Below are 71,345 nucleotides of genomic sequence, written 5' to 3' on the forward strand. Positions count from 1 at the left end.
CCAGGCTCACCCATCCCCTACTCCCCTCCCCTCTGAAACCCTCAGTTTGTTTCTCAGAGTACTTAGTCCCTTGTGGTTCATCTCCCCCTCTGATTGCCCTCTTCACTTTTCCTTTCCTTCTCCTAATGTCCTCCATGCTATTCCTTATGTTCCACAAGCAAGTGAAACCATGTGATAATTGACTTTTTCTGCTTGACTTATTTCACTCCGCATAATCTCCTCCAGTCCTGACCATGTCAGTGCAAATGATGGGTATTCATCCTATCTGTTGGCTGAGTAATATTATATGTTAAATATGGATCATATCTTCTTTATCCATTTGTCCACTGAAGGGTATCTCAGCTCCTTCCACGGTTTGGCTATTGTGGGCATTGCTGTTATGAACATTGGAGTGCATGTGGCCCTTCTTTCACTACCTCTGTATCTTCGGGGGTAAATACTCAGTAGTGCAACTGCAGGGTAATAAGGTAGCTTTACTTTTAATTTCTTAAGGAATCTCCACACTGTTTTCCAAAGTGGCTGCACCAACTTGCATTCCCACCAAGACTGTAAGAGGGTTCCCGTTTCCCCACATCCTCTCCCACGTTTGTTGCCTCTTGCCTTGTCAATTTTTGCCACTCTAACTGGTGTAAGGTGGTATCTCCATGTGGTTTTGATTTGAATCTCCCTGAAGGCGAATGATGTTGAATATTTTTTCATGTGTCTGATAGCTATTTGTATGTCTTCTCTGGAGAAGTGTCTGTTCAAGTCTTCTGCCCATTTTTTGACTTGATTATTTGTTTTTGGGTGTTGAGTTTGAGAAGTTCTTTATAGATCTTGGATACCACCCCTTTATCTGTACTGTCATTTGCAAATATCTTCTCCCATTCCGTGGGCTGCCTCTTAGTTTTGTTGACTGTTTCCTTTGCTGTGCAGAAGCTTTTTATCCTGAAGTCCCAAAAGTTTATTTTCAGTTTTGTTTCCCTTCCCTTTGAAAGAAGTTGCTGTGGCCGATGTCGAAGAGGTTACTGCCTATGTTCTCCTCTAGGATTTTGATAGAATCCTGCCGCACGTTGAGGTCTTTCATCCATTTAGACTTTAGCTTTGTGTATGGTGTAAGAGAATGGGTCAAGTTTCATTCTTCTATACATAGCTGTCCAATTTTCCCAGCACCATTTATTGAAGAGACCGTCTTTTTTCCATTGGATATTTTTTCCTGCTTTGTCAAAGATTTGTTGTTATTAAGTTCCATTGGCTTGCCTGCTTGCTGTGGGTTCTGATTGTTTTGAACACTTGGGTTTGTGCTGGTGATTTTTTAATCATGTGTTACCGCGGTTGCCCTAGCATTCAGCTAGAATGGGGTTGCTCAAGAATTCCTGATCTGCCCAGTGGCCCATTGACTAAACTAGCTTGAGGTCAACTGATTCATAGAAAGCCCAGCTCTGCTGAGACTATCAGGCCCGGGGTCGCCTCTGCTTGGGACTCCAGCCCCAACCCCCCGTCTGAAAGAGCACTGTGAGCCACTTGGTTGTCAGTCTGGAGAACAATGGAACTTGATGTAACTATATCAGAGCCACTCTGAACACATACTCTCCAACCCAATGATATGCACTTTGCTAGAAAAATAAAGCAAAACCCTGCATTTTTTAAAAAGATTTATTTATTTATTTATTTGACAGAGATTACAAGTAGGCAGAGAGGCAGGCAGAGAGAGAGAGGAGGAAGCAGGCTCCCCACTGAGCAGAGAGCCCGATGTGGGGCTCGATCCCAGAACCCTGGGATCATGACCTGAGCCGAAGGCAGAGGCTTTAACCCACTGAGCCACCCAGGCATCCCAAAACCCTGCATTTCTTGAAGAGCATGGTCCCAAAGGCAAGTCAACCATTTCGTCTGGTGCTCAAGAGAAGAAACTGCTAGATCCTTATTCCCCGGAGATAACAGTGTCTGAGTGGAAGACACTTAGGAAGAGACTGTACGATATACCCCCAAATTGTGTGTCTTATACTTTATGGGAGATTTAAGGGATTTTTTAATGGTGACATTGATGATGCAGGGGTTTCACGTTACACGCTAGCTTGATGGAAGATGCCATTCTACTGGTAGCCCTTTCATTTATAAACATGCTTATGGTTTTATTTTGTTTGACCCTCATGCCCACCCTATGGGCCAAGTCAACTACTGGTATTCCATTTTGCAAGTGGAAACGCTGAAATACAGAGTAAAGAGCAGGGCCGAGATGAGGGAGAGCAAGTGATGGGTCATTCCAAGTGCACTGTGAGATCCCATCTTTTTAAAATTTTGTTCATCATGAGCTTTTGGCATTAACTTTGATTTTTAAAATACTCCATCAAAATGCTACCTACCTTGATACTGAATCTTTTGCACCCCAATCTAGTGCCTTAATTGCCTTAATCTAGTCCCAGCCCTGCAGGCTGGATGGATTAGCCTGCATCCTATGAAGTATCCATTTACTGCATGTCAAGAAGGGATAAATATCAGTAATTGCGTATATTTCAACCTCATGGATCATTCCAGAAGGGAGTCCTGAGGGCTCCCATGGGTCCCTGCGCTACATGTGACTGCTTCATTTTTCTGTGCACAGGTCCTCAGCCAGGTTGCACATTTTAACCAGCCTTAGGGTTTTTATGAAAACCAGAATCTCTGGCCAGGGATGGAGAAAGGGTAGGTGTGTTTTCAAAAAACTCCTCCAGTGTGAAGCTCTGCATTATAGCCTTTGGATCAAACTTGGCTTAAACCAGGCAGTAGAGGCAGAATGCCCTGGATTCAAATTCTGGCAGCATCACTTTCTAACCACAAGATCTGAGGCTATTATAGGTTGTTGTAAGTGGTGAGTAATGTATAAGTGCCCATCACAGTGCTTGATTACCTACTAAATCCTCCATACCGGCTAATGGTTCTAGGAGCTATTACTTTGTGCTGAGACCCAGAGAAGTGAAGTAGGACACCATAGTCACCCAGCAAGTTCCTGAAAGAGTTGGATTTGTGACCCAGGTCTGTCTGGGCTGATAACTAGAGCCAAAGTCACCACATTCGATCTCCACTAAAAATTCCGTCCAAGGCCAGCGGCCCTCCGTCACTAGCCCACTGCACTTCCAGTGAGCCCCGTTCCCACTGTCCTGGATGAGGACTGCCTGTTGCCAGAGCCGAGCTGCCCAGGCAGGGAGAGGAGGCGCTGCAGGGAGATTCCCCTCCCACAGGGGAAGCCCCCTGAAGCCTCTATTACCTCCAATGGCCCACACTTCAGACAAGAACGGCCAGCTGTTTCTATTTCCTCACCTCCAATTCCTTTAACCTTTTCTGTGCTGGTTTCTGCTTCTAGGACCTCAGCCCACAGCAGGGACTTCCTGAATGTTGAAACCGCGGGTACCACAGGGGACCTCTGCCTTGGGGGCACCGCCAATCACTCTTCTTCCTGAGTTTCTTTGCCCTTTCTGTTTTCTGCCACACCGCAGGCCAAACAAAGTGAGTGAGTGGGACCCAGCCTCTCCCCTGACCACCTCTCCTCCTCACCTCTTAGGTTCCAACAGCCCGACAGTCTTGGGGCTCCCCGACCCCGAAGCCACCCCACCTGGGGGGCTGCCCTTGCCTACCTTTCCTGCCTCAAAGGTCCCGCAGCCCCATGTTTCTCTCCAGGCAAACCCACCCCCTCACCCTCGGTCCTCCCTTGAACTCAGAGTTGACCAGCAGCTTTCTTGGGGTATTCCCACCCCTGGCCCCACTGCCTCCAGGTCACTTCCAGCCTCTCACATGACAGCAAGTTTCTAGAATTCAGCTGTATCCACATCCAGCCTGCATAACACACGGTGAGCTCCTTTAAGGCAAAAGCCGTTGCCTTCATCTCCCCAGAAACCAGGAGGCTCACGGCATCTCTAGCAACCACAGGACCTCAGTGCCCTCAGCCTGCCAGGCGCCATCTTAACCATCACTGGGCGTGATTTAATTCATTCAGCAGATGCAACAGATAATAACCCGGGTCTCCCTTATTTGATAAACGAGGAAATCGAGGCCCCCAGAGCTCACGGGATGTTTCTACGGTGGTACAGTGGCTGTGGGGAGCAGGTAGAATTTGAACCCAAGCCTCTGAGCTTGTAGGGTCTGTGTGTCTACTACCACGCTATGTGTCCATTCTGGCAGGGAACGCCTGAAAAGAAGGAGCTAGGGTGGGGGTTTGTCCCCTCAAGGAGCTTAAGTCTCACTGGGGCCAGAGAGAGCACACATGTCACCCCCAATAGACGGAACATGGGAAGATGCATAAGGAAGTGTAAGAAGATGCTACAATGTGTGGTCTAGAGCAGTGTTTCTCCATCTCCTACATTCATCACCTGGAAAGCTACTTCAGCTATAGATCTGGATTCACTGGGGTGGGACCCGAGACTCTGCATTTCTAACAGGATCCCAGGTGATGCAATGCTGCTGTCTAAGGTCCACACTTTGAGGAGAAAAGATGAACTCTGAGGCCGAAGTAGGTCAGAGGAGGGAGATTTCAGTGTGAACCGCAGAGGTCCTGGGACACTGCCCTGGGTCTGGCATGATGGCGGCCCTTGGATGGGCAGAGGGGAGGGAGAGAAACATACCCCATGGGGTCACCCAACTCCCTCTTCTCAGGGGCCTGGGAGGGAGGGGTGTTTCCAAGGACCATTGACTTATGCCCCAAAGCATAAGTCACTGCCCTTAACAAGCAGCTGCGACGAACAGGAGTTCCACATGCGAATAGCCTGTTTTTGCGACATGTCCAATTCTGATTGTGTCAGGAAACATTTTGCAAATTCAGAAGTCCTAGCCAAAGGGAAGTGCTGTGTGGTCTCCAGTGAGCTGCAGTAGTTAAATGAGAACAATCCTTCCCCAAGTGGTTCCTCTTGAGGACAGCATTTCTGTTGGCTCCAGAACTTTGGGCCATCTATAAAGCTTCACGATGGAAAATAAGGAAATTCTCAAGGAGGAAGAGTTCCTGGCGAGCACTGGAGAAAGAGCAGCCATCAACCAAACCATGTTCCCTGCAATGGAGGTCTTTGAAATCAATGGTAAAGTACTGCTTCCCAGTAATGACATTGCCTGGTGATGTACTTTTTTTTATTGGCAACATAAGAATAGACAAGGTGATAGGAAGCCTTGGTTTGTACCATAGACTCTCACTAATACATTTCTAGAATGCTTCAATATGGAATTCATGTAATGTTAGGAAGAGACACTATATCTTTAGCATATAGTTGGGGTTTTTTTAGCTTCACAATAAAGTGTATTACATTATGTGCCCTTTGGGCTGCCTAGGTGGCTCACTGTAAGCCTCTGCCTTCGGCTCAGGTCATAATCTCAGGGTCCTGGGATCAAGCCCTGCATCGGGCTCTCTGCTCAGCAGGGAGCCTGCTTCCCCCTCTCTCTCTGCCTGCCTCTCTGCCTACTTGTGATCTCTGTCTATCAAATAAATAAATAAATCTTTTTAAAAAATATGTGCCCTTCAATTAACACTAGTACTTATCACATGCCCTTCCCTTTTATTAGTGTCTTATTCTGACACACACACACGACATACAACACAGGTTGTATGACGAAATGGCAAAGCAGCCTAAGAGGGATGAAAAAGTTCCACAAAATGAAAGCCAAGTGCCACATATTTATTTAATGTAATTCCTTTAAAATCCTTTAAGGTGACTACCATTGTAACTGCTGTGTTGATCAGGGAGTGCTTTCTTCATTTCGTGCTGGCTAGGATATGTTCGTAGCTTCATAATTAGTGTGTCTTAGATTCAATTCAGGTTTTAAAAATTCAGGCAACTCGGCCATCTTTATTTTTCTCCCTCATCCTTCTACAGGTGGTGCATTTTTTAAATCTCCTAGAACTTAAAGTCACCGGGGAGTATTTTCTATGGGGGATCTCTGATTTCCCATGCTAGAATATCCTCTAGGAATTGCCTTCCAAGTTGATGAGTCATTCCCACTTCCAGTCTTTTCTGGAAATCATATATTCAGATCAATTGCAGTTCTGTCCCTCAGCCTGAACAGTCCCTCTCACCCAGTATTTGACTGGGTCACCTGGCTGGAATTTAAGGAGGTACAAAGATACAAGGTTGAGTATTCTGCCCTTAGGGATTTACGGTGTAGTAACAGAGAATGTGTGACTTAAATAATTGTTAGCTATTCAGGGGCGCCAGGGTGGCTCAGTCAGTTTAGTGTCTGCCTTCAGCTCGGGTCTTGATCCCAGGGTCTTGGGATGGAGTCCCATGTCAGGTTCCCTGCTCAAAAGAGCCTGCTTCTCCCTCTGCCTGCCACTCTCCCTGCTTGTGCTCTCTCTCTCTCTCTCTCTGATAAATAAATAAACAAAATCTTTAAAAAATATATAATAATTGTTAGCTGTTCAGAACTTTGGGGAATGCAGCCTTCTGGATAGGTGACTTTTTAAGTCACTGAAAATGTGCAAGCAAAGTCAGTTGATCAAACATATTCAGCTCCTGCTGGGCATTGCTCTTGGTACCGAGGAAACACACAAGAATACACGAGGAGTCCTCAGTCATGTCGGCAGTGGCAGGAGATTGGCAGGATCAGGCCACCTGTAAACTATCTCTATGTAAGCACAGGACAGATAGATCTATGGACAGATGCAACCCGGTCTGACCTGGAGGTCAGAAGTGAGACCTCTTCTAAAGTTTGAAGGATAAAGAGAATTAGTGAAATAAGATGCTGGCCGAGGCAGGAATAGAAAACCATGGGTTTATGATGTATTCCTAGGGAATCTTTAGAGAAGTATAAATAGTTCCATGCAGTGGGGCTAACCAACATTGAGTGGGGGAAGTTCAGTGGGGACTGAGACTAGGACCAATTAATTTAGACTTTGTCCTGAAGAAAATGGGGACGTTAGATGTTGGGCTAAGAGGCATTGCTTTGCATTTTAGATTACTCACTATTGTAGATGTGGAATGACCTAGACAGAGTAACTCTGGGGACAGAGAGAAATGTAGCAGCAAGAGGAAGTGGTTATAAGGATAGAAAAGAGAGAATGTTCTGGAAAGATATTAGAAGTCAAGTCAATAGGCTATAATGGTGGGATAAGGCAAGTGAGGGGGAGGCCAGCCTTAAGGGGGAATTCCAGATTTCTGACTTGGGTTATGGATACCATTAACTAAAACACTAACCAAAAAAAAAAAAAAAACCAGCTTGGTTAGAAAGAATATTCTTCTTTCTCTCTTCCTTCCTTCCTTCCTTTCTTTCTTTCTTCTTTTAAGATTTCATTTATTTATTTGAGTGAGAGAAGGAGAGAGTATGAGCTGGGGGGTGGGGGAAGGGCAGAGGGAGAGGGAGAAGCAGACTCCAGGCTGAGCAGGGAGCCTGACTTGGGGCTTAATCCCAGGACCCTGAGATCACGACTTGAGCCAAAGGCAGACACTTAATTGACTGAACCACCCAGGTACCCTGGAAGGAACATTTTGCTAAATACATTCACAACTTCCGGTCTTCTTATACAAAGATCTTGGAACATATGGAACTTTCTGGAAGAATTCCATTATGGACAGTACTCACTGTGAGGCTCTGCATAGTGACCCCCTCGGGGCTTAACTGAAATAAGTAAAACTACTTGCTTCAGCACTAAATGGCTTCAAGCATCTTCCTTTCTTTTTCCCACCCTCCCTCCTTTCTCTTATTTCTGCTGAAGATTGCTTTCATTTTCTGAAGAGGCTCGACATACTGCTCCTTTCCCTGCCCTGAAGGTCCAACTAAACTCCAACTCTTTCCTCATGGACCAGTATCTGCAACATCTTACCCCCTCCAGTGGAGCCTTTGGGTTTGAGTGAGAGGGTCTCCATTTGTCCCTGATGACAATACCCTTCATCTGTCTGGACCTCTCCCCCTGAGCCCTCAGCTATTTCAGTCTTCACATCTCGCTTCTTGATATGTCTTCCCTTTCGATCTGAAGAACATGCTTCTTGACAGAGAGAACCCCCCAAAATACAGATAGAGAAGTTCTTGCTTGTTTGAAGTTAACATTAAGCCCTGGTTCCCAGCTGTGGGTCTAGCTGTCTCTTCTTCCTGCTCAAAAGATAATTTTAAACATTCTCCCAATAGACCTTGACCCAGGAATCAATTCACGGTCACCCTTGTTGACGCGCTCAGTGTCACTTCAGGTCCTTGTTCTGACTTTGTTTTTTGTCATGTCACTATCTCTCAGCACCTTTTAGACATCCTGCTTTACCCTAGCATTATTTTTCCCCTAATCTTTTGTTACGAAATAATTATAGATTTCCAGAAACTTGCAAAAAAAAAAAAAAAATGTAGGGAAGTCTCTGTGACCCCCCCACCCAGTTTCTCCCAGTGAGAACATCTTGCGTAGCTACAGTTCACTATCACAACCAGGAAATGGATATTGCTACACTTTATGGAGCTTATTTCGATTTCATTCATTTTATAGGCACTCGTTTGTGAGTGGGAATACAGTTGTCTACAATTTTATCATATGCATATATTTGTGTCACCATCCCCAATATCAGAATACCAAACTGTTCCTTCACCATGCCAGTCTCTCATGCTGCCTTTCTAGCCACACACGTCCCCTCACTCCTCCGCCAGCAATCACTGTCCCCCGACAATCGCCAATCAGTTCCCCATTTCTATAATACTGTTGTGTAAAGAATGTTATCTAAATGGAAAAAGTATGTAACTTTGTAAAGATTGCCTGGTTTTCACATAACATGATTCCCTTGAGATCCACCCAAGTTGTTGTATGTATGACTACTTATTTTTATTGATGAGTATTTTTCGCAAGTTATTATCCCGCAATATGACTGTTTCACAGTTTGTTTAAGCAGGCACCCACAGAAAGACGTTTGGGTTGTTGCCTGTTTGGGGCCATTACAAATAAAGCCGCTGTGATCATTGATGTAAAAGTTCTTTTTGTATGAGCCTAAGTTTTCATTTCTCTAGGATAAATGCCCCAGAGGGCAATTGCTGGATTCTAAGTATACGTTTGGTTTAGAAGAAGCCCCTGATCTATTTTTTTCCAGTATGGCTGTGTCGTTTACAGTTCCTACCAGCGATATACCATAGATTCAGTTTCTCTGACTTCCTGGGAGCAGTTGGTATCATTACTATTTTTATTTTAGCCATTCCGATATGTGTACAATTGTGAGATCTTATTGTAATTTTGATTTGCATTTTCCTAAGGGCTAACAATGTTGGATATCTTCTCACAAGCTTTTTTTCCCCATTTGTATATGAAATGCCTCTTCGTGTCTTTTGCCAATGTTTAATGGGATCGTTTGTTTTCCTGACTGTTTCGTTTTGAGAGCACTTTATTCAAAATACAAGTCCTCTGCTGGATGGGTGGCTTGCAAATATTCTCTCCCAGTCTGTAAGGGGTCTTTTCACCTTAACAGAGTCTTTTTCAAAGCAAAAGCATTTAACCCTTTGGAGGCCCTACCTAGCAATTTTCCCTTTTATGGATTGTGTTTTTGGTGTCACATCTAAGAACTCTTCACCTGGCCCTAGGTCTCCCAATTTTTCTCTTATGCTTAATTCTACAATTTTTATAATTTCTCACTTTATAATTAAGTCCATGGTTCCTATAATATATGTATTATATACATATATTATATGTATATGTATGTGTATATATGTATGTATATGTATATATGTATATGTATGTGTATGTGTATATGTGTATGTGTGTATATATGTTTGTGTATATATGTATATGTATATATGTTATATATGTATATATACATATATAATATGTATATACACATAATATATTATATATGTAATATGTATATATACATACATATACGTATATGTTATATACGTATATGTATGTATATATGTATATTTATGTGTATGCATGTATATATATACATATATGTATATAATATATGTAATGTATATATATGTAATATACATATGTAATATATAGGTAATGTATACATGTAATATATAGTATATACTTGTATATACAATGTCTTATATATGTTTGTAGTATGTATTATATGAATGTAATACATGTAATGTATATATTTGTATTGTATGTGTGTACATAATAGGTATATGATATGTATATGTATTTGTAATATGTATATATTTATTTATATTTACATATATAAATAAACAAACAAATCTTGACCTGAATTTCACTTAGGTTAAGATTTGTTTATTTATTTATTTTTTGGCCTATGGGTGTCCAGTTGCTCCGACACCATTTGCTGAAAACGCTATGTTTCCTCCATTAAATTACTTCTGTAACTTGTCAAAAAAAAAGTCCAGTTGGTTATAGCTGTGTAAGGACTATATTTGTGTCCTTTATTCTGTTGCATAACTCTGTCTATCTATCCCTCCTCCCATCCCACACTGTCTCGATCACTGTGGCTCTATTGTGAGCTTCAACAAGTCATTATTCATCACATTTTATTCATCTTTTTCAGGATGATTTTAGCCATTCTGTGGCTTGTCCCTTTCCAGGTAAATTTTAGCATGAGCTTATCAATACCTACAGAAAACCTTGCTGGGATTTTGGCAGAGCTGTGTTATACCTCCAGATCATTTTCGGAGAACTGACAGTTTTTAATCAGTATTTTAATCAGTATTTTATAACTTTCAGCATACAGATCCTATATACATTTCGTTACCTTTATACTGAAATATTTCATTTCCTTTGGAGTGACTGTGAATGCCATTATGTTTTAATGGTGATTTCTACTTATTTTCCAGTAGTATATAACATGGGGCTGAATGAGAGAGTGAGAAGAGACATCCTTGCCTCGTTCCCAATCTTCAGATGAAATGATTCTGTGTCACCATTATGGATAATGGTAGCTTTAGATATTTCTTAGATGCTCCTTTTAAAAAAAATTTTATTCACTTATTTCTTCAAGAGTAAGAGTGTGAGCCAGTAGGAAGAGGAGCAAAGGAAGAGGGACAAGAAGACTCCACACTGAGCATGGTGCCTGACACGGGGCGTGATCCCGTGACCCTAGCCAAAATTAAAAGTGTCGGGCCCTCAACCGACTGAGCCACCCAGGCACCCCCGATGCTCCTTTTTTTTTTTTAAGTTAAGGAAATTCTCTTTTATTTCTAGTGTGCTGAGAGTTTTTATTATGAATTTATTATTTTTATGAGAGTTAGAATTATGAAGTTTAATTATGAGAGCTTTATTATGAATTTGATTTTGTCAAGTGTTTTTTCTGCATCAGTTATATGGTTATGTGATTTTTTTCTTCCTTAGCTGATTGATATGGTTGATCATATTGATCAATTTCTGGGTATTGAACCAGCTTGTATACCTAGAAATTCCACTTAGTCATGGTATATAGATTCTTTTTATACATTGCTTGGTAAGGTTTACCAATATTTTGTTAAAGATTTTTGTGTAAAATTCCATGAAAGACACTGATCTTCCCCTTTTTCTTTTGCACTGCCTTTGGTTTTCATTTCAAGGTAATCCTGACCTCCTAAAATGTGTTCGAAAGTGTTCTCTACTCGTCCATTATCCATAAGAGAGTGGGTAAAATGGCATTACTTCTCCTAAAGGCTTGATAAAAGACTCCATTAAAATTATCTGGGCCTGGATATTTCTTTTTCAGGAGCTTTATTTAATAGATGTAGGTATTCATATTACTTAATATTGGTTGAGTCTTGGTAGTTTGTAATTTTGGAGAAGTCGGTTCATTTCATCTAAGTTGTGAGCATGAAGTCAGTGATAGGATCTTACTTTCTTGGAAGGGCTGCCAGATCTGTGGAAATAGCACCCGTTTCGTTCCTGATATTGGTGATTTGTGTCTTCTTCTCTTTTTCTCTTCATCAGTCTTGCCAGAACTTTATCAATTTTATTGATTTTATTCAAAGAATCAGCATTTTCCTCTACTGAGCTTCTCTTTTGTTTTCCTATTTTAAATTTCATTGATTTCTGCTCTGACCTTTATTTTTTTTTTAATTTTTATTTATTTTTTCTTGTTGCTAAGGGTTTATTTTGCTCTTCTCTTCCAGTTCCTTGAGCTAGGAACCTAGTTTATCAGCTTGAGATAATTTCTGATTTGTAATGTGAGCTTCTAGGGCTGCTATAAATTTCCCTCTCAGTACTACTTTAGCTGAATCCAATAATTGGTATGTTCTATTCTCACTTACAATGAGTCCTATTTTTAAAAAATTTTCTTTAAGACTTTATAGCCCATATATTATTTAATTTTTGAAAAAAATTCCAAGTGTTTAGAGGTTTTCCTGCTGTCTGCCTATTATTGTTTTCTATTTTGAGCCCATTGTCTGGAAAAATACCCTATGCAACTTCAATTCATTTCCATTTTTGGGGGGTTTGTTTCATGACCCATGATATGGTCTGTCTTGGTGACTATCCTAAGTGCATGGAAAGAATGTGTATTCCACTGTTACTGCATAGAGTAGTCTATAATTATTCATTAGATCCTTTTGGTTTATGGTGTTGTTCGTTTCTTCTATAGCTTTGCTGATTTCTGAGAGTGGGGTGTTAAAGGTCCCAATACAATTGTGGATATATTGATTTCTCCTTTCAGTTACATCAGTTTTTGCTGCATATAAATAGAAACTCTGTTGTTGGTTTCTTGGATATAGCAGAGAGTAGAGTCATGCATTTTAATCTACTTTTGCCACACTCTCTGCCTTCTAATTGGTATATTTAAACCATTTACATTTAAGTAATTATTGATGTGTTAGGGCTTAAATCTGCCACATTATTATGCATTTTCTCTTTGTCTCTCTGTTTCCCATTACCAGCTTTTCTTTTCTTACTTTCCTATGGGTTACTTGAGCTTGTTTTAGAATTTGATTTTGATTTATTTATAGTCTTTTGTTTGTTTGTTTGTTTAGTTCATCATTTGAAATAGTTTTCTTACTTTTTTTTGCTGGGCATTACAATACACATGTATAATTTATTACAGTCTATCAACATCAACATTCTACCACTTTGAGTCAAGTCTTGAAAACTAATTTCCACTTATGTCTTTTGAGACTTTCCATTTTTGAAATGTAATTGTCTTAAACATTTCCTCTACATGCACTAGGCATCACTTAATTATTTTTGTTTCAACCATCAGATGTGATTTTAGGGGCACCAGGGTGGCTCAGTCAGTTAAACGTGTCTGCCTTTGGCTCCGGTCATGATCCCAGGGTCCTGGGATGGAGCTCCATGTAGGGCTCCCTGTTCGTGGGGAGTCTGCTTCTCCTTCTGCCCCTCCCCCTGCTCTTTCTCTCTCTCTCTCTCTCACACACACACTCAGATAAATAAATAAAATATTTTTTAAAATGTGATTTAAAAAAATCATGCGAGGGATGGTCTAAACATATCTCCATATTTACCCTTTCTTCATTCTTGTTCTTCTTTCCCTTTGGAAGTGCCAGGCCTTCTGCTATTATCTTTTCCCTTCTGTTTGAAGAACTTCCTTTAGCTATTCTTTTTTTTTTTTTTGAAGATTTTATTTTTTTAAAGGTTTTATTTATTTATTTGATGGTGGAGCGGGGAGAGCACAAGCAAGAGCTGCTGCAGGCAGAGGGAGAGGGAGAAGCAGGGAGCCTGATGCAGAGCTCGATCCCAGGACCCTGGGAACATGACCTGAGCCAAAAGCAGATGCTTAGCTGACTGAACCTTGAACTCATGACCCTGAGATCAAGAGTTTTATATCTATTGGCTGAGGCAGCTGGGTGCCCCTCTTCAGCCATTCTTTCAAGGTAGACCTACTAGCAATAACTTTTGCTTAGTTTTCCTTCATCTGAGAATCTCTTTACTTCCCATTCATTCTTAAGGGATATTTTCACTAGATACAGTTGATAATTCATTTCTTTGAGCACATGAAAAATGTCATGTCACTTCCAATTTCAGATGAGAAATCTGCTACAATTCAAAGTAGTGTCTCTATAGGTAATGGGTTATTTTTCTCTTGGCTGCTTTCAAGATCTTTTCTTTTTCTTTTGATTTTTAATTTTCTTGGTATGTAGGGTTTTTTTCAGATTTTTTAACTCGTATGTGTCTTGTTATTGATGGCTTGAATTTATCATGTTTAGGGTTTGCTCGAGTTCTTAAATTTGCAGGTTTGTGGCTTTCACCAAATTTGAGAAGTTTTCAGCCACCATTCTTTCTTTAAATATTTTTTTTCAGCTTCACACTCTTTCTGGAACTTTACGGATATGAGTATTATGTGTTTTTATTATTGATACATAGTTCTCTTGAGTCTCCTTTTTTTTAAAAGTCATTTTCTCTGTTTTATAGACAGGGTCATTTCTATTGTTCTATCCTTTATTTCATTGATTCTCTCCCTTATCACTTTTATTGCACTATTGAGCCCATTTAGTGAGTTTGTTTGTTTTTTTTAATTGGAACTTTTAAGTCCTATGATTTTCCTTTGGTTCTTCTTTATATTCTCTATTTCTTGGTAGATTAAAAAAAATTGTTTCAAGAGTATTTGTAATTGCTCATTTGAGCATTTTTGTTATGCCTGCTTTAAAATCCTTATTGAATAATTCTGATGTATGTGTCATCTCCATACTAACACTTGTTGATTATCTTTTCTTTTCACGCGCTCTCTCTTTGTTTTTTTTTTTTAAGGTCTATGTATTTATTTGAGAGAGACAGGGAATGCAGGGAGGGGCGAGGGAGAGGGAGAGAGAATCCTCAAGCAGACTCCCTGCTGAGCACAGACCCTTATGCAGGGTTGAATCCCAGGACACTGAAATCATGACCTGAACCAAAATTAAGAGCCAGCAGCTTAATTGACTGAGCCACCCAGGTGCCCTGTTCATTGTATTTCATCATTCAAGTTGTAATTCTCTCTGTTCTTGGTAAGATGAGTACTTTTCCGTTGTGTTGTGGACATTGTGTATGGTCTGTTAGGACACTCTAGATCCTGTTCAGATTTTCTATTTTAAATCATACTGTTTAGGTTTATCACATAAATTCTGGCCCACTTTTGTGGGCTGTGGTTCCAATAACAACTTAGTTTTCAGAGGGCTGACTATTCTATCCTGGTCTGCTTTGTTAACCGATACTACTGGTGGTCTTCCTTTCTCCCTGCTGGTGCTGCCTGCCAGGACAGAAGGTAGTTTTCCAGACTGCCCAGTGATCCTGGGTCAGGGGTGGGAGACATCGAGCCAACAGGGCAGCAACCACTTTGCCCAGTGCCAGGGGCAAGGAGAAGGGCCTTCCGCCTGCACAAAACCACCTTCTGCCAGTGGGCAAGGGGCTGGGAGATGGCAGGCTTGGAGACCCTAGAGTTTGTATACAGACTGTTTTTCTTCATTGAGATCATTTATAGAATTGAAATTTTATTTCCTTCTGGAGCCACATTTTCACTGTGTCTCGGACAATAGAGCTGTCATATTTTTGAAAACTGCTTTCCTAAAATCTTCACCTGGACTAACCCTAGTTTACTCCAGGGATGCTCATTCTCATTTACTGGAGGCTTTATTCATTCTTTCATCGTGGATGACCCTTCCTCGTTGGTGAAGTCCACTTTGGAGAGTAGATGTTCCTTTGCAGTTTTTCTACACTTTTAGAAATCATCGTAGATGACAAAAGCATTTATCAGATTTTCTGCTTTGTAAGCGAGTTAGATAAATGCCCACAGATCCAAAAGTCCCAGTTTCTAAGATACCTTGCCTCTACGTTATATGAGAGCTCTGACTTAATAAAGTATTCTGGGCTTTAGTGCACACCTCTGAACGAGTCCCATCCGTACTACCATGTTTGTTTGTCCTCTCACTGTCTTCACTCAGACGCCTTCCATTTTTGCTACCATCTGGTTTGAAAATATCTATATTTTCCATGCTGGCCCTCATTGCCACCTCCAACTGCTGTAACACTTGTGCCTCTGGAAAGATAACACTATCTATTCCCATCACTTCAGGTTTAGTGCTGTCTATGAGATCATATTCCTCTTCCTCCGTCCATCTTCTGTGAAATACAAGATTCCCTTGTTCATTACCCATCCTCGCCATGATTGTATACTTGCCTAAGGTCTGACGTCGCCTTCCCGTTGCTTTTCCAACCCTTCCAAGCTGGCACTGTTGTACTCTGCACATGTTCAGGACCCAAACCCCTGCAGCCACTCATTCATCCTTTCATTTGTCATCTTCCCAGCCCACGTTGTGTGGTAGATACCATGTTGGTGCTGGAAGGTTACCCTAGAAGCTTCCAGAATACTGGGGGTGGAGGAGGGAAACTGAGACATAAAAGACATAGTGCGGGATGATTGACGCCGTATCAAGTGGAAACACAGAGCGATGCGAGGCAGCAGAGCAGCATCCCACCCGACCCGGGGGAGTCAGAGACTGTATCCTGGAGAAGCTCTGTTCTGCTCAGTCATGCAGTGGGGAGGCAGGAGGGTCATGTAGTCAGTCATGGTGTAATGACGAGTGGTCTGGCCTGCCTGAGTCAGGGTCCACGTGAAGTGTGGTGTGGAGGTCCAGTCACAGGAGAATTGGCGGGCAGCAAGTCTTCCTGTTTGTCCCAAGGACAGTGAACAGCCACGGGAGCCACTGAAGGCAGGGAAGTGGCTTGGCCAGATCGTGTATTAGAGAGTTTACTCAGGCTGCTGTGTGGACCCCAAATTGGGAGGCACAGTGTGACACTGAGCGTACCCAAGTGCCACTAACTAAAATACCACCCAACCAAGAAGCCATTCCTCTCGCTGCTGCCAAAGCTATCTCGAGACCACCATGCATCAGGCAATGCTAAAGCAGGAGTTTCTGTTCTGCACGTGGCTGGAAGCAGTATCAGCAGAACAATGAAGTTTCCACAGACTCGAGGTTCATATGGATCTAGGATAAGAGTCAACTGAAAACCCACCGTCACCTACCACAAAGCAGAAAATGTGTTCATGAGCCCTGACTCCCTCCCCTGGGATGTCCACAGATGATCTCTTTGACCTTCACACCTGTCCTTGGAGCTCATTTCAACTGCATTTTTCCAAGGGCAACGATTTGTATAGGCGAGTAAGGCAAACTCAGGCCTTGGGGTTAGATGGGCCCAAGCGCACATGCCTGTTGTGTTGCCCTAACCTCTCTGGACCCCAAGTCAGTAGAAGAGGATGCTCACACTTACCTGCCAGGTTTTCCAGAAGTGCTATAGACCATATCAGACCACACCTGGCACAGAGGAGGTGCTCTGTCAGTAAGGTGCTGGGAAACACAGGACCTTCTTCAGTCTGGCTCCCTGACTTTGGACACCCTGAAATGGGGAGACAGCTGGTGTTGGAGAGGGCTGGTGTTGGAAACATGGTGGCCTCTTTTGCAATGCCCCACACTGGAAACAGCTTGCCCATGGGGAAATGCCCGCCTGAATTGTGGCTCTTGTCTTGAAGGGCTATTAGGCAGCTATTAAAAGAAGAGTTAAATCTTTCTCTACAAAACAAAACAACAACAAACTAACAAGAGGAATGTCCAGGGAAATCATGCATTGCAGAAAAAAATGCGCTGTATTATATGTCATATGATATCATTTGCATAAAATGGAAAGAAAAAAAATGTCCAGCAGTGTACATACGGGTTTGTCAGTTTCCATGAGCAAGCAGGCTGAAAGCAAAGCCACACCCCAGAAAGCCAGCAAAACTTATGTCAGCAGGTTAGGACGCCAGGTAATTGAGGTCTCCCGAAGTCCCCGATTATAAGATTATTAACCCTTGTAATGCTGTGTCGTCTGATAAATTACACTAAGTATGTTTCATTGGTATAATTAAATGATCTAAGGAAAAACGAAAACAAAAGCCCGAATCTGAGTTCCAGATCAGGGTCTCATTACCTAATAGGTATTTCAACTTCTCCAAACCTCACTTGGAGTTGATAAACTGGCGACTATCTTTCTCCTCCCAAAGTCATGAAACTTAAGTCCGTTCATTCATTCATTCACTTTATAAACATCACTTGAGAGCCCTCTGTCGCCAGGCGCTGTGCTGGGGCATCGAGAGTGCACCTGGTTTCAGGACCGTACCTGCCACGTAATGGTGGGGGGCGCGGGTGTTTGCCCAGCCCCACCGGCGAGCGACCAACAGTGGCTCTTCTCGGTTTGTGGGAGGAGGAGAGGATCAGGGGGAGGATTTCGGGGTAGTGGAACTTTGTGTCTTTATCCTCGACCTCCCGGGGAGCCATCTGCTCACACGGAGAGGGGATTCCCACACAAGTTGGGACCTCCCAGTCTCTGCCTCTTACAGCAGCCACCTTCTGCTGGTGTTGTGTTTCAGATCCAAACCCCAGGAAGAGAAGGGGGGTGAACTGCTTCATGGTCACGGTGGCCATCTACCTGATTCTGCTCACCGCGGGTACTGGGCTGTTGGTGATGAAAGGTAAAGAGGTCTGGTCCTGTCTGGTGCCTCCTGGGGTGATACAGGGCTCAGGCTGAGTGGAGAGCCCTGGGGTCACTGCTGTCCGCCTGCTGAGAGGCGGTTCTTAGTCCGTGGGTCGCTGGGTAGTCACATGGATGGAGTTGGTGGGGGGCAGTGGACAGCAGAGTATGTGTATGACAGAGAGACACGGAGACAGATTGAAAGAGAGACAGAGAGAGGGAGCCCATGCGAGCCTGTGTATGTCAGAGAAGTGAACAATGCAATAATTTCACATGGGTCTGCTGTGTGTGTCTTTCATCAAGACTTCCCCGTGTCTGAGCAATAACATGATTTTACTTGCAAAGTGCTCCCGGTCCAAATGTTAAGGTCACGAAACAATCCCATCTGCAGACACTGAGGTCACCCAAGAACATTGCATGCCCAGCTGCCGGAAACACCCGTCACACGTATATTCAGGCCACAGGTGATCACATCAGACCAGCATGTTGGTCGTCATACGTTCATGCCCAGAGCATGCAGGAAGGTTGAAGGTTGATCATGATGCTGTGGGTACATCCCTAGGCCATCCGAGAATATTCTACGAACATGTAACGTCATGCCTAAGTGTGTAGTGCCTACACGCAGGATATAGAAAGACCTCTGTGCTCACACTAGGTCCTCACAGAACATGAAATGTGCGTTCGGTATCCAGGACCCTCAGAAGTCATGCATATTATAACACAAGAATGTCAGGGATGGGCTCAGGTGCCTGGAGCTTTAATGAGGTCCCCCTAAAAGAAGGCTCTGGGGTGGGGGTGGGGTGTCCAGTTTTGAATCTGCAGGAGCGGTTCCGGGCGCTGGAGACTCACTTCAATGGAACGCTGGCCGCGGAGGACCATCGGTCCTTCTCTTTGTTCCAGTCAATGCCCCTCCCGTACCTCCCTGGGAGCACGCTGGGGCTGCAGGCCCTACAGGCCCAGATCACCCAGGTCCGCACCAGGCAAGAACACCTGCTACGGAAGGTGGACAACTTCACTCGGAGCCCAGGTTCGGCCCCTTCCCTTCTGCACCGGGACTCCTCAGGGGATGGAAAGGAGGGGTTGCGGGTTCATGGGCAAGCGGATCGTTGGGTCCAAATCCCCTTCCCTGGCAAGGAGAGCATTCCAGAATCCTGGGGCCCAAGGAAAGGAGTGAGAGCCATATGGAGTAGGCATGAGGTAGATCTAGAATGTTTGGGAGGGTGGGTAAAACACAGAGCCTGGGGCAAGTCCCAGGATCACTCCTATGCAATCGACTAATTCTGGCCCCATGCCTAGAGAGAGATTAACAGCAGGCAACAAGAAGTCCGGGCCACATAGGGACCTCAGAAGGACAGGGCAGTGGGCTTGCTGGGGAAGTGTGGCAGCTTGGAAGATAGGGCCCTGGGCAGGAGAAAATGGAGCCCAAGGTGGAGATACCGGGGATCCCCCTCTCCTCGGTTTTCTTGGGGCCCAAGACTGGCTGTGTCAGAACAGGGAGGACTGATTTGGGCCAAAGTAGCTCCTACATGTGACCTCACTATTGCGTGGCGCTCTGGCCCCGATGTCTGGAGCGAGCTAGGGTTTAAAGGGTGATCCCATGACGGCTGTTCTATGCCCATGGGAACATGTACTCAATGGGTACAGGGTCCCGGTGGGTGAATTCCCCAGAGGCTGTGGTTTTCCCAGTGAGCACAGATGAAAGCCAAGCCAGGATGCAGGGACAGGGGACAGCTGTGACCGATGGGCAGCACCCAGGCTCAGATGTTCAGATGCAGGGACCATCACCCCCTCCCTTGAGATACAGTGGAGCTGGTTGTGATCAGCCTGAGGGGCCCCGCCTTTAATCTGAGGCTCTTCCTGAAGTGGTTGGGCTCCCAAGTCTTCTGATGATATAGGGTAAACTCTGGAGGTCTCAATCTTCTTTCCCCACTTCCACAGCTCCCAGGGATCTATTGCTCCCTGGAGCAGACCACTAGCTGCAATGAAACATCTGGCTTTTTCCAAAAGCTCAGTCCTGGAAAATACCCAGGTGTTTGGCTCCTGTTGGCCAAATCCCCCATCCACCTGAAACCCTTGCTGCTCAGCTGGAGGACAGAGTCCCCCAACTTAGAGTTGGGTGCCCTGGGTGCCCTGGGTACATGCCCTCCCAGCCCAGCCTACAGCCCTCTCTCCTCCCCTTGCAGAGCTGTTCCAGGTCAAAGGGGAACGAGGCGCTCCAGGTATGTTCATTTCCCCTCTGACCCCGCCCGCTCACCAAGGCCTTTCCCCAGGGGCTCCTGAGCTTATGCCTTTCCGAGGTCCTACCCCAGCTCACCTTCCACGAACCCCCAAATCTCCCCACAAACTCACTGGTCCTCCATTGGGTCGGCTCTCTGTTCCCTGACCGTGCTGGGACTCCTGGCATCTGGGCCTTTACCCTCTCCTTGCCTGAAGTGGGAAATGGCTTCCCCATCCTCCCCACCCCACCAAATCTAAGCCGCCTTCCGAGGCCAGCCCAAGGGCATCCCCCTCAGGTGCCCTCTCCCCCAGCACTCCAGCTTCAGGCGCAGGGCTCCCCCTCTGTCTCTAGTAAGCACTGTTCCAGATACCTCTTACCTAACACCAAGCTTGTCCCCCCATCTGTCTGTGATCCCTTCCAGGGATGCACGGCTCATGCGTCTTAGAGCACACAATGGGAGGGGCAGCCTCTGGTACCTGAGTTCTAATACTAGCCCTGCTGCTTCCTGGCTGTGTGACTTTGGGCCAGTGATGTCGATTTTCTGGAACCTCAGCCACTCAGCTGTGTAAAAACTAATGGAGATCATTTTGCTCACTTTCCAGGGTGGCTATAAGGTGCACGTGAAGAGATGTGCAAAAAAATGTCCAATGATAGCAGGTGCTCTCTGAGGAAAACACCTGTGCCTTCGCTGCTTTTTCTTTCTACCTGAACACACACAGCTTTGGCTGCACGCATGCACATACATGTACACACACTCACCCCTACCACTTTCTATCAGTGAGCGGTTGGAATGTCACCTTGAAAATAATTCTGCACGGTGTTCTTGGGATAGAACTCTTTGGCTTCATAATTATTCATGGATGGCCCAGACATGCCACTGGCGAGGGAGAGTTTCGAGGCAGCCTTGCATGGTGACATGAGGGTCCCTTTGCATCATTGACCCTCCTGGGACAGACCTTGGATCTCTCTGGAACCACGTGCCTTGAGCAAGTCACTTAACACTTCTGAGCTCTGTGTCCCTCCACTATAAGATGGGGATAATGATAGGACCTCCTGGAATTGAAGTGAGGATAAAATGATGAATGTAAAAATGTATAGTCCCGTGCCCAGCTCAGAGTGAGTATTCAATCGTGTCCTTGTTGTTTCGTGTTGTTGTTATTTGCTTTGTTATTTGTGGGGAAGGTTAAAGGAGCTAACGCTTGGGGAGCTCCAGTCGGATGGATGTTGGCTCCTTCCCTCCAAGGAGAGGCTGACACCTCTTCTCAACCCAGTGTTTCCTCTGATGTTGTTTGTGCTTGCTAATTTCAGTTACCATACAGAGCAATATTGGTTTCAGGAGTGGAAGTCAGTGATTCATCACTTACCTACAACACCCAGGGCTCATCACAGCAAGTGCCCTCTTTAGTATCCATCACCCACCTAGCTGATGCTAAAAGTCTGCTCTAGCCCCTGCCCCAGGCCCGGTGCTCCAGGACCAGACACAGAGCCCAGCTCACCCCCAGGTGGGGAGCAGCATCCCTTTGGTCCCTCTGTCTCTGTCTCTCTCGCTCTTTCTCTGTGTGAACGTACACATGGTCCCTGATGCAGAGCAGCTCCGGTTACGACTTTTTTGACTTCATAATGGTGCGAAAGTAATACGCATTCAGCAGATACTGTACTTCAAATTTTGAATTTGTTTTTATTTTCTTAAGGATTTTATTTATTTATTGGTCAGAGAGAGAGAGCACAAGCAGGGAGAGCGGCAGGGAGATGGAGAGGGAGAAGCAGGCTCCACTGAGCAGGGAACCCGATGTGGAACTCGATCCCAGGACCCTGGGATCATGACCTGAGCTGAAGGCAGACGCTTAACCCACTGAGCCACCCAGGCATCCTCAAATTTTGAATTTCGACATGGGGGGGGCATGCTCTCTTATGATCCTGAGAGGGACAGCTCCCCTTCAGCCAGGCACTCCCAAGAGCAAACAACTGATCCGCTGACAACCACTCTGTCCCCAGACAGCCACACTTCTCTCACTGTCAGTACAAGAGTCAGTAAGTTACAGGACCGAGGCAATTCTGTATTATAAAACAGGCTTTGCATTAGATGATTTTGCACAGCTGTGGGCTGATGTCGGTGTTCTGACATCTTCCTTCTTTAAGGAAGGCGAAGCTGCGCTGTGGTGTGTGGTTGATTAGGTGTACTAAATGCATTTTTGACTTAAAATATTTTCAATTTCTGTTCTGTTTATTGAGATGTAGCCCCACTGTAATTTGAAGAAGACCTGTATACGTGTGTGTGTGTGTGTGTGTGTGTGTGTGTGTGTGTCTATTTATAATCTCCAGCTTTGTCTCCCTATCTCTCTCAGACATGGTAGTCTCTGACTACCTCTTTGTCTCTGTCTCTTGTCTGTCTCTCTTCTGAAGCCCAGAAAAGAAAGGCAGGAAACTGATTCTAGCAGCTGGGACTCAGCCACACCCCCGACCCCTTCCCAGCTTCCCCCACCACCCTGGGCCACCCAGGAGAGGCCCGCCATCTCTCTCCCTCCCCCACGGCCTGCCTTGCCTGGTCAGGCCCCTGCAAAGGCATGTTTTCCTGCACCAGCCCCTGGAGACCAATAGATGGGTCCCAGAGGATGGCTGGGGGCAGGGCCCAGAGGTGATGGGTTTGGCCGCAAAGCAGCCTGCCTTGAAACTGCCCTCTGGCCCAGGCTTCCAAAATAGCCCTGATAGGGGCGGGGGGCCTGCACCTAAGTCAAGTTTGGGAAACCCACCCACACCTCTCTGCCCCTCCCCGCTGTGTTCTGGATTTCTCAACAGACTTTTACAGAAAGCCTCTCAAGGCTGACACCTCCCCAGGCACTGGGAATGCAGACAGAAAGAGAATCCCTGCCCTCAGGGAAGCATGATTCGGTTACAGCCCTGGCTTTTGCTCTGAGAGACTGGGGAAGCTCCCTAGGTAAGGAGAGCAAGAGGGGACTTAACCCCTCAGGGACCATGGAAGGTTCCCAGAGAGAACTTTCAGCCTTGACCTGAGTGTGAGTGGAAGGTGCCAGGAAATACGGATGCCAGGCCCACACATGCAAAGGCCCTGGGGTATGAGGTAGGAAGGGGGATTTGGTGAGCAAAGAAAGGCAAAGAAAGAAGACCCATGTGTTGGAGTGCGAGAATGAGAGGAGCGGAGGTGGGAGACAGGGTGGGAGCCACAGGGACTAGGCAGGCCTGGGTCGGGAGGTGGGGTGAAGGCAATGGTCCTAGCTACATGCAAGGCACATTCACCTATGTTTTGTGGACCCCTCACACTAACTCCATGTGGCTGCTGCTATTATCCCCATTTCACAGATGAGGAAACAGGCCCCAAGAGATGTTGACTCGCTCAAGCTAACTCAGGCGAGGCTGAGGAGCAGAGTCAGACCCTAGAGGGAGCTGAAGTCTCCTCCCTGTCAGTGGGGCCCACTGTCAAACCCTGAACTGATTTTCAACTGCCCTTTCCTAGGGCTTGTCTGAGAGGGACTCTAGTCCCCCATCCTGCTTCCATCCCTCGGGACCCCAGGCTCCCCTGGGGATCCCGATCCACAGGATGGATATAGCCTTATGGATTCCACAAATTGGACTGAGGTCCTACTCTGAAATAGCAAGCATGTCATGGGCTTTGTCCTCGTGGTGCCCTGACATGGGTAAAAGGCTTTGCCCCTGGGAGACCTGGAACCTGCCGGCCTCTCTACAAATCTCTCTCTCGCTCAGGCAAAGCCATGCCTATCAGAAAGTTGTTCTCCTCTATGGGGATGTGGAGACCCGCTATGGTCTGAGTGTATCTCCTCCAAATGTCTCTGTTGAAAACCTGGCCCCTGAGGTGACTGCATTAGGAGGTGGGGCCTTTGGGAGGTGATTCGGCGCCAAGAGCAGGGCCCTCTTGAATGGGATTAGTACCCTTATAAAAGACACCCCAATGAGCTCCCTCACCAACCCCTCAACCAAGTGAGGACACAGCAAGAAGTCAGAAGAAGCTGACCTCACTAGCAACTGAATCTTGGACTTCCAGCCTCTGGAACTGTGAGCAATGCACGTTTGTTGTTTATAAGCCTCCTGCCCTGAGGCTTATAGCAGCCGGAACGGATTAAGACCCGAGAAGGAACCGTGTCCCACCCTCCTGGGTTGTTGTGAGTCTCAAACCTGCAAAGCAGCCCTTGGAAAGGAAGAGATCTGTATGCGAGTGACAGTAAAATTAGGTGGCCCAAGTCCAGAGCCTGCCACCAGGACCGCCCTGCAGAGCTAGTATATTAAGCCCATCTTACCGATGAGGAAACTGAGGCTCAAAAGGAAGAAGTAACTTGAACCACTTCACCCAGCTGAAGGGGTGGTGCTGCTCCTTGAACCCGCACCACTGCGGTTCACCTGTTAGGCCCTGAGCTTCTCAGAGGAAGGAGCTCTGCCTTCTCTTCCTTTCCTTCTTCCGCAGGAAGTTTGGCTTGTTCTTGGGGCTCAGTGGCAGCGAGTTGGATAAATAGTGGTGTGATAAGTGGCTTTGTCACCCAGGCTCCTGGGTCTCTGGTCCTGTGCTTCAAGTCTCCCAGGTCAAAAGGGGCCCCGGGCAGGCTTGGCATCGCGTCCCACGTCTGCCAAGACCACTGGCTGAGAAGGGGGCCAAGGGGCCGAGGCGAGCCACGAACGCTGGCCTCTGGCTACTTGCCCCATAATCCTTTTCCTCCTCTTTGTCCAGGTTTTGTTCTGAATCCCTTTTCCTTTCCAGGTCCTCCAGGACTCCAAGGCCCGCCCGGAATCAAGGGAGAGGCAGGTGGGTAGGGGTGGGTGTGTGCACGAGCTGAGGGCTGGGAAGCAGGAGGGTCGGCTCATTCATACCTCTATGCCTAAGAAACTCCGCCTTTTATTTTCTCTCTCTCTCTCTCTCTTTTTCTTCTTGTTCTGAAGAGTCAAATGGTGTCACTGGTGTGTGTGTGGCAGGGTGGGAGGTGGGGAGCGGATGAGACAGAGAGAGGCCCTTCACCTCGAGCTAGGCATCTTGTTCTCCTGAGGGGTTCTAGAACATCAGCTGACTGAGGAGTCGAGAGCCCTGTGACTAGTTCTTTCCTTCTTCGCAGGCCTCCAAGGACCCAACGGTGCTCCAGGGAAACAAGGAGCCCCTGGTAATGTGTGCTTCCTCTGCTTGGGCTCAGCGATGCCTTGGCGGAGAGGCTGAGCCAGCTCCCCCCAAACCTTCTCCCCACAGCTACCCCCCCCACCCGCATCCCCCACCTCCGCTGCCTCAGAGGGGCATTGCCCTCCCCCAGTCCTCTGCTCTGGAGTCTTACTATGCCTCATCGATACACCCAAGAGATGAGCTCACCTCCCCCAGACTTCCCCTTCTCCTGGAACGCCCCCAGCCCCATTGCCTAGGGGTCCCTCCCAGGAGCATGATGGGAGCCCACCTCATTGGCCATTCTCTGCCCACCCCAGGACAGCAGGGAGAGAAGGGCAGCAAAGGCGATGGGGGTCTTGTTGGCCCGAAAGGGGAACCCGGAGCTAAGGGAGACAAAGGAGACCTGGGTCTTCCAGGTAAGGGTCCCGTGGGACTGTCGGTGCTTGCGTGGGGTGGGGGCGGGTGGCTAAGGGCTGGTCCCCGATCCTGTGGAAGTGTGTCTGTTCTGTCCCACTGAGGACAAAGCAGACGAAGCTGGGCTCTGCCTACCAGTCTCATGGGAGCACACATGAGGTCCCTTCTGTCCAGGTGAGCAGGGGCCAGGAATGTGAAAGCTGAGAGCAGGGGGGTGGGGAGTAAGGGGACACAGTCTCATGCCAGGCACAACCTGTGATGAGTGGGGACAGAGGCCATGCTAGTAGCTCGGAGGAGAGGAAGGTGAGGGACAGTCGTGGGACCTGAGGAGGGCACAAGGGAGGAGGGGAGACTGGCTGGCAAGGAGGGAAAAGGGATTGATTCCAGAAGGAGGTGCTACCTCAGAACTCGGAAGAGTCCAAGAGTGTGTGTTTCAAAGGCCCGGATGATTCTGACGCTGACAGTCTAGCAGGCAGGCTTTGAGAAGCACGGCCCGGGGGCTCTGGCCAAGACCGAGCACCTTCATGTCCCTTGCCCCTTGGCCTCTTGAGGCCCCCTTGGGGGGTTCTGGGGTATCGTATCATAGGAAGAAGGAGAGCTGTGCAGCTAGTGAGCTTGTTATTTTTTTTTTTTTTGAAGATTTATTTATTTTAGAGAGCGAGCGAGCACGGCGGGGGGAGGGGCAGAGGAAGAGGGAGAGAGAGAACCTCAAACAGACTCCATACTGAGCACAGAGCAGGATGTGGGGCTTGATCCCACAACCCTGAGATCCTGACCTGAGCAGAAACCAAAAGTCCGACGCTCCACCAGCTGCGGCACCCGGGGGCCCCAGCCAGTGGGCTGGGGCCGCATCCCTGCTCCGCACCTGTTCACATGCCTCGCCAGGCACATTTAGCCAGCTGAGATTTAGTTTCTTCATTTCAGAAAAGAATGGCCATTAAAATCATCATAATTAAATTATGCGTACCTTGTAGGACAGTTAGGAGGGCTCGAGCTCATGTTTTCAAACCATCTGCCACATGGTTCAACACTAAACGAATGATAGCCGTTAACCTTTGTGATCCTTTAAGGTAGAAAAGGGAAGGACTTCAGTTCTAAGATCAGACAAATCAGGGTCCTAATAAAGCTCACTAGCTGGGCCACCTGGGGTAAATGACTTGACCTCTCTGACCCTCAATTTACTCACCCATAAAAGGGGAATAATAAGAGCAACCTCTAATAAAGATTAGTTACAACAGGAGTATAAGGCATAAGATGTGTGGTACTGTACCTGCAAATAGGAATATTTACATTGTAAGGGACTGGGGTGCTTGTCTTCAGGAAGGGGGCCCTTACCGGGATGTGTCAGCCATGCTCAAACATTAGAAAGGCTCTTGTGGAAGAGAAGAAAACAGACTCACTCTGCATGCCCATCAATAGAATGAGGAGCGATGATCAAGGGTTTCGGGAGAGCCAATCGTGCTGAAATAAGGAAGGAGGAAGGCGTACGAACTTAGGGCACCCCAAGGATGAACCGGGCACGCATGTGCAAATCTCAGGGGTGGCAGCCACGGTGGGGGGGGCAGGGGCGGGGCTGCAGAATTCTCCTGGGCAGGACTGAGCCAAACCTTTGCACCAAGCAATTGGTTAGACCGTTGACCACTGAGGGTGCTTCCAAAGGCGGCCCTCTGCAGTGCTCTCTGCAACAGGAAAGGAGGCCCCCGACTTTCTCAAGCTGGCCCTCCCCCCCACCCCAGGATGGAGGGGTGACAAGCCGGCGCTTTGCCCGTAGAGTCCACGCTCTCCTGTTTTCCATCCCACATCATCCACCGCCACAGGCCCACTGCGACTCCGCAGCAGGGCACGCTGTGGCCGGGCCTGCGAGGGGAATTGCAGTAGTTTTTACCCCTCCTCTTCCCAAATTTCGTTTCCCAAGATCACAAGATCTCTTTCACCCACTGGTCCCCAATCTCCATTCCGCAGAGGGAACGTGCGAACCAAGAGGGCCCTGCTTTGGTGGTACTGAGGCTTGGTGCTCTTTGTCACAGTGGAGGGGTAATGCCCCTAGTGGAGATCCAGGGGACACTCTGTTTGCCTCACTTCACCTTTAGCTGTGATGGGAAGGTTCAGACATCAGGCGCAGCTGGGGTTCCTCCGTGGGTGGGTGCCAGGCTCTGGTCGTTTCACCAGGAACGCTGACATTCCCAGGGCTGTCCCCTTTGATGGAGACATGGCAGGCCCAGCCACACACAGCCACACACAGACCCCGGCCCAGACCACCGCTCCAAAATCCTTGTACAGCCAAGCCATTTCTATCCTGTGATGGTTCTGGCTGGCCAGAGCAATCGGGCACCAACCAATTCCTCCAGGGAAGTAATTCCTAGTCCCTTCTAACAAATCCCATTTGTGCCTTCTGCCAAAGAGGACACCCTCAATGCCCGAGAACTGCCTTCCTTGGGGCTTGCCCCTGAGGCTATAAGAGATCTCAGCTGTAACCAAGTTCTCTCTGGTTCTTTTGTTTCCCATGAAGGAATAATCATCCTTCAAGCATCTAAACCAGAAAGAATCTACTTCCTAAGCCTTGCCCCTAAGATCACCCCCAGCTTTGATCCAGAAAGCTTTGCATGACCCATGATTCTTTCCCTCTGGACTTTCTGTCTCCTTTCCTGATTCACTGGAGAGAAGGCTGGTATCCCTTTGAGTTCTCCCTTTCCCCATCAAGAAAGTAAGGGAATGGAGCCTTTTAACCAAATTGCACAGTGCTAAGCCAGGTCCAGGGCAGAGCGAGCTGCTCTGGGTAGGGCTTCGACTGGCTCCCGGAACGGCAGGTTACTGCTGGGTTACTGCTGAGCAGACCCAGCCTGACATGGTTAGGAGGGGCGTACATCCGGCTCCAAAACAAAACTCGTGGACTGGGAAGGGGTTGCCAGGCCCTGCTCTGCCAGAAGCCTCCCTCGATTGATATGCACCAAGCAGTGGCAGAAAGGAGGAGGGAGCAGTGGACGACCGAGGAGAGGACAGGCTGGGACGAGCCTTGAATGCAGATGACAAGTGGAAAATTTGAAACCTCGGGCACCAAGAGAGGCTGTGACTGAAGCCCTTGCGGGAATTCGAGCTGCTGCAATGTTCTTCTCCCCACCCATACCTTCGAGTCTCTATTCTCAGCATTTGGGATCGACTTTCTGGAATATTCAGATTTCGATTTGGGAGGCTTGAAAAGTAATTACCCAAAATGCAGACATGAAAACGAGCGCTGTCTAAGTCTGGACTGTGGTCCCTCCCAAGGGGTCCAGTGTGCTGACCAGGGTCCTGAGAGCCTGGCTTCCCTGGCCCACCCATCACTCAGGCCAGGTGACCTTGGCCGTTTTTCACAAGTTCACGTCTTATCTCTGGGGCAAGGTGGTGTGTTCCTAGAGGGCAGCTATTGTATCTTCCACTTCTGGGCATCAGGTAGCAGGAGCTCAAAGAGTCCGAGTTTGTAATTTGGGTGGGACAAGTGTCAGTGGGATCTGGCAGCGGGGCTTGCCCTCCTCCTGACCACGACTACTTGATTTTTCAGGAAGCAAGGGGGACATGGGCATGAAAGGAGACACAGGGCTCATGGGTCCCCCTGGAGCCCAGGGGAGTAAAGGTGACTCGGGGAAACCAGGTGCCCCAGGTAAGAGGCTGTCCATCGGACTATAACAATTCCTTTTCCCCCTGGTGGACTGAGCTATAAGGGCACAAAATCCCTAAAAATCCCTCGTCCTTTCAGGTGCGGCTGGATTTCCTGGAATAAAAGGGGATCAAGGTAAGAACTCTGGGAATCCAGGTATCATTCGAGCTGCCACTGTCCCTGGGCAAAACCAAGTCCAGGACGTGACTCCACTGTCTTTATCTCATTGTTATGTTAACCCAGAGCACACGGGGTCTGTAAAACTCAGCTCTGCCTGAGAGGAACCGGCTTGATTGGTGGGTCCCTAACCCCAGACCCTGCAGCGTGTTGGCCGAGACGAACAAATTGCTCAGGCTCTAACTTTTCTCCTGCTAATTAGGCCTGTTCGCAGCCTCTAACGGGAGCTGACTAAAGCTGCCCAGGGAACATACAAGGTGGTAGGACATACACGTGTCACTGCTGAGAAGAGAGGTGTGTTGAGGGGTGGCAGCCAGGCTCTCTGGTGATCACACCCAACCTTGACCTTGTCGCTTGCAGGACAACCTGGAGCGAAGGGTCCTCCCGGCTCTCCAGGCGTGGCAGGATCCCCAGGGGCCAAGGGGGAGCCTGGTACTGCTGGCTCCCCTGGACTAGCAGGTGAGGTCCTCGGCGCTGCGGTGGGTATAGGGAGTGATGTCTGAAGACCCACGGAGCTCAGCCCTCATGCCATCTGGGCATCTGTTGTACAGGGACACCAGGGACACCCGGGAGTCCTGGAGCCGACGGCGTGAAAGGAAGCAAGGGAGACCCAGGTAACAGAGGGTGTGGTTGGGGGTGGGCGGGGTGCTGGGTGCCAGGGGTGGACAAGGAGGAAGACTCCCTCCCAGTGGGCCCACCAGAAGGAGGCAGATGGTCTTCTGTACTCAGGCCCCAGAGGCACCCAGATTAAGGGGGACACTTTCCTCTCCCAGGGCCCTTTGAGTTCAAAGCCCTAGGGCTGTCCTCTCTCTGCCCAGAGTCCCTGAAAGGCCCCAACACCATGACCGAACCTCCACCATTAAAGAGAAGGGCAGCTGACCCACATTGTCTCCTGGACTGCCTTCCAGCCCAGGACATAGTTTCCATTCTCTCCAGCTAACCTATAATGGGGGCCCCTGGGTCAGGGCTCTGGATTTGGGGGGATCAAGGTCAAGAAACCCCTTCTTGCACATTCTCCCAAAGGGCCTCAGGCTGGGAGGAGTGACCCACAGTAACCAAACTCACAGTGACTACTATATAAACCTTCATGTCAACTTAGTCTACATTATAAACCATTGTGCCAACTTAGTCTAGGTTATAAACCAGCCAGCCAATGTGGCCTACTTTGTAAACCTCTACACCAATTTTATCTAGTCACTAAGTCAGTCTGGGCAATGGTCTAGAATGTCTGGGCCACTTTGGGGGGGCACTGGGCCACCATGACACGTAACACCTGCTTCCTGACCTCACACATACAGGTTGGTGCCTGAGACAGGCAGACAGACTGTTGCCAGACTGTGCCAGGTGCATTCTGTCATGGATTTTTGCATGGAGAAGTGTTGAATGCCCCCTTAGAAAGCCGAGTGCAGCCTGGAGGTATTGTAACAGTGCAAGGTCAGGAGAGCAGGCTGGGCAGTTGCTTCAGGTGGTGTGGACAGTTTGCCACAGGCCATTCTCCATTAGAGCAGAAGGTCATGCTGTGTTAGCCTGATGCCCTCACACAGAGCCATGTGCAGACCCACATGAGGGGCAGGTGTTCTTAGGGCTCATTGATCAAGTAGTTGACTAGTAGATGGATTGATTCCTTAAACAAATGTGACTTAACTCAGCTAAGTGTTTCAGTTTCACCATGTCCCTTTGCTGGTAGGGAAGGCAGAGCAGCACATGAGTGATGTAAGAGCTTGAGCAGAGTCTTGTGGAATGAGTGGAGTCTGGCCATGGGGAGGAAGGGAAAGGAAATCTAGAGAGGAGGAAGAGAGCAGGCCAAGTTATGAAAGAATGAGGGAGGGCTCTGTAGGCTTCTGTACCTGGCATCTAGGGTTGGGATGTGAGAGAGGGTCAGGAGCTCTGGCCAGAGGGGTGGGTGGGGGCCCCCTCCTGGCTGGCCCTGGACTCTGAGCCTTCAACCATTGGGGTTTTCCTGAAGATCATCGAGAGCTATGGCACAGGGTTTTGTAGTACGTGTTATCCTGGGATGCCTGGGTGGCTCAGTCATTAAGCATCTGCCTTTGGTTCAGGTCATGATCCCAGGGTCCTAGGATTGAGCTCTGCATTGGGCTCCCTGCTTGGTGGGACGTCTGCTTCTCCATCTCCCATTCCCCCTGCTTGTGTTCCCTCTCTCACTATGTGTCTCTCTGTCAATTAAATAAATAAAAACTTCGGGAAACGAAAAAAGTACCCACTGTCCTTCCAGCCCATCCAACCTCTGAGCTGATTTCTTTTTCACGACTGTGTCAGCTGGGGCCAGGGATCTGCTGCCTGACCTTCTGGTGTGGTGGTTAGCTCTCCCTGCCTTGTTGACTGCCTCCTCCCGATCTTAAATATTTTCACCTTCCTTGGTCCCAGATCCCAGGAGGTCCGACTTCTGGGCACAAGGCTGCCCTACCCCTGAGTTTTCTGCTTGGCTTCATACTGATAGCAGCTTTCAACTCTCAGTTATAAATAAGTCTCTCTCCCAACCCTTCCCCACCCTCCCCCGATCGCTAGACTAACGGTTCTTAACTAAGAAAGGGTATCAGGGGTAAAACACGATTTTACCCATAAGGGACACTGCGCCCCCTCCCCAGGCCTCCAGCCTGCGTTTCCCACTCTCTGGCAGTAGGAGATTTTGCCCTGCACTCCATACCCTGGGACGGTTTACCTCGGAAGAGCCGCTCCAATAACAAGCATTTTCATGATAACCCAGTGGGATAAACACTCTCGTTAGTGCAACTTGCCCACACTTGAGGAGCCAGGAGGAGGCACAGTGAGGGTTGGAATCATAGCCTGGCTAGTTCAAAGCCTGGGGCCTTATCCATAACACTCTGTCATGCTCTTTTCCTCCCTAGGCAGCCTGAGAATACCCTTACCCCCATCAGGCATTCTGATGAGCGACACCTTCCCTCTCCATCCCAGGTCAGGAAGAATTAGAGCTGAGGCTACAGCAGGTTCTTCTTCGATTCCAAGAAGGAAACATGATGTTCTCAGGCCCTATTATGATTCTTCATTATTTACCCCAAAACCCACCTCCCTGAGAGCCCAGAGACCTTTGGCTCACAGCCTGGTGATGATTTTTAACCCCATTATCAAGTTCCCATGTATTTGTTGAGCACTTTTTTGGGGATCTCCATCAATCAGGCCCAGTGGTGAATACCAAGCAGGCAAATTCTAAAGGCTATTCCTTAATTCCGGCTACCCAAGTAAACATGATGATTACATCTTCAATTTGGAGCATGTGATGATTACAACTTTCATAAAATTGTGTCGGTTTCCCACGCAAATCCAAGTGCTTGTCTTGATCTAGTAGCTAATGGTTCCATCTCAAGAGGGAATTCCCAGAGGTCCATTATCTGGCCTATTCCCACAGGTCCATTATCGGTCTACCTATCATCCCGAAGTCAGAGGTTAAGGAACTCTTGGAGAGGTTAGATTTCTCAAGTGGAAAAAGGAAGGATGGGTAGTGATCATGGAAGATAATGCTTACTTTTCAATGTCAGGACACTGGTATTCCCCAAACTAGAGGTAGTATGGTGTCTATCCCGTGTGGGTTATATCAAGCCAGTTTTTCAACCCAATGTATTTCCTATTTTGTAAATAAAATAATCAATCTCTCAAGAGAACATCCAGCCTCCCTGGATGAAAACAGAGAAATTAGAGTGCCTTGGCTTGACCTAGGCTAACAGCCAGATCCCATGATCGTGCATTAATTAAAAAAAATGAAATCTGTTTATGATTAACAATACTTCTGGGCCAGGCACTGTGCTTGGGATTTACTCCTATGATCTTAGCTCGTCTGCCTGTGTCCCTGAGTTTCATCACCGCTACTTACAGCGGAGGAAGCAAACATTCCCCGACGGTGAACCGTCTCCGTGGGGTCTCACAGGTAATATACTCTGAATCTTAATCCCAGAGCCAGATCCCAAAGTTGTGCTTTTCCAGACCGTGTTACATAGAATAGCATAGAGTAAACGATTCTAAGAAAGTCGGACTCTCCTGCCCTTGCCACTCCCCCACAGGTGGGTGAATCCTGGCTCAGTCACCAAATCCTTCTGCTGTGGTGAACGGTAGCTTACCATCCTCCAACCCACTCAGGTGGAATGTGTCCCTGTGTTGACACCTCTTGAGAGAAAGCAGCCATCTTAGATTAAAGATGGTGACGAGGAAACGTCTTTCATTCTGTCGGGAGGACAAACCACACATGTTACAGACAGCATGATCACTCGGCAGAACTTTCTCCCAAGGCCATTTCCTTCACCATTCACAAAACAACATTTTACCAACCCCCAAAATGGAGTTATTTCTAACCTTTGATCTTCCAAAGAATTACAGAGTTATTTGACTTGGGGGGGGGGGAAGATCGCAAAATAAAAAACGAAAAATCCCACAAAAATTCATTTTAGCTCGAAATCACTTAGCCATTTTCAAGTTTATTGGGAAATGATGTGGGCATTTTGCTTTCTAGCATCCCACCTCATGAAATGGCCTTAGAAGCAGCAAAGACATTTAAACTCTGAAACACCCATCTGATCAGAAGGTCTGCATCTCAGCAGCCTTCGTGTCTAAAATATAACAAGAATCTGAATTTTCTACGTCTTTTTATTTTCCTCTTGAGACAAAGCCAAAATGCAAATAACCTGAAGTCCATTTTCTCATCTGTATTTGAAGACATTTTATTTTGAAGGTAAGCAACAAAAAGTAATTCATAATAGCAATTAAGCCCTATATTGTGAATATAATTTCTCAGTTCATTCCAGTCCCCATATCAAAGTACTGAGTTGGTCCCAGAATTTATTAAATTCTACCAACTCACATTTCTAAGTTGCCACTCATAAAACCTGTCCTCATTTTCCTCTAAATCTCTCAGAGATATCTGCAAAAGTCTACACCCGTCCCAGTATCAGTCCCCAAACCGCCATCTTACTTCCGCCACATAGCGCCATCTGTCAGTTGTCAAACTTATCCTCACTTTGTCAGGCTGCACTTAGCCTGTATGTCAAGATGCTACTTAAGGAGTTTCCTAATGTACTGGAAATTTCTACATTAAATCAGAGCTGGAAGACCTGCCCCGGGCCCATTTCCTTCTGTGTGGAATGTGAAGAATATTCTAGAATAATAGCCAGGTCCCTGCTAGCTTGACAGCACTCTGGGTTTGAAACTGGCAATTTCCTCCTCAGAGCAGGAACATTCTAAGATTTTAGGCAAAACACCAGCTGAACACTGAACAATCCAGAGACATGTGCTTTCTAACAAAACGATTTTCTTGGGAGAAAATTATTTCTCTGAGTAAATACCTTGCAAATAAATATTTTGGGTCCTCTCAGCTTGATACATGTGTGATACCTAGAAAAACCCAGTTAGATGTGGTTTAGAGGAGAAACCAGCATTTGTTTTCCCCAGAGACAGGAAGGCTGCTCGAAAGTGGTGAGCTGGGAGCTGGTCTTTAAAGAGCCAGTGAGATTTGTTTAAGGCAGTGTTACTCAAAATGTGGTCCCCGGACCAGCAGCATCACCATCAGCTGGGAACAGGCTAGAAAGGTAGCTTCTCAGATCCACTGAATCAGCAACTCCAGGGTGGAACCTGACAAGCCGGTTTGTTTTGCCAACCCCGTGCAGGTGACTCTGAAGCACCCCTAGCTCAGCTACTCATTTAGGGGACAGGATGGAACCTGGGAACCAGGTGGACAGGCCAAGTGGAAACTCCAGGAAAGTGTGAGCTGCCGTGCTAATGGGGCATAGGGAGCCACAGCACTCAGTGGGAGACCCACCTGGGTTATAACCCAGTTTCACAACTCCGTCACTGTGTGCCCTGGGATAAATCACCTAGCATCTGTGACTGTGTCCTTCCTTCCTAAAGGAAAAGGGCACGACCTTACAGGGCAACTGAAAGGTGGAATGAGGTTATGTATAAAGCCCTTAGCAGCGTGCACAGGTCAGCAAATAAGGGACTCCCTGTGATTTCTGTCTGTACAGGGTGTGCTTGTCATGTGGTGCTTTGGGGACAGCTGGAGATGGGCATTTCTTTGGGAGGGGACCATAAAGGGAGGTCATGGGGCCTGGCGTCCCTGAACCTTGGTTCCAGGGACAGACTCTTCAGGTAGAGTTTTCTGCAATATTGCGCCTTCTAGGCTGCAGACAGAGGGCCAACGGTCAAGGTATGGACCATTTTTTTGTTTGTTTGTTTTTGTTTTTGTTTTACATTTTTTTAAAAATTTCTTTTCAGTGTAACAGTATTCATTGTTTTTGTACCACACCCAGTGCTCTATGCAATACATGCCATCCCCAACACCCACCACCTGGTTCCCCCAACCTCCCACCCCCCCGCCCCTTCAAAACCCTCAAGTTGTTTTTCAGTGTCCATAGTCTCTCATGGTTCACCTCCCCTTCCAATTTCCCTCAACTCCCTTCTCCTCTCCATCTCCCCATGTCCACCATGTTATTTGTTATGCTCCACAAATAAGTGAAACCATATGATAATTGGCTCTCTCTGCTTGACTTACTTCACTCAGCATCATCTCTTCCAGTCCCGTCCATGTTGCTACAAAAGTTGGGTATTACTCCATAGTGTATATGGACCACATCTTCCTTATCCATTCGCCCATTGAAGGGCATCTTGGTTCTTTCCACAGTTTGGTGACCGTGGCCATTGCTGCTATAAACATTGGGGTACAGATGGCCCTTCTTTTCACTACATCTGTATCTTTGGGGTAAATACCCAGTAGTGCAATTGCAGGGTCATAGGGAAGCTCTATTTTTTTTTAAGATTTTTATTTATTTATTTGTCAGAGAGAGAGAGAGAGAGAGAGAGCGAGCACAGGCAGACAGAGTGGCAGGCAGAGACAGAGAGAGAAGTAGGCTCCCCGCCGAGCACAGAGCCCGATGTGGGACTTGATCCCAGGATGCTGGGATCATGACCTGAGCCGAAGGCAGCTGCTTAACCAACTGAGCCACCCAGGCGTCTCGGGAAGCTCTATTTTTAATTTCTTAAATGTAAGGAGTTTTTTTTTTTAAGATTTTATTTATTTGACAGAGATCACAAGTAGGCAGAGAGGCAGGCAGAGAGAGAGAGGAAGGGAAGCAGGCTCCCCACTGAGCAGAGAGTCCGACATGGGACTCCATCCCAGGACCCGGGGATTATGACCTGAGCCAAAGGCAGCGGCTTAACCCACTGAACCACCCAGGTGCCCCTATTTTTAATTTCTTGAGAAATCTCCACACTGTTTTCCAAAGTGGCTGCACCAACTTGCATTCCTACTAACAGTGTAAGAGGGTTCCTCTTTCTCCACATCCTCTCCAACACACGCTGTTTCCTGTCTTGCTAATTTTGGCCATTCTAACTGGTGTAAGGTGTGGTTTTAATTTGAATCTCCCTAATGGCTAGTGATGATGAACATGTTTTCATGTGTCTGATAGCCATTTGTATGTCTTCATTGGAGAAGTGTCTGTTCATATCTTCTGCCCATTTTTTGATATGATTATCAGTTTTGTGTGTGTTGAGTTTGAGAAGTTCTTTATAGATCCTGGATATCAACCTTTTGTCTGTACTGTCATTTGCAAATATCTTCTCCTATTCCGTGGGTTGCCTCTTTGTTTTGTTGACTGTTTCCTTTGCTGTGCAGAAGCTTTTGATCTTGATGAAGTCCCAAAAGTTCATTTTCGCTTTTGTTTCCTTGGCCTTTGGAGACATATCTTGAAAGAAGTTGCTATGGCTGATATCGAAGAGGTTACTGCCTATGTTCTCCTCTAGGATTCTGATGGATTCCTGTCTCACGTTGAGGTCTTTTATCCATTTCGAGTTTATCTTTGTGTACGGTGTAAGAGAATGATCGAGTTTCATTCTTCTACATATAGCTGTCCAATTTTCCCAGCACCATTTATTGAAGAGACTGTTTTTTTTTTCCACTGTATATTTTTTCCTGCTTTGTCGAAGATTATTTGACCATAGAGTTGAGGATCCATATCTGGCCTCTCTAATCTGTTCCACTGGTCTATATGTCTGTTTTTATGCCAGTACCATGCTGTCTTGGTGATCACAGCTTTGTAGTAAAGCTTGAAATCAGGTAACGTGATGCCGCCAGTTTTATTTATGTTTTTCAACATTTCCTTAGCGATTCGGGGTCTCTTCTGATTCCATATAAATTTTAGGATTATTTGCTCCAGCTCTTTGAAAAATACCAGTGGAATTTTGATCGGAATGGCATTAAAAGTATAGATTGCTCTAGGCAGTATAGACATTTTAACAATGTTTATTCTTCTGATCCAAGAGCATGGAATGGTCTTCCATCTTTTTGTGTCTTCTTCAATTTCTTTCATGAGTGTTTTGTAGTTCCTCGAGTACAGATCCTTTACCTCTTTGGTTAGGTTTATTCCTAGGTATCTTATGGTTCTTGGTGCCATAGTAAATGGAATCGATTATCTAATATCCCTTTCTATATTTTCATTGTTAGTGTGTAATAAAGCCACTGATTTCTGTACATTGACTTTGTATCCTGCCACATTACTGAATTGCTCTATGAGTTCTAGTAGCTTGGGGGTGGAGTCTTTTGGGTTTTCCATATAAAGAATCATATCATCTGTGAAGAGAGAGAGTTTGACTTCTTCATTGCCAATTTGGATACCTTTTATTTCTCTTTGTTGTCTGATTGCTGTTGCTAGGACTTCTAATAATATGTTGAACAAGAGTGGTGAGAGTGGGCATCCTTGTCGTGTTCCTGATCTCAATGGGAAGGCTGCAAGCTTTTTCCCATTGAGGATGATATTTGCTGTGGGTCTTTCATAGATAGATTTTATGAAGTTGAGGAATGTTCCCTCTATCTCTATACTTTGAAACATTTTAATCAGGAACGGATGCTGGATTTTGTCAAATGCTTTTTCTGCATCAATTGAGAGGACCATGTGGTTCTTCTCTCTTCTCTTATTGATTTGTTCTATCACATTGATTGATTTGCGAATGTTGAACCAACCTTGCAACCCAGGGATGAATCCCACCTGGTCATGGTGGATAATCTTTTTAATGTGCTGCTGGATCCTGTTTGCTAGGATCTTGTTGAGAATCTTAGCATCCATATTCATCAGGAATATTGGTCTGAAATTCTCCTTTTTGGTGGGGTCTTTGCCTGGTTTGGGGATCAGGGTGGTATGCACCATTTTGGACCATTTTTCTATTTACTAACAGCCAAAGACAGATTTCTGAGTGTGGCTTCTCCTCTCTAATCTTGACACAACACAATTCAGATGCCGATGAACAGAGGAAATTTGTGCAGACTCTTCTGGCTCAGGTCACCAGTGAGCAATTAGGGAGCTTGTTGGGCCAGGAGCCGGGAGCTCCTGTGGGCCAAGGTCTGAGGTGCTTCCTCCTGAGGGGAGGCAGATGCACGCAAACAGGGTCCGTGGGATCTCTGGGGCAGCACCTACTGAGTGCAGGCAAGGCACGAGGCTCAGCCCATGACACAGATGACATTTCAGTCTCAGGAACACCCCCGAGGCAGCCAGGAGACTCAGAGCAGGAAAGTGAGGCTCTGAGAGGGCAAGTACCTTGCTCAAGGTCACAGAGACAGATGCCAGCCCAGGCCTTCTGGCTCTGGCTCTTCTGCTGCCTCTGGAGGATCACGACATCCATAGGCGAGGCCAGAGAAATTTTCACAGTCAAGTGACATCTGACATCTTAGCAGGTCTTACAGGCTTGATCTGAGTTCTCCAGGGGAGCAGAATGGGTGAGGCATTCTAAAAAGAGGGACCAGAGCAGGCACAAATGGCTCACGGTGGGCTCAGACCTGCCTTTCAAGATCTGGCCTCTGAGGTTCCTCCAGGTCTTGCAAGAAGCTCACTAAACCTCAGTTCTGTCCCGTCCTTCCCATGAGGGGCTGAACTAGTTGCCCTCTCAGATCCTTCCAGCATGTCCTGCTTTTCTAAAGCAGCAGCTCTGAACTCCTGTGGCTTCTGACATGGCCACATGAATCCTTAGCTACCTTAGGGCCACGATGAAAAGAACCAATAAATTCTATGGAGCATCTGCTGTGGGTGAGGGCTCCCCCCACCCACTCCTTGAGCCCAAGGAATTTCCTCCACAGTCTTCTGAAAATAAAGTTGCCTTTATTTTCAAAATATGTCTCACTTCTTTTCCAATAAAATGCAGGCAGGAAGGAATGGGGTTGGATTTATACTCCGAGTCAGGCTATCGTCGGACCAAGAAGGCCAGCCAGTAAATCAAGAGTCTGTCTGTCTGTCTAACTCTGACTTTCATCCACTACCTTTCTACTTCACCCCAACACGTGTCCCCATTTATCTGCGGTCTGTCTCCTTTTATGCTCGGCTAAGGAGGCTTTAAACAGTTGTGGAGAACCAATGTGTCTTTCCGTCTGCATTAATCAGACAAAAGGTAGAGGTTGTCTAAGATTAAAAGTGTCTAATATCTAAGTTTTATTATCTTCCCCCCCTTTTTTGTATTTCGATCTTAGGACTTCAAGGACAGAAAGGAACAAAAGGAGAATCAGGAGTTCCAGGTAAAGGGCCGGCTTCATTTTAATTTCTCAGAATGATGTCTGGAAAGGCTCGTGCTCGGAGGGCAGGTCTTGTTGACTTTGAACATTCTGCTTTAACCTTCCCCTAGAGTGGCTGGGGCCCAAGCCTGTTTGAGGCTAAGACTCCAGGGCTCTGTCTCTCAAGCCTCAGATTCTTCCCCTGGAAAACCTGGAGAGGGACAGAACTCAGGGACCTGAGGCAATAGAGAGGGGGGCTGAGCTGAGGGTGGAGAAGGGGTAGGAAGGGGCTGGAGAGCTTGGGGTCAGCTGGTGGCTTCAGGGCATGCGGCCTCTGTGGAGCTGGGCAGCCTTCTTCTCCAGGTCCCAGGCTGCAAGTCCTCTGCTTCCCCATGTCTGTGCTGGTCCCTCTCCATCTTCTGTTTGTCCCCTGAAGCTCCTCTTGTCCTCCTCCTGCTGCTTGCCACTGGCCTGTTATGGTCACCTTGGTTTTCCAAGCCCCTGCCCGTGGTCTATCACTGAGCACAGGTCTTCACACAGAGCACTTCTAGTCTTCTCCACAGCCCTGCCCTGATGAGGGCCAATGTGAAACTTCTCAGACACATTTCTTGAACTGGCTTTCTTCCTCTGAGCTGGATATTTGGTTCGCACTTAAACTTACTAAAGCAGATCTCGAGGCCTAGAAACATTCTAGCAAGTTCTCCCAGAATGGCCAGAACTTCCACACAATTGTGTGGTCTGAGGAAGACCAAAAACGTCTGGAATCCTGTCAGCTCTTGTGACCTGTGTGTTGTCTACCAGCATTCATACCAGAGAGTCAGTGGGGGGAGATCACAGCAGTACCCAGACCCTGCCCGCCCTCACCACCTCTCCCAGGGGGACCGAAGGTGCAGGCTGAACATCCAAACAGTCCACTCATGGGGGTGGGGAGTGCGCTTGTCAAGGACAACCCAGTCTTTAAAGACAAAGGCCCTCGGTCCCCCTTGGAAAACAGGGCAGAATATCTGATGGAAGCGGTCTCTCTCCTCTCCAGGCCCTGAGGGCATGAAGGGAGAAAAGGGAAACCCAGGCCAGGGAGGCCTCACAGGTGCACCTGGACTGAAAGGCCAAAAGGGAGAGCCGGGAGCGAAAGGTAAGGCCTCGGTGTGTGATTTATGGGCTCTAAGGAGAGGCCCTGTGGTAAGGAGCCTGGGAGTTTTCAGAACCAAAGATGTAGAGGTTTATTGGCTCCCTGGACAGTTTCTGTGCTGGGATTGCCCTCAGCCCTGAGGACACAGAAGTGAATGAGGCACAGCTTGGGCATCCCGGAGGCCAGACAAGCGACGTGTGCTTGCACGACGCCCGGCCGAGCCCTAGCTACCAGAGCTTTCCACAAAGGAGATGCCTCCCCTCCCTGTCTCCTACCTGTTCAGTACTCCTCAGGAATCTAGTTTAAATCCTCCTGCCATAGGACAGGCCTGTTTCGTCTTCTTCAACCAGTGGTGCTCAGTGCCCATGAAGCTAGGTCACTGGCAAAGCTAGAGGATAGAATCTGACCTCCCCCCCCCACTCTCCTCCCCACTGCCGGCAAAGAAGGGTGAAGGGATGGATCCTAGCTTGGTTTCTTTTAAATTGTGTGGGTTCTTTTTTTTTTCTTTTCTTTTTTCCCTTGCAACAGGATCTTCTGGAGCACAGGGAACTCAGGGAGAAAAAGGTCAAAAAGGTAATTATTATTTCTATTCTCTTTAATGTGTGCCTTTGAGGGAACTCAGTGCTTGAAAACTGTAGATGTGGTAGGGAACCGACCCTGGTTCTCAGAGAAATGTCTCATTTTGGGAAAAGCTAACAGACTCAGCCTTTGGCGAAGCCTGTCCATGACGATTTAGAGCCACAGCACAACTGTTTTTTAGCTCCCATCCCCTCTCCCCTCCCGCCTCCCCCCCCTTCCTTCTCTTTCTTCTTCCCTCCTTCTCCAAGTCCCTCTCCTTCCCTTTCTCCCATCCTCCCTTCTTTCCCTCCTTCTATTTTCCCCTCAACTGCTCCTTTTCTTCTCCCCACAAGACAAGGTGCCATGCAACCAGCTGGGTATGCAGGACTGGCTGCAAGTGGACAGAGAATGCTGAGCCACATGCAGGATGTTCCTGGCTCTAGTGACGGTCTAACAGGGGCATTTCCCCTGCCCCCGAATAACAGAACTGCCAACCAGAAAAAGGCTGAGCCTGCAGCCACACAAAGCCCTAGGCTCCTCCCTTCCCCTCTCCCACATGTGTCTTTCACCCAGGTGAACCATTACAGACCGTCAGGATTATCGGCAGTAGGAACAGAGGCCGGGCTGAAATTTTCTATAACGGCGTCTGGGGGACAATCTGTGATGATGGCTGGGACAATTCCGATGCCACTGTCTTCTGCCGCATGCTGGGCTACTCCAGGGGAACTGCCCTTACCAACATGTCACCTGGTGAGTGGGTCCTTGGCTAGGAGCCTCTCTCCTGGAGGCTTTCCCTTTGGTTGCAAGGGACTCCATGAATTTAGGTTAAAAGAAAAAGATTGGTTTAAGCAACTGAAATGTCCTGCTGGTCAGTGCCTTCTAGGCTGGCCGCCACAGGACAAAGAGGACCTGGACAGCAAAGGCTTGGGAGGGCTCTAGCTCACCCGGCTGGGTCACTGTCTGTGCAGCACAAGAAGCCAGACTGCTCCATGGCCAAGGGTGTCTGTGAGTCATGGCTCTCTGAAGGAGAGAAGGGATTTGGAGGAACATGTGAATGCTTTCGAGCCAGAGGACAGCCTGGTTCAAAGGGCATTTGAGGAAGGTGGGTACAGCAGCAGGGACTAAGCAGGAAAGAGACAAACACTGGGAAGTCCCCAGGAGGAAATTTCAAACAGTGCACAGGCTAAATATCAGTAATTATAAATAGATGATATATCTCAATCTATCTTAATCAATCTCATCTAATCTTTGGTTGAGACTTTTGTTAAAGGGCAGAAAGCAGAAGGGAGGCAGACTCATAGCAGGAGAGGAGACCGGCCGTCAGCACCTGGGGCCCCGAGTGGCTGTGAGGGAAATTGGGCAGTCTACCCCAAATGTAAATTTGGCGCTAATCCTGCTCCCCTCTTTCTCCCTGCTTTCCCTATATCCAGGCAGTGGGGAGATATGGCTGGATGACGTTGCCTGTCGGGGGACAGAGACGACCCTCTGGAATTGCAGAAAGAGCAACTGGGGGGCCCACAACTGCAACCACAACGAGGATGCTGGCGTGGAATGCAGATGACGCCCCACAGTCCCTCCACCACGCTGTGGCCGGAAGTGTCTGCAGACAGGGACACTCAGCTCCCCTGGGGGAGGGCCAGCATTCTGTGAGGGGTTGCTCTGAGGCGGGGTCACTAATAAAACTCAAAGCATGACCTGGTAATGTCTTTGGCTGTCGCTGAACTCATGAGTTCATGCCTCCTGTCCCTTATTGATGGGCCCATTCAAAGGACACACTTCACTGAGTTCTCAGAAGGGGATAGTGGAATCTCAACTTATAGCCGGGGAGAGGTGGGACTGAAGGGGTCCTAAATTTGATGTGGAAAGTGAAGAGTGCCAGTAGTCAGAATGAGGCATGACCATCCCTGTCCCTTCCGCTTGAGCTCCAGGCCTGGAGCCCTTCACCAGCAAATGGGGAGGTGGGCGTGTAGTTGACACCATGTTGCATGCCTTTAAGCATGAAAATGAGTTTTCTTGGGATGTGAGCTCCATTAATGAAAGGACTGTTGTCTATTTTATTCACCCCCATCTAGGGGCTCAGTAAACATGTATTTAATGAATGACCGAATTAAACCAAGAAGGTAGAGCAGCTCATGTTCTGAGCAATTCAGCTCCCCACTCCCTTTCCAGGCTTCCCTGGGGTTCTATTCTTTCTGAGTCTAGTCTCATGGGCACGCTCTCTCTCTCCCAACATCTTCTAATTAGTCTTCCTTGCACTGCACTTAACCAACCACCTCTTTGTTCTCCAGGCAGCCACCTGAGAGATCTTTTGAAATGACAAAGAAACCACCCTAGGGATCCCTGCCTAAAGCCTTCAATGGCTCCTCATTCCCCAAGGCAGGGCACCACACTCTTCTGCTGGCTTGCAAGGGAGCGCTCCTGACCATCAACCCCACACATCCCTCCGGGAACCTTGATGCTTCGTTTCCTATGTTTTGACCAGTATCTTCCACACATCACACGACAGGCTCTTGCTGTCTGTTTTCTGACTGATTCCCTGAATAAAGGAAGGAAGGCAGGCAGGCAGGCAGGCAGGCAGGCAGGCAGGCTGTACAGAGCACTCCACTTTTCTGCACTAGGATGACTTCATAGTGTCCTGCAGCTGGAGGGCAGATCCTGGTGCCTCATACTCTAATTATTGTGGCTAAGGACCCCCCCGCCCAAAACAAGTTTCCAAGGTGCAAAGGAATGGTGAATCTACTACTTGGTTTTTTGTAATTCATAAGGTTAGCTTTCAAAATAAACTCATGGAGCCCCTGGCATACTAGGTGTATTATAAATTTCAAAAGTTCATCTCTTCCTGCTGCCTCAACACCCCCACAAACACATTGTGAGCACCCAATCTGGGGAACCAAGTGTACCAGGATGATACGATGGGCCCCTGCCACCAGCTCCCCTTCTTACCTCCCAATAACTGTGACCCAGTGCTGGTCAAACACCAAAGAGCCCCAAGGACACCCTCTCGTGCCCTTTGCCTGTGTACCCACCCTGCCCCACAGTAAACGCCCTGACCCACAGGTTCCTCATTGTCTCTCAGCTCCCCACATGCATGGCTGGGTCTGGTCCCTTGGGGCTTTTCCCACATGGTCCCCCCTCTCAGCCTGCAGTGACTCCGTCTCTCTAAGACCCCTGACTTTAATAAGCTTTGTTTTCCTGCACCTCTCCTGAGCGCCCTCTTGTGGCTGTCCCTGCGTGACGGCCCCCTAAAAAGACTGGGAACGCTAGAGCATCACATGATATGTGATATTATTCCCATCCTAGAAATGAGTCAACAGAGTTGCAGCGAGGTTAACTGATGCGGTATATGGCTCCAGTCCACCACCCTTCTCTCTGTGGTGTTTGCAACGTGACTTTGCCGCTCATCATCGGAAGCCAAGTCTGTCCCTGGGTCACTCTCTGGGCATCCCCAGCACATTAAGAACACTAGTCCATGCTAGCCCACTGGGGGACAAGTGGGCATGTGAAGCAGGGTCCAGTTACCCCAGCTGAGGTCATCCGTCATCAGCCGGCCCCTAGCTGGCCGCAGTCCCAGTAGGGAGTTCAGCCAAGGCTGGTCAAGCCTGGCCCACATCCAAGGAACTAACTGTCCAACCAACCCACCATCTCGTGGCTTAAAGCCACTAAGTCTGGGGTGTGGTTTGTAATATAGCAATAACTGCCTAATGAAATTAATTTGACTAAGGATACACAGCCCGGAAGGGGCAGAGAGGGATTCGAAGCCAGGTCGGTCCGACACTGGTAAGAGTAAGAGACGATGGAGAGTTGCTGTCCCCTGCTCCTCTGCCAGGCAGCTCCTCTCATAAGCTCTCAGGCTAAGCTGAGCTGAGAAAACACCCCTTCCAGAACCACGGGTGGAAATGCGGTGTGGGGCACAGCACTTGGTTCTATGAACACACTGGGTCTGTGGCTGGCAGGTACTGGGTCTGTGGCTGGCAGGTACTGGGTCTGTGGCTGGCAGGTACTGGGTCTGTGGCTGGCAGGTACTGGGTCTGTGGCTGACAGGTAGCCCATTGTGAGCTCCAATGAGGAACTGGGTAAATTAGCATGACAGCATCTTCAAGGGCCAGAGAGCAGACGGAGGTGGGGTGGGTGCCCCGGGATGTTCGGCCTGACCTCCTAACCTCTGCCAGACACTGTTGTTCAGGGAAGTAATTCTCCTTCCTCCTGCTTCCAGTTCCCCTGGCCGAGGCCCACAGGACGACACCAGCATGGGGCAAGCTGTGCTGAGCAAGACGGAGATGGTGGGTGCTCCAAGACACCCATCACTTCCTGCCCAGCAGGGCAAGCCCGCAGAGCTTCCTGGCATCCAAGGGGAGAGACACAACTACAAGCACAGTTTCTGGAACCACATTGCCCCATAACAGGCTTCTACCTGGACAGTCAAGGTGTTCAAACTCTCTGGGTTCCTTGTCTATAAAATATAGTAACAATTGCTCTCTCTCTCAGAGTTCTTGTGAGGTTTAATTGAAATCATAAGTAAAGGGGCGCCTGGGTGGCTCAGTCGTTAAGCATCTGCCTTCTGCTCAGGTCATGATCCCAGGGTCCTGGGATCCAGCCCCACATCAGGCCCCCTGCTCTGTTCCCTCTCTCCCTGTGTCTCTGTCAGAGAAATAAAATCTTTTTAAAAAGAAGAAGGAGAAAGAAATCATAGGTAAAAAGAAAGCATTTAACACGGTGCCTGGTACCTGGCGAGCGCTCAGTGTCGGTTACTACTATCTCCACGGTCCACCCTTTGCCTGGGCACTGCCCCGCTGGGCCCTGTGTTCCAGCAAGCAGGCTTTCTCAGGGAGCTGCCAGCCGCACCTGGCTCGGGGGGCAGGACACATGAGGACGGGATGTCCAGGGCCCCACGCAGATGGAGTTGGCCTCGGGACAGGCTCACAGGGATCAGGCCTGTGAAAGACAAAAGGTAGGAGGAGCTGGATGGGGCTGGAGAGCCTCAGCCCCAACTGCCTGGGGCACTCCACAGGGAGATGTGGAGCGAAGACTGCCCCCAGAGGCTGCGTCTCATGTTGGGTGGGAATAGCCAGGCCCCTAGACTCTCCCTCTACCCCACTGGGTCCCTGGCCGGGCTGCTCCGGAAGTGCACGGCCTTGACCCGGAAGCGGAGGTGGATAAGGAACCCCCACCTTAAAGCTGGTGCCTTCGTGGTCCCGCACGTCAAGGGAAGTGCTCCCTTGAAGCTGGAGAGCTAGGAGCCCCTCCGTGCCTGCTGGAGAAGGTTTTTTGGGGAAAAACTATGGGATTTGGAATCAGATTCAAATTCCAGCACCAAAGACAATTGTGTGGCTTTGGGGAAGTCACATAAGTTCTCTGAGTTTCTGTTTCCCCACCTGTAAAGGGGGAAATGATGATGATGATTATTAAAAACAGAAATAATATACGGCTTTGTGTGGAGTAACTGCTGCGCTCTTGGTACATACCGGGAACTGAATAACAGCAGCATTGACTAGGACAGCTTGACTCCAAGCTTCCTTTCTAACCATGTCTCCACTCCCAGAACATCTTCCCTTCCTCCACCCACCACCTCAGAATCCTTTCCACCCTTTCTGGCCCAGTTCACATTGTACTTTCTTTAAGAAACATTTTCCGACAGCTCCCACTCCAGAGAAAGCCTTCCTTTCACTCACTCCTGATAGATAGTTAGATAGATAGATAACCCATCCAGGTAAGGAAGGAAAAATCAGCACAAAATCCACTATCTTCTGAGGTGAGGTCTATTTTTGCGGTGGTTACCCTGATCTTATTTATTTTTCACAGCAACACTGAGTTGGAATGTTTTCTAATTACCTCCATTTTATAGATGGAAAAACTGAAGCTAGCTGAAGAAAATGAATTTTTTTGGTCATTAAAATTCATCTCCAGGTCTTCTGGCTCTGAATATTTTTTCCTTTGCACCATGTTGGACTCAAGAAGCATTCAGAAAATGTGCATTGTTGCAACACAGGAATCTGTATTAAAATCATATGCAAATGACACTCCCCCTGATAGGGATGTTCTAAGTCCTTGGGGTTGAGGAGAGGATCAGAACTCAAGGAATTTGTTCATTTAAACGTTCTTTAGTTCCCTTTGTGGTAGAGTATCAGAGGTGAGTGAGTCCAGGAATATAAACCATCAATTCACAAAAGAGAGAGCATAGGCCAATAAACATTTTTTTAAGTTCATTCTTATCTTCAATAAAAGAAATGCAAAAAAAAAAAAAGTGAGACCATTTATTTGCATGTCATATGGGCAAATTAAAAAAATCCTTGGTGTTGGTCAGAATGCGATGTCCATTCACCCTTCCTTCCCCTCTGCCTTTCCTCCCACTTCCTTTCCTCTGAGCCCCACACACCTGGATCCAGCCAGCAAGATGGCGGCCAGTAGAGTTTACAACTATTCGTTGCCTCTCTCTGCTCTGTGAGCAGAACTGTGGTTGTCCTGGTGGACTCCCATTTTTCAGCATAGCACATATATATCATGTGTGTGTATGTATGTAAGATGTATATATGTAATATACGATATTTTAAATGTATATGCTTAGGGGAAAAATTGGCAAGAAACACACCAAAATGTCTCTCTTTGGCAGGATTATGATTGATTACATTTTATATTTTTAATTTATTTTATCATTGGCCTTTATTTTATTTTTTTTATATTTTTCCATGAGTTGGGGTTGTCTATCATGAGTATATATTTATAAGCAGAAAAGAAATCATTATTTAAAGGAAACAACAAAGTACAATATGCATCAACAAAGAATCCAGAATCTTCCCCATCCTGGGCTTAGACTTTCAGTTCTGGTCCCCCTGTATGCTACCGTGTGTCCCTTTGTGTCCTGGAGCACAGGCCCCCAGGAGGACAAGAGCCATGGGGCCTAGAAAAGTCTGTGCTGCATGGACTGTGAAGAGAAATGGGGCTGTAGCTGGAGGGAGATGGGGGCACAGAGGAGGCTTTCATGTTTTATAACAGTCAGTCCTGTTTGTATGTTCAGGGGAATGGCCCAGTAGGGAGGGAGAAATTAATAAGTTGGGAGAGAGGGCATAATATCAGCAGCTAAGTCCTTATGAGGGCTAGAGGTCAGAGGGGTTCTGAGCAGTTGGTGGGAAGAGGGGAGCTCCTCGATGGCAGCAGGAAGAAAAGCGAAAATATGAATATGTGGAAGCCGGGGCATTTGGTAGTAGGAAGATGAAGGATAGGTGGGGTTCTCATTTGATTACTTCTGTGCCCTCCAAGGGCAGGAACCAACGTCAGTACCTGAGTGACAGGGGAAGGAAAGGGTGCTGGGGGGTCCAAGGGAGAAGGATTTGACTCTGGACTGGGGAGGGAAGGAGGACTTTGGTGTCTCTACTTAGACTTGTTTAGGGTAGTCAAGCCACCATCCATGAAGGGCTTACCCTGTGCCAGGCACCCTTTCTCTCATTTGATCTTCTAAAACCACCTGCAGGAGGCAGACCATGGCTCCACAAAACAAGCTGATGGTTGTCAGGATGGGGAAGGGATGGGCAAAATGGATGCAGGGTGATAGGAGGTACAGGCTTCCACTTACAGGATGATGAAGTTACGGAGATGAAGGGAACAGCATAGGGAATACAGTCCAGAGTACTGTGATGGACTTGCATGGTGACAGATGGTAGCTACACCTGGGAACATAGCACAGCATTAGAGACTCATCCAATCATTACAGAGTACACCTGAAACTAATGGGACACTGTGTGTCCTCCATACTTCAGTTTAAAAAAAAAAAAAAAAGCAAAACAAAACCTACAAGGTAAAGATTCCTGAACCAGCGACTGACGGAGGAGTGTGTTCAAGGTCACCCAGCCAGTAGAGGCAGAGGGCAGATTTGACCCCAGGCGTGTCTGATGACACAGATAAGCGGTCCTCCACCTACTCTTGCCAAAGATGCCTTTGCGGAGCCTCACGCCCCGCCTCCGCTTCTGCCCGCTGGGCCCGACCTCCGGCTGCCACTCAACCTCCCAGTCAAGTGCTGTTTCCTGAGAAACCAGCACATGCGAGGAGCTCTCCTATATGGGTCGCTGCCAAAGCTTCCATGTCCTACCGGGAGAGTTCAGGGGTGTTCTGTACTTAATATTGAGCTGTACCTCTGCTTGCCTTGCCACTCACCACCACCCTGGTCCCAACCTCACCATCTCACATTTGCATTTTCCCCTGCGATTCGCCAGACCTTCACCTTTGCCTTCTATGAGGGAGTCACCCCCACAAAGATTAAAGACCCAGTTCCTGTTCCCTGCGGTGAGGGTCCACGGAGCGGGGAGGGGGGGGGGCGGGGGAGGGCACAACTGAATTTATTCTCAGTAGAGAGTGATGGGCTGGGCTGGCCCAGGAATGTGTGTGTGTAAGTGTGTGTGTGTGTGTGTGTGTGTGTGCGCGCGCGGGGGGGTGGCAGGGGTGGGGTGGGGGGTGGGGTGGGTCTTGGCTCTGAACCCCAATCAGGCCCGGGGTCCAACTGGTATTCTTTCCTTCAGTCCCACTCCCCAAAATCTATATAGTAAAACCTTAATGAACACCTGTGAAACAGAAGTATGGTGTCTCTCCAGTAATTGCACTCAAAATCACACAAAAGGGAACACAAGAAATTTGCAAGTTTGTTAAGAGACGCATTTTTAAAAATCTGGATCATCATACTGCGGTGCTTTGATAAGCCGATGAAAGCTCTTTTCTGGCCCTCCAGCCCTTTCAGTTTGGACTGGGAAGAACAGAGCCGGAGCTGAGCAGGGGCTGAATGAGAACTGTTCTCAGGCAGAGAATTTGGTAGATGCTGGGCAGTGACTGACCATTGCCGGTGGTGGCAGGACTGCTGTTAAAGAACAGTCTGTAAAGGGGTGGGTTTCAGGCCTCACACTTCGCTCAAACAGAACCTGGCTGCCTCTGGCCCAGGGCCTGCTGGCTGGATCCTGCTTTTCCTTCAGGGCACAAGGCCTGGGGGCCGGTGCCTGCAGACAGGTTGTGGTTGGGGAGGTTGCCTTCTCTCTGCGGGCACGCGGGGGCGCTGCAGGCCGTGCACAGCCTGCCAGGCGCCTGTCTCAGTCTCTGTCTCCCTCTGCCAGTGTCCTGACCTCCAGAGGCCGCGGGTCCCGCCAAGGTTCCCTGGCTGGCTGTGCCACCTGGTCTGGGCTCTCCTGCCTCAAGAGAAATACACATCTTTTATCTGTGCCCAGCCCGGGTCCTCCACTCAACTCCTTCCTCCTTCCTTCTTCCTCATCCCCAGGACTAAACAGTCTACAGCTGGCGTTGGACAGAATGCTTTCAAAAGGGTGTGAACCTAGGGTCAGAACCTAAGCATCAGCCCCTTAGGATGTAGGGAAACTTCATTCAGCAAGCACGGACTTTGAGCTGGCATCGTATGACGTTCTTGACACGCGTTGATTCCTCGGAACAATCCCACCAGAGTCTCTAACTCGCATTTTACTGAGAAGACAGCTGAAGATCAGAGAGATGAGGGTGATCTGCCCAGGGCCACACAGCAAGCTAGTTTGCAGTGGAGCTTCCAGTCTGCACACAAGCAGACCCAGAAATCCATGTTTTTCTCCTCTACCTGCCACCCCCTTCCCACACCTGCATCCCAGGGTCGAGAATGTGGGCAGGAGGAAGTGGGTACTCCAGCAGGTGTGATGGGGGCACGTCCAATGAATTTGGAGTAAAACGGATAGTTCTACAGCAGAAAAAGCACCAAATAGTCAGGTGATCTGAGGTCTAGTCTCTACTCAGTTAGCTTCTGATTGATTGTGACCTTCAGCAATGTCCTCCTCCAGTGCTCGATTCCTTGTCTGGACAAGGAAGGGTGAGACCGGGCCATTGCCAAGCTCCCCGCCATGTCCGAAAGTGTGTGCCTGTGGGACTCCCCAACTAGAGGCTTCATCCGAGGACTGGCCAGCGAGGACAGTGAGAGCCGAGGGGGGCTCATGCCACCTACATCATGGCTGTGCCATCTGGGAAGTGGGGTCTGAGTCCCAGAGAGCCAGAGCCCCTGAAAAGTGCCCCCACCCAAGGCCTGCTTGATGGTGGTCAGTTGGTGTAAGAAAGCAGGGGAGCATGGAAGCAAATGTCCTCGCAAGCAGGTGCTCACCCATGGTCTTCGTGGGCCTGTAGCCACTGGTTTTGTCTCGTGTTCTTTGGCAACAGGAGATCCCCCAACATTTGGCAGTCCCCTCTTCCCTTATAGGAAGCTCTCTCTCTCTCTTTAGGCTCTCTCTCTGTGAGTGTGCTGGATTTAACTCCATTCCAGCAAACCCTGCCTAGGCACATTGTAAGTGTCGGGCCCTGTAGCAGGTGCTGGGCAGGGAGAGGGAGATGTCCCATAGCAGCTAGGCCCTCAGAAAGTTCTCAGTCCAGTTGGGGAGAGAGAACCATCAGCACACAACTAGATGATCCAATATGGGGTCCAGGGACCCAGAGTGGGACGGTGAACCTGAAGGGGATGATGATGTTCGTGGAAGGCTTCCTGTGGAAGTCCCACTAAGCTGGGAGGGTGATTGAAATTGGCCAGAGGACCAAGGCCTGAGAACAGGTGCCCTGAGAAGTGAGAGCTGGACGTGTGGGTTGTAGGGGCTGCACATTTAATTGACAAGGCCATAGCAGCCTAGCTAAGAGAGGACAAGGTCTGGAGCAGGGGCTGGGGCACAGGATGGACGTTGATGCCCAGACTGGGGGGTGGACTCCAGGCTCATTCCAGACTGGGGTGCCCAGGAGGGTAGCTCTGCTATTTAACAAAATAGAGGATTCAGGAACAGGGCCAGCTGTGGGAAAACTTGAATCTGACCTAGGGGACCCCCGGAGGATCTAATTGGTGTGGACAGAAGGGAGTTATCAGGGCTGCCCAGGCCTGCTGAGGAGGCCCTCCCAGGACCTCTGAAGTGTGCAGAGTTCTCAGAGGCAATTAGAGCAATTCTGTGATACTGACTGTGGCCCCTGCTGTCATTGATAAAAGAAGCTGCAATGAATTAGACATGAGCCTCCTTCCTGGTGCTTCTATCCATTCTCCCAGAGAGCTTTCCTCGCCCCCATCTGTACGGGACCTCCCCCACCCCACCCCCACCCCGGGTTAGCTCAACCAGATCTAGGACAAGTGAGCCAGACAAAAGCTTGGGCCAGAGGCAAAACTACCCTCCAAAGCCTGCAGTGCTCACAGGCTTACACGTGGGGACACTCATTGACAAAGGTATAGAGAGCCATTCTCAGGCACCGTGTCAAGTACTGGAGATCAGGGGGTCAAAGTCATGATCCAAGACCCCAAGAAGATCACAGTCCAGTGAGGGAGCCAGGGATATCAGCGTACAATTTCAACAGAGAATGACTCATACAGTTAAGAGTGTGGCAACATAGGTGCCTGGAGGAAGGACGTTCAAGAAGACTTGAAGGAGGCTGAGGGAGGTCTCTGCTTTCTGTGCATTCCTATCACTGCTTTCTGGTGCAATGATAAACATTTCCCATTTTATTGGGCACCTATTATGTGCCAGGCTCCTGAGATGAAGCATCTTTCAGCTATATTACCACCTTGAAGGGATTCTGTATAGGGAGAAACCAAGGCTCAGAAAAGATCATTGGCTTATTCCAGGCCACACAGCAGATGAGAGGCAGAAATGGGATTCAAATCCAAGGATATGTGACTGCCTCTGAACCCAAACTCTCCATCCCAGGGTCCATCCACTCCAGGTGCCTATTAGCTCAGCCCTACAGAGGCTCTGTGGTAAAGTAGGGAAATGGAAGAATATATAACCATGGCTGGCATTGGGGTCTAGAAAGACTTGTAGAAAAACCAGACTATCTAGCTTGCAAGGATCTTTGGAGGGTATGATTTGAGCTGGAGTCCTTCATGTTAGAGGCAAGTGAGGGAGATCCAGAGAGGCCGTGAGATCGGTACTGAGACACAGCTGGACGACTGCTGCGCTGGTTAGAGCCTAAGTGTCCTCGTCCCAGTTCAGGGCTCCTTCTGCTCACAAAGCTGTGCCACTGGGACACATACACGCACACACTCACACACACACCCCAGTTGTGCCAATTCGTGATTAATTTTGTTCCTAGCCAAGACAATAGTTTGATGTTCGAGGAACCCCTGAAATGCAGGTTGCTCAGAACAGACCCCCGTCACAGCTCTGTCTTCGTGCAAGATGGCAGGGGTGCCAGCAGGGCTGGGGGAGGAACACGGGCACCGTGCAGGAGATTTTCCCAAGGGTATTCATGAACAACATGCAGTGGCATAAGGAGTTCACAAAACGGAGAAACGTGACCAGAGAGACCTCCAAGTCTAGCCCTTGTGGGCTGAGCAGTTCAATGGTTCTCATGTGTGGCTTTGGGCCAGCTATTTAATTATTACCTTAATGTAATTTTATTTAGAATCTATTATAACACAAAAGTAATACAGGCACATAATAAAAAGTTCAAATAGTACTTGAAAACATAAAATCGATAATAGCTGCGCCTTTCTGTCTACACGGAGCTCTCTCGGTCTTCCTCCTAAATGTGCTTTAAACCCAACGGTCAACAGCCAGACTCATGAGTTCCATCAAAAACCTGCTCCTGCCTTTCTTATCTGGCTCGATGGAGTAACCACTCAGATCCTGTTTTAAGACAGACATGGTTACTAGTTTCACATGTATCTTTCCAAAAAAAAAAAATCTAGAATCATCCATATACAGCATACTGTATATGATTTTTATCAACACAATGGCATAATTCTGGACACACTGTTTTCTACTGAGTCGCTTTCCCTTATACCTCATCTTTCCTAATGGCAACATGATATTCTACACCATATCTGTGGCCTAACTCATCTGTTCCATCCCCAATTGATGGATATCAGGTAGTTTGTAATCTTTAAACAAAGGTTGTATTGTTCTGAGTACTGCTACCGGTACACCTTGAGTACTTAGTAATGGCCATTGCTGAGTCAAATGGGATATGTGGTTTTTTGTTTTTGTTTTTGTTTTTTTTAAGATTTCATTTATTCATTTGACAGATCACAAGTAGGCAGAGAGGCAGGCAGAGAGAGAGAGAGAAGGAAGCAGGCTCTCTGCTGAGCAGAGAGCCTGATGCGGGACTCGATCCCAGGACCCTGAGATATGACCTGAGCCGGAGGCAGAGGCTTTAACCCACTGAGCCACCCAGGCGCCCCTGGGATATGTGTTTTAAATGCTGACATGGTCCTGAATAAGCTTCCAAAAAGGTTTACCAGCTGACCACCACCGAAAGGAGGAGAGTGCCGATTTCCCCAAGCCCTGGATGGCGCTTGACAGTAATGAGCATTTTAATATTTGCCACTCAGAGATGTGATTATTGAAGTCTACTTGCTGTTTTAAATTACATTCTTTTAATTATGTGTTGAGAATACTTTGCCTTGACTTTCATTTTTAAGAACTTCCTGTTGACATCTGGGGTCTTTCGATGAATCGTTCAATGCACATTAGGGAAACGGACTGTCTGTCATTCGCACTGCAAATACCTTTACAGTTTGAACTGAAGAATTTTTGTTTTGGTTGTAAAGTTTTTAATTTTTTTGTGTTGTCAAATTTATCAATCATTGCCTTTATGGCTTCAGGGTTAAGCTGTTCCTTAAATATTTTATGGCTAGTTTCAATTTTCACCCAGCTAGAGTATAGGTACTTTAACAGCATTGTCTAAACAATCTATCACAACGCCTTGAGCTTTGTAGGAATGCCTTAAGTGTCTATGGATTAGTTAGATAGATGAGAGAAAGAGAGAGAGAGAGAGAGAGAGGAGGTATCTGAGTGTTAACCGTTGCGTTCTTCTTCCCCGCCCCCCAAAAAATGTTTTTTAAATTCAAAATGCATTATTTGCTTTTTGAAACATTGTCTCCCCTTCATTTTCTTAACCTTTTTTGGAGACTCCCCCCACTGTCTCCCTGACCCCCTTCAGCCTTCCTCCCCAGCTCCTTTCTCTTCTGTCTGCCCCTTCAAAACTGGCATTCATCTTCTTCTTGCTTCACCGTCCATATATTTCGTGGTAGGAACAATGCCAAGGGATGCCGGGGGGTGGTTACCCCAAAACCATCTGCTTCCTCCCAAAGCCACCTTGAAAGCAGATGAAGAAGAGGAGAGAAGGAAGTGTGTGTTTTCTCATTCTTCTGTAAAGCTTGAATGAAAACATCTAAGAAGACCTTGCGATTTCCACGGACTTAAGGTGAGCAGGAGCAGGGGTCTGTACGCGACCAGCCACCTGAGCCAGCAGGGTCCCTCCCCTCCGTGCACAGCTGCTGCTTTGTCCCTCCGGGGTCAACACTGCTGCCGGCCACCCGCCCACCCGGCAGCGGCAGCATCCTCCGTGTGCCCCTCAAGTGCCTTCGGTGCGGACTTGCATTGGGACCATTTGCCCCTTCCGGCTCTTTCTGGCGAGGGAGATGCTACTCTCTGTGCAGTCTCTAAGGAAGGAGACAGAGGGGCTCCCTCCAGCTCCCCCAGTCTGTTCAGTCTATCACCAAGTCAGACCCTTTCCCTCTTCTCAGCAGCCACTGCTTTAATCCTGACCCTTGTCATCCTTTCTCTGAACCAGCCTCCAGCTTGTCCCTTGCCTCAACTCTTGCCCCATATGGTCTCTGTGTCTCCCTGCAGCCCAGAGGGTTTTCTAAAATTCACATCTGGGGATGTCTGGGTGGTTTATCGATTATGAGTCTGCCTTTGGCCCAGGTCATGATCCCAGGGTCCTTGGATTGAGTCCCGCATCGGGCTCCTTGCTCAGTGGGGAGCCTGTTTCTCCCTCTGCCTGATGTGCCTCCTGTCTGTGCTCTCTCTCTCTTTCTGACAAATAAATAAAATAAAATATAATAAAATCTGACTTCATCATTGCCTGGGGCAAAACTGCAGGCCAAGCTGAGACAGAGTACCCAGATACCCAGAATTCCCAGTACCAGGGTGCCGGCCAAAGTTCATGGGTCTGAGGCGAGATGGCCACTTTAAGAGCTGGGGCTCCTGTAAGTGCCCCTCACGCCCCAGGGAGGACTCCAAGCTCTCTCTCCTAGCCCTGCACACAGTGGCTTCCTGTCCATATTTGTTGAATGAATGAATGAATGAATGAACGATGAACACCTGGCTATTCTCCGGCCCACCCTTCACATCCCTTTGGGTCCCCCCACTGTGCTCTGCCAGCTGCCAGAGCCCTGTAGCCAGCTCTCCCAGGACAGGTACGTCTGCTGCTTCAAATCTGGCCGACCAATCCCTGGCGGCTCCAGGATGCCCTGGAGGGCAGGCATGTCTGAAGAGAATTGGGGGCAGATCTTTTAAGAAGCGATGAGGGTTGCCGACCCCCCACCCCCACTTAGATATGGATGGTCTCATCTCTATCCCCGCTGAGATACGAATGGTCTCATTTCCATCCTTTCCTTAGCTAGATTTCCTTTTTTAATTGACAAGTTATTTTTACAAATGGCGAAAAAGGAAAGCAATACCACAAGATATATTAAGAGTCTCACCCAGACTCAAACCCCCCGATCCCGTTCTGGTCTGCTCAACAGTTTCTTGTGTATCTTTCCAAATACATTCTATGCATATCAAAGCGTATGTACTTTTCTTTCCACACAGTTGTCAGCTAACTCTTCATCCTGCCCTGCAGTCACTTTTTCACTCAGCAAAGTGTCTGCGAGATGGATCCGTGTGACTACAAACAGCTCCAGCTGGCTCAGATCTTCGGCAGCCTGGGATTCCACTAAATGGAGGCATCATAACCAATTTAACGAGGCTGCTATTAATGATCAGTTAGGCTTTTCAAGTTCTCTGCTGTTACAAATAATGCTGCCATGGATATCCTTGTGTTTCAGCACTAGAATATTAACTCCATGAGGCTGTGTGGTTGGCAGAACAAGGACCCCCAAAGACGTCCACATCCCAATCCCCAGAATCTGTGAGTCGGCTACCTTAGGTGGCCGAAGGGACTCTGCAGGTGCAGTTACGTGAAAGATCGGGGGATGCGCTGATCATTCTGCATTATCCAGGACAGCCCTAAGTGTAGTCACGGTATCCTTGTAAGAAGAAGGCAGGATGGTCAGAGTCAGGGAAAGGGTGAGGGGCCGTGAGCAAAGGAGCGCTGGGGATCTTTAGAACATGGGCAAGACAGGGAAGTGAGTTCTCCCCAAGAGCCTCCAGGACCAATGCATCCCTGGGGCCACCTTGACCCTGGGGCTTCTCTCCAGCAGAACTGTAAGGTGCTAAATCCATGTTGGTTGAAGTCACAGCAGCAGGAAGAGAGGAACTGAGGTGTAGCTGTTTTGTTCTGCTCTCACTGCATCCCAATGCCGAGGACCATGCCTGTGGACAGTCAGACCTGACTACAGAGTTGTTGAATGAATAGAGAGGCATGAGCAATTAAACTGTAAAGCAGCTCTGAGCAGCGGTATCGCTCTCAGAGAGGAGAAGCCTTGGAAATCTTGGTAAAGTTGTCAAACTGCCGGGCAAACAGGCTGTACCAGCTTGGATTCGCCTAACAGTACCACCTATGTCTTCCTCCCTATCCCCTTGCCCGACTGGATTATCATCATTCTTTTGCCAAGATAATAGTGAAAAGTGGCATCTCTTTGTTTCGATGTGCATTTTTTAATGGTGAGAGGGTCCCGAGCTTCTTTTCACATATTTATTGCCGGTTTGTACTTCCCTCTGTAAACTGCCTATGGGTTCCACACCCCCCCTTTTTTTAAATTGAGTTATTGTTCTTTTTCACTAATTTGTAAGAGCTCTTCCTATTGCCTGGATATGAATATGTACATATATTCCTTTGGTTTGTCCTTTTCCTTCGTTCCTGGTTTTTTTTTTTCCCCATGGAAAACATTTTAATTTGACAAAGGCGTGAGTGAGGAGCTCATCCTAGTCCGGCAGAGAGGAGAGGGGAGATCATTCCGTTGCACCTGACAGGAGCAAAGGCTCAGAGATAAGAAGGAACAAGGAAGATTAATATGACTGGAGCGGTTAGGGGAGAGAAGGATTGATGAGGTGTGTGTTGTCAGGCTGGGGGGCGGGGCAGGCGGACAGGGAAGCAACTGGGAAGTGAAGACAGCCAGAAGCTGGATGGAGGACTGAGGTCATCTGCTTCTTATAGGCAGTTTCCATAGGCAGGAGAATAATCTTTTTTTTTTTTTTTTAATTCCGTATAGTGTGCCAGGTACTTGTCAGGTATTTAAAATAAATGATCCTATTCTATCTCCACAGCCTTGGGTGGTGGGGGGGGGAATTTTATTATGCCCATTTAAAAACAAGAAATGAAGGTTGGGGCACCTGGGTGGCTCAGTGGGTTAAGCCTCTGCCTTCGGCTCAGGTCATGATCTCAGGGTCCTGGGATCCAGCCCTGAATCGGGCTCTCTACTCAGCAGGGAGCCTGTTTCCTCCTCTCTCTCTGCCTGCCTCTCTGCCTACTTGTGACCTCTCTCTCCATCAAATAAATAAATAAAATCTTTAAAAAACAACAACAACAACAACAAGAAATGAAAGTATAAGAGAGGTCAGATAATAGCCACTTTCACGCAGCCAGTAAAGTACAGAACATATCAGCCTGAAGTCCGTGGTCTCGGTCCCTGAACTCATGACAGTCCTGTGAGGCCTAGTATCACGTTTACACAGAAGGGAACAGAATCTCAGAGAGGTTAATGAACTTGCTCAAAGTCACACAGCATATAGGCGAGGAATCAGGATTTGAACTCAAGCCTGTGTGCCCAAAGACCTTGGTGTTCTCATTCCCTCCATTTATCCATCCCCTGAGTGCAGAAGTCCCCAGTGATTCCAACTTAAACTAGTCTGGCATGGGTCTGGAAACATCACTAAGACACCCCAGTGTGCAGCCAGGTTGGGCACCCTTGCCCTGGGGCAGGAAGGCAAACCTGGGGGAGAAGCACCAGCCTGTTGAGTTCCAATCTGCAAACAGCAGCATCCCTGGGGAACCTGAGCCATCACCTTCCTAGCCAAACCCGTCTGCCCCCCTCAGCCCAGCCAAGCCCACAGCAGCCAGGGCAAATGCTGGATGAAGCCCAGAACTTCTTATGTAGTTCGGTTTTTCACGACCCTTAGATTTAAAATCTCATTCATTGGTTATTATTAATTTTGGGGGGAAGTAGTTTCCTTAGGCCTAGGCCTAGCTTCCACGGCCCTATGCCTCTGGGGGTCCCATTTGGGATGTCTTCCTTGAAATTCTCTGAATCTTTTTTGGGTACCTGGGACCAGCTGGGGCTGGGAGTTCTGCTTGGGCAAGCGCCCCTGCCAAACCCCTGGTTTGGACGTGCATTGAGTTCCAGCTCCCAGAAGCCCCCTCCTTGACATTTTCTTAAGTCTCCTTGAGTATCTGAGACCCTCAGGGCTGGCAGAGCCTTCATGTGGGGCACCTGTGTTCTAGACCTAGACTGGCAGGAGCCTCTGGCTCTGTCTCTCCCCTTCCAGATGCTCTCAGATCCTCTACTCTTTGCATGGGGTCTGCAAAGCGTCTGAAGGAGTTTCAGATGCCCAGGGGATCATCATCCTAGGGTCCCACTGCCAGGCCATGGTCCCAGGAGAGTGGTCTAGGAGCAGATGGCTATTGCCGGCTGGCATGCTATTCTTCTCACTGAATGCATGAGCTGGGGCCTCTAGAAAGTACTGATTTGTGGTAACTCTCATTCATGCCAGACAGAAGATAGACATGGGGGCTCTAAGCTACCCACAGCCCATCACAGAGCCTTGGGTTTGAGGCACCATCTTGGGCCTAGGGACTGGTTCTTTTCCATGATGGTGTGGCCCCAGCTCTATGACACCCGAGGGCGGTGGGAGGGGTGCCTATCTCCCCTGAGGCTTTGGTGTATTCCCTGTGATACAGCCTCTTCTGTCTGATGGGGGTGGGGACACCACGCTCCCCCTAGCCCTCTGAAGACCGGCTAGAGAGGGGACGGACGCTCTTTGGGTGGACGCACTGGGCTGCCGGCTCGCCTGCGGTGGAGCGAGAGCCTTCACATTCTAGGGGTCCAGTCCTTATGGCCTAATGAGCTCAAGAGAAGACGCAGATGGAAGTCATGCTGTGGGTTTGTGCGACAACATACCAAATGGCAATTTTAACATGACCGGGAAATGAGTCACTGGTCCTGTTTCCCCGCAGTCCCGGAGCAGGACTTGTAGACGCACAACAGCGACTGGGGGTCGGTGAAGTCAGTGTGCTCATGGACTGCCCCCGGCTGATGCGGCTTCATGACCATGGGTGCCACCAGCGTTATAGAAATGACACTGGGAACGGCACAGCCAGAGAGCTGAACACGGCTTCAGTGACTCACAGGCTCCGGAAAGCCACGGCATGGTGAGTCCCACTGGAGTCAACAGCTGTTCCTTGCAGTGGGGACTATGAAATTAGCCAGGAATGCGCTCTTGTCAATAACGAATACAGAGCGAGGCTTCCTGGACCCGAACGGGGAGAGGCAGAGCCGGGGCTCTCTGAAGAGTCTTCCCGAGCACTGATAGGCCAACAAACAATTAAGTGCCTCGTCTCTGCCCATTATTCTAAGCCCTCATCAATAAATCATTAGATTCCACATGGATTTGATAACACATTTTTAATCAAATATTTTCCTGGGGCTCCATACACCCTAAGGAGCATTCTGTTCTTTGGGCTCGGCACAGCTGTGAAAATGCACATATTTACTAATTTCTGTAATTCATTTCATGCTTCCCATGTTCCCTGCGCCATGCTAAACACGCTGTCAGCATTAATTCCATTTCATCTTCACACCACCCTCTTTGAGGACGGTTCGCACATAGTCTTCATTTTCTGCCTGGCCAGTCTGAGGCTCAGAGAGGTGGACTGACTTGCTGGAAGTCACACAGATGAGGAGGTATCCTAAGTAGGATATGACCCAGTACCTGTGTGGCCAGCTGTCACACTCCCCCTGTCGTCAGCGGGGCAGGTCTGTCATGTCTCTGGGGCTGGAGCGTCTGCAGCTGGGCAGACCCTCTTCCTCCAGCCACAACATACACGAGTCTGTTGTCTCCTATTCACCAAATATGCCAAAGCAGCCTGTTAAGGAAGCTTCGCCAGTCTGGGCCAACCCCACCAGGCCCCAGATGGCTCACCTGGCCCACGGAGAGTTGTCAGCGATGTGCAGACAGGCTGGAAGGAGTTGGGTGGGGGCTGTGGGAGTGGGACAGGGGCGAGTAAGGGGAGCCAGGCACTGGGGGAGAAACAGGTGTTTGTAGAGAGCGGGGAGCTGCCAGGAACTGGGCCTCGTGAGCATGGTATCAACTCTGTTGTCTCATTCTGGGTCTCATGGAGGAACATGGAGGAACCCGAGGCCCAAGCGCTGAGGTGTCACTGGGGGTAAGTGCAGAGCCAGGCCCAAAGCTGAAGGTCACTGTGCCCGGGGCAGGGTCCCAGCAGAGCTGGGGAGGAGCACAGAGGCACGGCAGCAAGAGGAGAGGACCTGCAGGGGAACATCTGCAGCAGGAGGGACTGTGGGCTGGGTGTGGCAGGTGGTTCAGTTTGATCTAGCTGGCCTTTGTCTGCCCCTCCTGTGTGCCAGCCTCATGCTGGGCACAGGGGTGGGGGTGTCACGGATGAGTAAGTAAGATGTGGTGCAGCCTCACAGAGACCCCGTGGAGAGATGGAGAAGCCGGGTGAAGTCTGGGCAGCAGTGGCAGAGGCATGGGGTCGGGGGGCGGCTATAGGAAAGAGTGATCCGTGCTCCTGGTCCTCTGGCTTGGAAGAGAAGGCCCCCACTGCAGGCTCCTGAAGGAATTCCAGGAGGAAAGGGGCAGCTGGGAGGAAGACAAGTGTAAAGGCTCTGGCAGCAAGAACCAGCACCAGCAGCACCAGGGGCCATGATCTGAGCTGAAGATGTGGGCTGTGGAGCGGGACCTGTCACCAGCCTCCTGAGCTTGCAAACTCCCCTCCCCCCAGCTCCAACACCAACCTCCCGCCTCCCTGTGGAGTTTCCTCTTCCGCAGGCCCCCACTCTCATCCAGGTTCCCACAGGGCCCTTATGGGCCTGTCCCTCCAGCCCTCAGCCATCTGCTGTCCCAACTGCTCTGCGTGGCTCTCTGGTGGCTTGGCTGTGCCTAGTCCTGCTCTCCCAAAGAGATTCCCAGCTCCCTGAGGAAGCTCTTCTCCCTCACCTTGTTCTCCAGAAACTCTGCAGCCCCTGTGTGGGGGTAGGGCGGGTGGGAGACATCTGTGGGGCGGGGAGGGGATAGGCAGGCTGTGCTCATTGGGCCACAGTAAAGGCACAAGGTCTCAGATGCAGCCTGTACCCAGGCAGCACCTTCCAAGCTGCCAGAGGGGCTGTGCCCTTATGCATGAGGGGCCAGGGTGGAGGAGGGGGAAGGGAGGGGGCGTGGCCAGGACTCTGCTCCGGGGAGGGAAACCAGCCGAGACCCAGATGCAAAGCCAATGGCCTGGCAGCAAGCAGGAAGCCCTATGTCCCAGAGGGGCTGCCCAAGGGAGAGTTCATGGCTGCAGAGTCTTTACCTTCTCACCAGAACTGGGCAGGTCCCGGGAAGGGAGCGCAGCAAGGGCCTGGGCGACAGGAAAACAGAAAAAAGTGAGGACACAGTGTGGGTGCCGGGGAGGTCCGGACTAGCCAGGCAGGTTGGGGACCCCATCAGGGCTCATCTGGCAGGACTGCCAGCCACATATTCAGCCAGCATTTCTGGGGTGCCCCTATGGGGCTGGCACCGCCTGCAGAGCTCAACACGAAATCCCTGCAGCCCAAAGGGTTTTCTGAAACTCACATCTGGGGATGCCCAGGTGGTTTAGTTGGGTGAGCGTCTGCCTTAGGGTCTGCTCTCAGGGTCCTAGGATAGAGCCCCACATGGTGCTCCAGGCTCAGCGGGAGTCAGCTTCTCCCTCTGCCTCTGCACTCCTCCCTCCCCCTCATGCTCTGCCTCTCACTTTCTCTCTGTCTCAAATAAATAAATAACCCAGCATGCTTTATTATCCTCTTTGGCCAAGAGAAGCCAGGAGGGAGCAAGCTGGAGGGGAGGTGGGGATGCAGCTGTCTTTCACCAGGGCAGAGCCTGAACCCCCTGGTGGTGGTCCTACAAACGCCATTCATTGAGTCATTCATTCATTCATTCATTCATTCATTCATTCTCAGTTATGAAGAATTTAATCTGTGAATAACACATGCCTAGGCTCTCTGGGAAGGTTCAGAAATCAACACACTTAACTCCTGCCCTCCATAGATTCCCGAAGTCGACAATTATGTCTCATGTATCTTGAGGCACCTAGCACAGCGCCAGGCACAAGAAAGATGTGGATGAGATATGTCTCAACCCCTATATCCCTGAACTGTTGAGATATGCATCTGCTCCTTCTGAGGCTTGCTAAACAGGCAGATCCCCGGGACCCACTGGGGAGTCCGATTCTAGGGCTGAGGTCAGGCCTATGAAGCTGCGTTTCAGCATGCTTTCCTGGGTGATTCCTTTGCTGATGGTCATTAGACCACACATTTGAAAACAGTAGATCGGCCTAACCCAAATCCAGCCCCAGTGGTGTATGGACACCTTTGCCTCCTTTTCACAATGTCACACGTAGTGATCCTGATGGCTTTTGTCAGGCTAGCTTTCTTTCTTCTGACTATATCTCCCGCAAACACACACACACACACACACACACACACACACACACGTATGCACACAAATGTACACACTCCTTTGGAGTTGAAGCTCACCATGGGCTTGCCAATCACAGTACCACCACGAAGGTTCAGAGGGTGGGTACATAAGCCACTTTGCACAAATCAGAGCCAAGTCTCAAGTGGCAAGTCTCACCACGCAGATAGTATCTGCACTGATAACATGCGGATATCGATCCTGAGTGGGCTTTCTTTTGTGAAAATTGCCGCTTAAGAGCCCATCATGCATAAGAGATGCCATATAGCTATTCATTGCCCCCATTTTATTTTAATATCATCTAATTCTTCCTTGGGATCCAGCTGCACACCTGGGATTTGATTAGCTCTCTGCTTGCCATCCTAAGCTGACAGTTCAGATGGGGGCCAGGACTTTGTCCCACACTCAGCAGATGCTTAGCCAGTGAATGGACTGAGCGAGGGGCAGATACCGCCGGCCTCTGGAAGCAGTGGAGGTAGGAGCGTGCACTCTGCTCTGCCTTAGGCAGAGAGAGAGAGAGCGCAGAAAAGCAGAAAAGGTTTAAGTGTACGGAGCTATGATTTTTTTTTTTTAACTGCCGTCTCAATTTATCTGCCTATAGAGTAAGATTTGCATAGTGGTGTTGGGGAGAGCTCAGCAGCCTGTGATTTAGGGATGTAAATTGCTTTTTAATCCAGAAGGAAAAACAGTTTGGTCTCGAGCAGGGTTCTCTTTAGATGTACGGCCCAGACTGGTGAATTACTCTTCCGGCTACAGGGCATCGGTTAAAGACTCTCCGGTGCACCCTATAACTCTGGGAGGGCTTGAATTGCTGCACTAACTCTTAAATTTCCCTCTGGCCCGAGTGCCTCAATCCATTCTCATTTAGCAAATCGCTTGGGATTTATTGTTTTCTTTTAGACTTACTCCAACCTTAAATATTCCCCTTTCATAAAGTCCTTCTTGTTCTCACGCATTCGCACCCTGGGGCCACCGCAACCTGCCCTTCAAGGACATAATCTCCTGCCCCTTCCTCCTGGAGGAAGAGGCACTTGTGTGCTGGGACAAACCACCAGCACCCAACAGCCCCTGGTCCAGGGCCCACAACACTCCACACCTGTGCTAAGTACATGTGTTCTGTATGTTTACAGACAATCTTCATATATAAATAACATCTATTTCTGTGTGTATATATGCATTTCATATTTTCTTTTATACATACATATTTTATATGCATATTTTATATTTATACATGCATATATGTGTGTATGTACAAATGTTGTAGGTAGGTGTAGAATTATCTCCCACTTGACAGATGAGGACACCGAGGTTCACAAAAAGGAAGGAAGTTTTTTTGGTCACACACCTGCTAAGTGACCGAGCCAGGTTCATTGAAGTTCACTCAAAGTTCATTCATTCAAGTCAAAAACTGCTGTAATCACTGTGCTAACCTCTCTGCCTAGTAAGTAAAGCGGAGCCTGGCTAAAAACAGGTCCTTGTGGTAGACCGCAGGAGCCCCTTCTACTCATCGACACTCTTTGGGGGGCGTGTCTTCGGCACCCCCACAAATCCTCCTCCTGCCGTGCAGCCTGCAGGCTTCTGCATTACGGACCAGGCTATGGTGAGAGGCTGAGAAATGTTTCCCAGAAGTTCAGGCAGCCACTCTTCATCAGCCAGGATTCGCTCTTTGCAAACTCCAGCGCCTGTATCTGGCGTACTTGATGAGCCCTTACCAGGCTCTTCCTTAAACACTCAGAAACGGACTGCTCAACCATGGGACTCGGGATTTTCTGGGGACTAATACTGAGGTCAATGGCCTTCAGCTTTGTATTCGGAAATGGACTTTGTTTTGTTTTCCACTTTCGCACGTCAGCACTGCCCTTGTTGGAGGGAGTGCTCGCTCACTCTCTCTCTCTCTCTCTCTCATCCTTTCTGTCTTGAGAGATTCTGGACAGTGGATTCCTTGAGGTCATATTACCAAGTCCTTTTCCTGTTTGAAACAAGCTGTGTGAGCCTAGGACTTGAATGACTGGAATGTCTGGGGGGCTCTGGCCGGGCTGGTCTGCAGGTGGGCTCTTCCCCACCTCTCTGCCCCCTTATAGCTGGCTGTACCCTCTTCATCTTTCCAGGTTTCCTGAGCTTCCCCTCTTGCATCAAGCCCTTCATCCTTCCTACTCCTGTGAACATCCTCAGGAAAACAGTGAAAGCGGTGTGGGTGACTGTGCCTTTCCTCCACGCCCTGTGACCAGTCCAGCTTGTCACACACCTCCCTCCCCTGCCAGCTAGGGGAACCTGACAGCTGTGGCAGAGAACTCCAGCAGCCCCCCAAAACAGCACTCAATCCATTTTTTCCCAGGTCCAAACGAAATGAAAAAAGGAATTAATTTTCTAGTGTCCTTGACATTTTTTCTTCCAAACCTCAGCTCACTTGATATCGGAGTTTCCGACACAGCTCCTGCAGCCCCAGAGCACGCTTTATCTTTTGTCCTTGGCTGCGACCCTGCCTTTTGTCTGTCTCTTTCCAACATCCGTGTTCAGAGCTCCCTGTGCACCCACAGCTCTGTCTTTCCGCCTCTCACGGCTCTTCTTCCTTTCGCCCGGTGGTGATGGCACAGTCGGGACTGGTGGCAGGGTTTAGCCCTTGCCCCAGCTGTAGGTGCTGGAGTGGCCCTTCCTGGGATTTACCAACTCCTGGCTCCCATAGGGATAGTTCAATTAACATGTCTATTTCCACGCATATAGATGGGCTTTTGAGTTATTTTTTTAGACAGCTTTTTCGGTCTTAATAAAGAGCATCTATGTTTCAGCCTTGTGAATATGTTTGAATTTCAAAGGGTCTGGATCATAGAGAGATCTGCAACTAGGGATTCAGGCTGAGTAAATATTTCCACCTGCTCACACTCATGTATAAGACATAAGGCTTTACTTAAATACATAAACACTGATCTCTTTGGATGGAAGTATACACAGAGAGCACTGTCTCCGGAAGCTTGCTAATTTTTCCTTTCTGAGATCCCCAGGGGTCCTAACCTAGGGATGGGCACGGAATTAAGGACCAGAATGCATTCATTTCTTGTTTGCCTCCAACCCAGTACCCACTGGGGCCACTGGCTCCTGAGTTAGCATGTTGATTTCAGCTACTCAACTAACAAACTATTTTACATGGTTCTCATGGACGAGGTGAGAAAGGTGGAGAGGAAGGGACTTCAAGGAAAAGGTAGCCTGTCTGCGGCCCCCTTCTTCTCCACCATCAACTCTCATCAATTTGACTCTCCCAGGTCAAATATCAGCTGCGACCTGTGGTGGCCTATGGGAAGCCCTGGGCACCATGGGTATCATGGTCAAGGGAAGTGATATAGGACTTTCTCCTCCAGGATAAAGGATGGTGAAGCTGGCAGGCGTCATAAAGCAGCAAGCCATGAGAAAAGCTTACTTGCGGAAATCTATCCCCCAGGGGACCAGGGGATAAGCTATACCTCCCCTTCCCCAGCTCCCATCTTCCTGGTCAAGAGACAGCTGAATAAGTGGACTGAGTTCTCCATGCTCTGGTGACTAAAAGAAAAAGAGGGATCAGGAGATGTCTTCCACACACCTCAAACGGATGGTCACCTTGCTCGCAGCAGTGGTCCATGGTGACGGGACTACTCACCAACCACCAATTTAGAACATGTGATATTCCAATAAAAGATAGAAACTCGGGGGCGGGGGGCACAAAGAAAGATAATGGTCCATCCACCCGTGGATGCTGCAGTATGTCACCTAGCCTCCCCTGTAAGAATGGAGATCTTCTGCCCTCCCTCCCTCTCCCTTCTTGAGCTTCTGGGGAGACCTGTAGGCAGACAGTACCCAACTACCAGCCAGCCCCCTTTGGAAATTGCTTTGGCATATCCAAGGTCATACCCACTTCCCAGGACAGATAACACCAATACCTGAGGGGCTGCAAGAGTATAAAATCTCACCCCCTCATCTGAGTTCTGGACAAGCCCGAAGGACCAGCTCTCCATTAAATCAAGCTTTGTGGAGACTGCCCTTCACAGTTCAACTTCTCTTCCAAATCCTGCTTCCTTCCCCCTTCTCTGGGGACGAACCCAAGAGAACTCCCCTAATAGAGCTGCAGGCTGCTGTCCATCTCAGTCTCCTTGCTGGAGACTCCCACCTGTGCCCCCACTAAGGGGGCCCAGAGAGGATAGCCTATCAGAAAAAAAATGCGTACCTCACCAAGGAGAGCTTCTCTCAATCCTTAAATGTTAGATAAAAACCCGGCTGTAGTCTCACTGGATCCTAGTTATTTACTAAATGGTACATCTCTAGTCATTTTCTTTTTCTTTTTCTTTTTTTCTTTTCTTTTCTTTTTGTTGTTGTTGAGAAAACTGATATCTTAAAGGAAGAAGATGTTGCCTGAAAAAAATTTTTTTAAGTTTTTATTTAAATTCCAGTTAGTTAACATACACTGTAATATTAATTTGAAGTGTACAATCTAATCAGTTTCTTTTCTATGATAATTGCTCTTTTCAAGTGTTCAATTTCTTCTGGGGTCAATTTTAAAAATTTATTTGCTATGAAATGATTCGTCTCTTCCAGACTTTACAATCATTGCTCAAAAGTCACACATATTATTCTTTTGTATTGTAATTTCTCTTGGCCATATCAGCTTTCAAATTCCTCATTGCTGAGACTAAACAGAAAAACAGAGCACTTCTTGGCAATCAAAAGCAGCAAACGCACATAAAAACACTTTCTGAAGCTGAAATGTGGTTTTTCCAACTTTCCAGTGTGGCAAGTGAAACAAAGGAAAAGATAGCTCTGTTGAGATGTGAATTAGTGGACTTGAGAGTCAAGTGAAAATATTATACACTAATGCACAGAGAAAAATATAAAGAGATGAAAACCGTGAAAGAAAACTCTAGAGAGCTGGAGGATGGAACCAGGAGACCTGACGAGCAAATGTAGGGGCCTAGAAAAAAAAAAAAGGGATCCCATAGCAAAAAGATAATCGCTAAATTTAAGAAAAACAAAAGGCAAAAAACCAAAAGAAAACAAAACAAAACAAAAAACCCAGGAGAAAATTCCTGGTTAGAGAATTACGGGTTCTCTGGAAACGTGAAATATATATACCTTAAATTCAGAATCTGAAAACTGAAAAGAGACATTTCAAGGGACATTCTAACAGCATCCAGACCTAAAAACACTAAACTATCTGAGCAACACTAGGTGGGCAGGGGCAGTGGGTGGGGACAGAAATGAGAGAAATTCTAAATGTCTCTTCCAAGATTGGGAGAGGGGAATCTGAAGGGGAAGGAGAAACGGGGGAGGGGTAAGTGAAGGTATCCTAACGGTTTTATGTCACGGGGTATCAATGAGGGGAAGGCAATGTGAAAATAGAATGTCTTGCTTGGTAAAATAATACCTTGCTAATAATAATGATAATAATAATAATATGAAAATAAATTATTATAAGTACAAGGAAAGTGACAGAAAACGTTAATAGAATGTAACAAGTTTATTAGAATGTACAAATTAACAAATTAGCATATTATTAATATTATACATAATATATTAATAACATATTATTATATATTATATATGGATATATAATAACATTATTAATTAACAAATTAACATAAGATGGGTAACAATCTGATCAAACCAGTGAACATACAGAAAAAGAAAAAACAATGTAAGATAAATCACAATTATAAAACACCACAAAAGTGAAGAAAAAGCAGGATTATAAGTTTTCAAATCATTTGGGAATAAACTGAATTATATCTTTAAAAGAGAGAGCTTATCAGAGAGAGTTAAAAGCCAAAAACATTTATAAACTGCTTAACTAAATATACTTAAAAGAAACTGACAATGAAAGATTCAAATGAAAAGAATGGGAAGAAGAATGCTAGGCAAATGCAAACGAATAAAAGGCAAGAGTGGGAACAATATTCACTATTAGACAAAGTAGAATTTAAGGTTAAACACTAAACAGGACAAGAAAGGGATGCTGTATAACACAAGTGGTGAATTTGAAGATATTTCATAAATTGTATGAGCGAAACAATGTGTCAACTAAACATATAAAGCTAAGCTATTAGAAATGTAAAAAGAATTTGATTTTTAAAATTATACACCGGGGTGCCTGGGTGGCTCAGTCAGTTAAGCCGCTGACTGTTGGTTTGGGCTCAGGTAGTGATCTCAGGGAGGAGACATCACGAGATCAAGCCCCATGTGGGGTTCTGTGCAGGCCTGGAGTCTGCTTGTCCCTCCCCATCTGCCTCCCCCACCCCTCCACATGCACTCGCTCACTCTTTCTCTCTCAAAGATTTCAGTATAATTCCATTTGAACATTTCACACCTACTAAATTAAATATAGATATACATAATTTTAAAAACTCAATAATCTTGGTTATATATAAAATTTATAATTGCTTTGAATAAAGAATATACTTACTCTATGTTCACAAGCTACATAAAATATTGATCATGTTCTTTCCCCAAAAGAAATGTTTTGAATTATTCTAAAAAGTAGAGATTATGTAACTATAAAATAGAAGCCACATTCTCTAATCATTATCTTAATCAAATTAGAGGCATATAATTTTAAAAAATGGCCCAAATCTTAACTACTTAGAAATTAAAATATCTAATCTTAGAAAAATCCTTAAATTGAGAGAGAAATCAAAAGGGATATTGCAAATTCTGAAGAAATCAATTAAAAGAACACTTTATATATAACCCGTGGTCAGAAAAAGCCATACTGGTAAAAATTAA

General features: G+C 47.9%; 1 protein-coding gene across 1 annotated transcript; it reads left to right on the plus strand.

Annotated features, from left to right (window-relative positions):
- Nucleotides 1-4,835: 4,835 nt before the first annotated feature.
- MARCO (macrophage receptor with collagenous structure) lies at nt 4,836-43,695 on the plus strand. Its single transcript, XM_046019210.1, has 16 exons — nt 4,836-5,021; nt 18,174-18,275; nt 19,083-19,301; nt 20,458-20,493; nt 25,219-25,263; nt 25,568-25,612; nt 25,923-26,021; nt 29,558-29,656; nt 29,753-29,788; nt 30,191-30,289; nt 30,382-30,444; nt 40,302-40,346; nt 41,356-41,454; nt 41,980-42,024; nt 42,583-42,759; nt 43,440-43,695. The coding sequence occupies exons 1-16, from the start codon at nt 4,913-4,915 to the stop codon at nt 43,568-43,570; spliced, it is 1,449 nt and encodes a 482-aa protein (XP_045875166.1). The 5' UTR covers nt 4,836-4,912; the 3' UTR covers nt 43,571-43,695.
- The last annotated feature ends 27,650 nt before the right edge of the window (nt 43,696-71,345 follow it).

The sequence above is a fragment of the Meles meles genome, chromosome 9, assembly GCF_922984935.1.
Source record: "Meles meles chromosome 9, mMelMel3.1 paternal haplotype, whole genome shotgun sequence".
NCBI lineage: Eukaryota > Metazoa > Chordata > Mammalia > Carnivora > Mustelidae > Meles > Meles meles.

What these genes read in the sequence shown, in the direction of transcription:
- MARCO (XM_046019210.1), top strand. Translation starts at nt 4,913, where the DNA reads ATGGAAAATAAGGAAATTCTCAAGGAGGAAGAGTTCCTGGCGAGCACT. An exon ending in AGGAGACCTGGGTCTTCCAG is followed by an intron (nt 26,022 to 29,557) that starts GTAAGGGTCCCG and finishes TTGATTTTTCAG; the next exon opens with GAAGCAAGGGGGACATGGGC. An exon ending in CCTTACCAACATGTCACCTG is followed by an intron (nt 42,760 to 43,439) that starts GTGAGTGGGTCC and finishes CCCTATATCCAG; the next exon opens with GCAGTGGGGAGATATGGCTG.